General features: G+C 46.4%; 1 protein-coding gene across 1 annotated transcript; it reads left to right on the top strand.

The window, feature by feature from the left end:
• The first annotated feature begins 46589 nt into the window (after nucleotides 1–46589).
• Nucleotides 46590–50406, top strand: LOC147701843 (toll-like receptor 12). Its single transcript, XM_086929374.1, has 2 exons — nucleotides 46590–47159; nucleotides 48229–50406. The coding sequence occupies exons 1-2, from the start codon at nucleotides 46590–46592 to the stop codon at nucleotides 50404–50406; spliced, it is 2748 nt and encodes a 915-aa protein (XP_086785500.1).
• The last annotated feature ends 21683 nt before the right edge of the window (nucleotides 50407–72089 follow it).

The following is a 72089-nucleotide window of genomic DNA, read 5'->3' as shown; positions in this document are numbered from 1 at the left end:
AAAAACCCAAGTGACCCCCCTTGCGTAACCAGGTCATTTTCAGATAGGCAATTTTGATGTTGCCTCAATATATTGTGTGCCCTTGTCTGCTGTGTGTACTTGGGCCTCCCACATGAGTGAGGCATCATATTTATCGGGAGGCCAGAGGAAACGCTGGGTGGTAGGAAATATGTGTCAGCACGGTGATGCCACAACATTCCCACAAAAAAATCTGTGAAAAAAGTGATTTTTTTCAGCTAAATTTGAGGTGTGCAGGGGATTCTGGGCCCGGAAACGTTGGGGGATCCACGCAAACCATACCTCTGTGGAATTCTCCTGGTGTCTAGTTTTCAAAAATGCATAGGTTTGTTAGGTTTCCTTAGGTGTAGGCAGAGCTAGGGTTCAGAAACTACAGCAAGGCACTTTGCCAAAAAAGGGTCATTTTTCACTGTGAAATTGCTGTGTGTCCATGTTGTTTTTTGCGCCATTTTCTGTCGAGGGCACTAGGCCCACCAACGCAAGTGAGGTTCCAATTTTCTCAGAAGACTTTGGGAATTGCGGGTGGGTGGAAATTTCTGGATCTATGCAGATTCCAGAACTTTCCGCCACAGAAATATGAGGAAAATGTGTTTTTCTTGCCTTTTGTTTTAGGTTTCTGGGTAACAGAAACTGGTGGGAGCTAGTCAAGTCACCCCATCCTGGATTTCCCTACGTGTTTAGTTTTCAAAAATGTATAAGTTAGCTAGGTTTCCCTATGTGCCGCCAGAGCTAGGGTTAAAAAACTACATCTAGGTACTTTGCAAAAAAATGCTAATTTTGCACTATAAAAATGTGGAGTGTTAACATTGCGTTTTGAGCAGTTTCCTGTTGTGGGAACTATGTCTACCCACACAATTGAGGTACCATTTTTAGCGGGAGACTTAGGGTAATTCAGATTTGTGAAGCGACTGTTATTACCTATTGACTTTTGATGCATTTCTGCCTTCCAAATGAAAGACAATGTGTAAAAAAGAAGTAATTTTGAAAAAGGATCGATAATTCTCATGCTAGTATGAGTATTTTCAATTTCGGAAATGTGCAAATATCTACTGTTTCTAAACTCTATATTTTGTCCCCTTTTCAGAAAAACATAGGTGATTTTTCCATGTATACATTTTCCCAGAATAATTGCTATATACCCGGTACAAAGCAAAAAACAATTGCAAGTTGCTGCTCAGTTTTTGACTCCGGGTTCGTCGGGTTCTCGGTGAACCTAAAAGTTGTATATATCCCTACAACTAGTAAGGTACAGTGGATGTAACAGTATATTGCTTTTAAAGAGATGTCATATTAGAAGAAGTTACAGGTGAAAACGTTGACACAAAAGTCTGTTTTTTTCAACAAATTTTCAATTGTTCCTAGATTTAACTGTTAGTTTCCATTAAGAAACCTTAATGGATCTACACGAATGACCCCTTGCTGAATTCAGAATGTTGTGTACTTTTTATAAATGTATAGCTTTCCAGGATGCATTATTCTTTTTATACCCATGTCTATCATTAATTGGAAGGAGGTTAAAGGCATACAAAATAGCAAAAATAGGCTATGTCCCAGAAAAATGCCAAACTGTGTAAAAAATGTTGGTTTTCTGACAAAAGTCTGTCATTCCCTAAAATCTGGAAAAATTGTGAATTCATCCTCACAAACACTTCTTTGATACCATTTGTAGGAAAACCCATACGCTTTCATTTACAACACTTTTTTCCAATTTTTCCCCCAAAAAACAAAATGTAGCTGTATTTTGGCTCATTTCTGTGTCCCCTCCAGGGGAATCCACAAACCGTGGGTACCTTCAGAATTCCCAGGATGTTGGAAGAAAAGGACACAAATTTGGCGTGGATACCTTATGTGGTCAAAAAGTTACAGGGGCCTAAGCACGAACTATCCCAAATAGCCAAAAAAAGACGTAGCACAAGAGGGGGAAAGGCCTACCAGCGAAGGGGTTAAAATTCTTTACATTTTTAGGGTATCCTAGCAGTTAATGATAAAGAGTACACAAAATAATAAAGTGGGATATCCTTGAAGGGGGCGCCAGGAGTTCTGCTGTGAAAGTCGATGGCATTTCGGCCTGTAGAGGTATTATACCATCATCAGGACCAGGTTACAGTTATTTCCATTACAGTGCTGGGGATAAAAGGGTAAATACATTTCTATATATATCATCATTCCGTGGTGTACCAAAAAGAACAGATAGGGCAGTGTAGGAACATTGTAAGAGTTACGCCAAGACAGGGAAGTGAAGAGAAAAATTACATAATGGACGCTGCAGACATGATATCTCGTGACTAGGCTCAGAGTGGGGAGTTGTGGAGAGGAGCGCGAGTACAACCGCAAGATGGCCACTTACACGAGGTACCGATTTAATGGTTGGGATGGACCTTGAATTGTTATATACCAATATACCCCACCTAGAGGGCCTAGCAGTAATAAGGGAAATACTTGACGCAAGACCATAGCCCACAAGGATCCCGACTGACTTTGTTATGTCCCTACTGGAAATTGCCTTGGGAAACAACTATTTTTTATATAAGATACTATCTGCAAATCAAAGGGGTATCAATGGGTGCCTGTTTTGCCCCAAACTTCGCCATTCTCTACGTGCACCACCTGGAATAAACCATGATCCTCACCGACTTCAATCCATTCAGGAACAACATTTGTTTCTGGCGTAGTTACAAAGGCTATATTCTACTTATTTGGTCAGGAAACAATGATTGTGGATTGGCTACACACTTGCCGACAACACCTTAGGTTCACCATTGGCGAAAGAAAATCATTTGCCATGTCTCGACCTATCCCTACAAGTAGAAGACAACAAAATCGGAACAACATTATTCAGGAAACCTACTGAGCAAAACACCTTACTGCTCTACTCTCGCTACCATCCACTGGGGCTACAGTATGGCTTACCCTTTGGGCAGTTTTTACGGACCCGTCGCACATGCAAATGGCGGAAGGATTTCTTCAGGGAAGCTGCGGTATTGACTGAGAAGCTCATCTCACGTGGTTATCCAAAGAAACTTGTGTTAAGAGCAAGGAAATGTGCCTAGTACAACTATTGTGACACATTACTCACACCCAAGGAAAAGAGGGTAAACTCTTGCATTCCTTTTGTCTCCACTTTTTCCCTGACCAGCAACAATCTTTCCAAAGTCCTTAAAAGAAACTGTAATACATTGGCCCCTCTAAACATATTCAACAAACCCCCATTGTTTTCATACAGCAGGGGAAGAAACCTTTCGGACCACCTGGTACAAAACATCACATGGCCGCAGACCAGCACCAGAGAAGAAACTGTTAGGGTTCCATGGGGCCTCCCACTTCTACTCGGACACTACAAATGTCAAAGATGCTCGACATGTTCAGCTTCACTTAATACAAAATACTTTGAACACAACGGACAGAAAAATCAACTGAGATCCCTTACCAACTGCAGATCGCAAAATGTCATCTACTCAATACGCTGTCCCTGCAATCTCCTATACATTGACCAGACCACAGAAATGATCAAAGACAGAATCATACAACACCACAGCCCCATAGGGTGCAGTGTGTTGACAGCATCCTTGGTTACACACTTCAAAGAACATGACCACAATGCCACTGACTTTACCTGGATGGTTTTTGAGCAACCGTCCCTACCGATCAGAGGCAGTGACATTCAAAGGCTCCTGAATAGATGCAAATGTCCCTGGATAGCCAGCTGCAATACCATCGAAAATGCCTGAATACTTTGAATGAGTGGAATACCACACTCACATAAGTCATCCACAACCCTTTGGACCTTCCTGATCCTACTCACCATCTAGTTCTCCACTTTCTGTTTTCATAAATCACCTCTTTGTTCTGCACCCTGGTGTTGATTAGCTATGCTTTCTCTACATGCATGCACCTAGTTCAACCATATGATCCATGTCCTATACACTACTTGCATCTTTAATGAACTGTTGCGCTGCATCAGAGGTGAACTGCTCGCAGAGAACACTGACCGAGAACAGTACGTGTTCGGACCCCCATAGGTTGAAAAACTAAAATTCCCATGAGCCCCTGGGAACTTGCCGTACTGGAGAGGCTAAGTCAGCAGAAGCAGGAATCAAAGAGGCTTCCGTGACGGTGAACTGGGCCATTTATTCTGACCCCAGAGCTGCGGTTCGTGGAAGGTAGGTCGGGTAAAGGTGTATCTTGCACCATTATATTTTTCCCTTGTTGGTTACCTCCATGATCGCTGCAGCCTTGCCCCAAGGCAGTTGTTCACGGCGTATTCAGACGCTGTTTTCCCCCCTGTTGGAGGAGTCGGGGCTCCGGCTCTTGCGGGGAGGAAAAGGGCTGTTATGTATTTATCATACTTTCTTCAACTTTCTTCGCCATACTGGCTGTGTGATGCGAAGAGTTCCCGCGTTCTTGTAAACCATTTTTGTTTGGTGGTAACTGTTTGGAATACCTCCTATGCTGATTCAGTTCTTACCTGTTGGCGAGTTATCTTAACTCATGCAGGGTAGAACAAGTAAACGGTTGAACACCGGCCTCATGGAATATAAAGTGTGGTAGTGTTCCATATCCCAAGGAGGTATTGGGGTTCCTGTGGCTACACTCTTTCCAAGGAGTTATTGAGAAGAACTTGACTGTTTAATTTCCTTCACATAAACTTTTGGGCATTATATTCACTGAGCCACTGCCTTTCTTAGTGGCTATAGTACATATTTAGAGTACTGAAAACTACTGTCCATGTAAGCCAATGGGTTATGACTGAGGTTATCTCTGTTTATATGTTTTCTACTACAGGGGTAGTATGAGGATTCCTGGATCGCTAGCTTGCGTCCCTGTCATGCTCTACCTGAATAAATGCTTTGGTATGTGCTTCTTCCACATCAATTCTGCATGAATAACCAGAGATCATTTCTGACAATGTATTGATCTGGTGTTTACCTTTCTTAGATTAAGCAATGGATCCTCACCCATGATATAGCACTGTTCCAGAGCTCAGCTTCTTTTTCTTTACAGATAATTTTGATTCATGTCGCGTTAAGGGGTGGTATTATGGTACGTTTACATGCCTAATGTTCTTAACAATATTCCTTGTTCTGCAGATCTCCTTCCCAGCTATTTCCATCCTTCCTTTCCCCCGCTTGATCACTCCATCAAGTCTGTATATATATAATCAGACCTTGGGGCTATCAGGAGGTGGACCATATATAGCAACATACGATACAGAGGAGTCACAGCCTGACAGAATAAACGGCCCATGAATTAAAATCTTCCCAGTCGTAAGTTGATTATGGCTACCTTAGAAGACGTTATAGCTGCCCCGGCAGTGATGCAAATGGAACTGACGTCCCCAAGAGCAGAAACGGCTCCTCTACAGGTCAAAGTAGAAAGGCTACAAAGAAATCCGTTTGATGAAGGATTAGCTCAGTTACCTCATGCAGCTTCAGTGGTAGTAGAAATCTCCACACCCATTCCATTAGCCACACCTGAGAGGTTCCATGGAGAGAGTAGCAAAGTCCAAGTATTCCTGACAGTCATGTTGCACTTTTCATGTATGGTTAAGGCTTTCAACACAAATCATGCACGTGTAGCCTTTCTGATCTCGTACTTGGCAGAAGACACAGCACAATAGGCAGTAACCTTAGTTAAAAGAGACGACCCTCTGTTATATGACTGGGACTCATTCCTTTAAGAGTTTGAGAAAACATTCAACCGTAGAGCTGCTACACTCTCTGCGGATCAAGAGTTATTGGAACTAAGGCCAGGTAATTGGTACTTGATAACCTACCTAAATGACTTCCGTAGATTTGTTACTGAAATGGAATGGCCTGAAGAAAAACAACTGGCCATTTTCCACCAAGGGATAAAGGAGGAGATGAAAGACGTTTTTGGCTCAAATAGACCCGCAACCCACTTTGTCCTAGGAATTAATAAGCCTTGTACTGAGGTTGGATCATCGCCTCAGCGAACAAAAGGGAGACCGCCAGAAGAAGGAGAGATTCACTGGCAGAACTGATCCTCCTCGGCTTTCTGATAACAGCCCAACCGAAAGACCTGAACCTATGGAGATAGGGACTGTTCGTTCTTCATCAACCTCTGAGGAGAGAGACTATAGAAGAAAGAAAGGTTTGTGCATATACTGTGAGAAGAAAGGACACTTCATCAGGGAATGCACCATATGGTCAAAGAATCCACGAACGGGCTACATAAAAGTATTGACAGTCGCTTCAGAACCATCAACGGGAAATGAGTAAGCTTGAAGAAGGATGAAGGGACCGCTTCAAGCCCTATCTATATCCCTTCACTGGAACGTGACACAACCAGGAACAAGGAGCTTTTTCATCTTGATCTACATCTTCTGCTTCAGGATGAGAGGTGTAAGGGACATTCTCTGGTGTATTCTGGGGCAACAGGATGCTTCATGGATCAAGAACTGGCGCATGCCTTAGGAGTGATGTTGCAAGAAAAAGGCACACCAGAAGTTGTGTTTGCGGTGGGGATGGGAGATGTTTGAATTCAGGGTCCATCTTCTTTACCACTAGCGCCATGGAGGTCATGTGCGAGACAGAACACACAGAAGTCTTGACCTTTGATATAATACAAGCACCACAGTATGGAGTGATCCTAGGCATGCCCTGGTTAAGGTTGCACAATCCTCAAATAGACTGGGTCGAGGAAACGGTTATGTTTGCATCAGAGTATTGCCGAAACCATTGTACCCAATCATGTACCATCCCTACTAAGGCCTTGGCTCTTTGTGACCATACAGCCACCGCTGCTGAAGAAGAGGTGACGTTACCTGAAGAATACATTGAGTATGCATATGTTTTCAATGAAGCGAAAGCTACAGTCCTTCCACCTCATCGCCAATACGACTGCCAGATCAAGCTGGTACCTGGTGCGGTTATCCCCTGTGGAAGAGTTTACGCACTTACAGTGCCTGAAAACAACCATCTATGCACCTACTTGGATAAGTATTTGGCATTGCCGTTCATAAGTGTCTCTAAATCCCCTGCGGTTTCCCCTTTGTTTTTTATACCTAAGGCAAATGGGGACTTGCGTGCTTGCATCGATTATAAATCATTGACTAGTATCACTGTAAAAAACCTCTATCCGCTACCTTTGATTACCGACCTTGTAGAGCCGGTAAAAAAGGCAGTGATCTATACCCGTCTGGATCTAAAGGGGCCATACAACGTGGTCCATATGCGAGAAAGAGAGGAGTGGAAGACAACATTCAAGACTCGCTATGGTTTGTATGAATACCTGGGTGTCTGTTAAATAAATGCCTTTGTTGTGTGTGGTGTGCTGTGTACCTTGCAGACCTTGTTTAGCCCTGTGGCATCCTTTGCCTGGCAATTATAGTCCTTTTGTCAGTACATTGTTTTCCAGGCCTCTTGCTTTTTGCTTGTGATTTGTGAGTGTCCATGTGCTGATAATGGCCATTTCTGGTGGGAGTTACATAAGTGTGCTGTTTTTTCCATATAGGCCTTCATGGTTGTCCTCTTGGCTTATTGCTTCCATCCATTCTCTTTGCTAGCAGCATCTCCCTGAATGATGTGATGGTGCAAATAGTTTAATGCCAAACAGGGTCCATTTCCATTACATTTGTATTTTGTTGTTGTTCTTCTTCTTTCCTATTGTTCCTGAGAATGTACACAGTATACCATGAAAGCCCTTGTTGACAACATGTCACAAATGGCTACACTAATTTATATTTTTATTTGTTTGTTTGTACTAGTAGTAATTGAGCCACAACAAAAAATGCAACATTTCACTGATGTGCTTCTCCTGGCTTCTTTGCTTTTAGGTGCACAAAAAGACAGAGGAGGAGGTATCATCATCACCCGTTGTCGGTGCTTAATTTGTAAAATATGTAGTGCAGGTGCTCAAGACTTTGTCAGAGGCCACACCTACTTTCTCAGGCTCCACCTACTTCGTCAACTGGCTCCACCCACTTCCTCTATTAGCTCCACCCACATCCTCAACTGGCACTGCGAAAAGTCAGATGGATTTCAGCAAGGGACCTCTACTTCCGGGGACTGTCTTTTCATAAAACGGCTGAGTGTGTGTGACAATGCACCAGCCCCAACTCCAGGTCAAGATAAGTTCAAATCCAAGCAATGGTGACTCAGACTTGCAAACTTATTAAATCAATAAAAACGCGCCATTGGGTTGTGCTATACAAACAGCATTTCACCCTTGGGCCTGTTTTCATATATGTCGTCTGTACTGAGAGAGGTGGAGCACAATGTGTTTGTGAATACGTTGTTTAAGGTGACAGAGGTCACATTGTGCTTGTGGCAGCCTATCTCTACATAGATTGGAGGTGACACACAGCTTCTACATGGACACAGTGCAATTTTTCTGGCAGCCTCCTGTGTCACAGCTGCAACAGATACGGTTGCATCTGTACTCTTCAGTACCTTTCATTGTCCCGATGTGCACTGGCCTTTACAAATTTGAAATGCATGTTTATCCGAACCCTTTCCCCTCACACTGAGAGAAGGAAGTGTTGCTTATTATGCAGCTCATGCACCAATAACTTGTCCCCTCGAGAATGATTTACCATAAGAGCCACCAAAACAAGTGTGCTCTGCATGAAAACCACACATGTGCAGTAAGACACTAACTCCGTCTTCGTCTTAATTAGTCAGGGAGCACATGTGAAAGAAACACATTTGGAAAGGAGCTGGGGAAAAACATCAATCAAAGTGAGTGTGGACATCACATGCTTAGGGGCGTAGCTATCATACATAAGCACTGCAGGTGGGGTCACAATGGGGCCCACGGAGTTGACGAAGCACTGAACTTCAGTTATGCCAATTGGTTACTAAAACTGAGGATAGGAGGATAATTTTTCTTCTTGAGTTGTCTACTCCACTGTAACTAAGCATCTTGACCTTGCACCAAAGCATACGTTATGTGTTGCTAACGTGAGGTCTTCTGCACTGCTGCTTCTGGGGTGCACGAACCTGGCAATGCCCGTTTATACAATGCCTGTAAAGTCACCCAGGTATTTAGGCCCACTAGTTCTTCTGATGATCATTCCAGGCAGTGCTGGTGAGGTAAACCTGTGGCATCCTACAGATCATGCTGAGGATGCACACATGTAACCCCACAGAAGTAGCAAAGAGATGCACAACTTAGGGGTGGGCTTTCTTAATGTACATGGAATGACAGCCAGAAGCAGCCATAAAAACCTCGCAGTTGACAACTCGTCCAAGGCAGTATGTTGCCCAAATAAGAAAGGCTTGGAATTCAACATTCATGTGAAAACATTGTCAATTGGAAAAGCAGCGCACAACATTAAACAGAAATTGAGCAGCCTTGCCAATAAACTTCAGATAATGATATGTATTGCCAAGTATAAAGAAACAATGCATTTGCCAGATTTTAAACTTGTAGCCTGCAGATTATGAATAGTGTTTTACAATGAGTGCTGCTATTAAGCTCAGGGGGCGCGCAGACGCGTTATTCATTAGCCCTCCAGCATTCTCCCCCACTCCACAGCCCCTCTCCCCCCACCCTCCCGTCGCGCAATATAACTGGCTTCAAATTAAATTAATGAAGGACATTGCAGGTGGTTGAGGGACCTACTTCTTTTAGTTGTTTTTGCACATCGTCTTCTTAATCTCCATATAAGGCATGATTACAACTTTACATTAAAAGCACAAAAACCATGGCACGCTGGAAGAGCTCCTTTACCACTGTATATTCCTTGGATGGGCTCATTTATTAGGTGTGTGTGGTCTGTTTTGCAATGAATGGAGGATTCTTCAAGGGCATGGGCAGGCTTTTAACTTCTTAACCCCAGCCGCTACTAGGCCAGGGAAGGTACAGTACGTCATCGTGTCCTTTGGAGCTGCCGCCGGAACTAAGGAGGAATAATTTCTATCACTACTAATTTCAAAGGCAGGGGCCGGGCAGGGCCTTAAACTTTGATGCTGGCCAGCCCACCCCTATTGTTATAATAATGTCTGTACAGCGTCGGCGACCGCTACTAGGCCAAGCAGCAGGCCAGGAACAGAGACTGTATCATCAAATGGAACCGGAGCTAACCCAGTGCCCGACACCACCCCACCACTGACTGGGCATGTCGGATGTGGCATGATGTCTGACTAAATGCTACAGTACCTACTGTTTCACTCGTCGTGGTCGGCCGAGTCTGCGGGGCCCTTTATTAACTGATAGGCCACCTGGTGGTGGTGCTGTCTGCCCTCAACGTGGTCGGAGTGGCTCTAAGTCGTGGGTGCAGGTGGGCTGGAGCGTGGCAAGCAGAAAAAAACAGCGCGCAGCACGCACAACCAAAACGGACCCAATGAATGCCTGACTCCCGCCCAGTGCTGCTCTTGAGTCCCGCCCACCACCGGCAACAGTCCTGACCTAAGGGTGGTGCCCGCGCTATGCCGCGCGGCCGTGGCAGCCACGATAACTCCATGAGTAACTGTATGTATCATTATTATGCTTAATGAATGCAGCCAGCAATTGCTTTACTCCGGACCTCCGGCTCACATTCACATGAACTCCTGACTCAACGCAACCACACTGGGAGTCAGGAGACCCAGAGCGCCAACTCTGAGTCACTGAGTCAGTATTGCACCATGTCATCATTTGTGACGACGTGCAGTCGTGCTGATGCATGTAGCCCCGGCCCTGAAAAGAAAGTGCCGGTCCTAAGCACCGGAAAGCACCGGCACAAATTAAGCACTGCCCGTTGTACTACCGGACAGAAGTCCTGCTGCGCACCATGTCACATCCATGTGTGACCACAGACATCTCTGCAACTTGTGCACCAGCGTCCTGCTGACATCTGAAGAAGATGGGCCCAAAGAAAGTGTAAAAGTCCATAAATAAAGATCAAAATCCATTAAGAAGAAGTCCAGTTTATTGTCAGAGAGCACAGTACATCCATTCAGGCTGAAATGCAGGTCAGGATGTCTCAAACACATTCTAAATTATGTCACATAAACAGCAAGGCAAGTGCGACTAATCAAATGAATACCCATTCTAACATTAAAAGGGCAATCCAAATAAAAAGGGAAATACAAAATGTAACTCATTTTCCCCCTTAGAAAATCATGGTAATACATTTCTACATTTGGAAACACGACTAACATTCCAAACATGTCCATCTTGTGTTACAATACTATTGCGATTAACTTTGACAACTCTGACTGGTTTACCAAATTTGTTGTCATCTTTAAGAAGAATTCCAGGTTTTTTAATTCTAACAAACTCACCAACCTTAAATTCAGGAGTCCTGACTTTCATGCGGATATCATATAAATCCTTACCCTTCTGTTGTTTTTTTCCAATATTACCAGCCAACATTTCATTGTCAACAACAGAAGAATGAGACTTCACATTCTTCTTCAACCACCAGGGACACAATTTAGAAATAGGATCTCGCCCCTTGATTAAACGGAAAGGTGAGACATCCGTTGTTGAATGAGGAGTTATGCGGTACATCAACAACCTTTCCCTCAATTTATCCTTCCATCCAGCTCCAAAACTTCGAGCCCACCTTATATCTTGTTTAAGGACCCTGTTAAACCTCTCTACTCGCAGCCGAGCGTTGACGCTGTCGAGGTGGTCCCGGCCAGGATTAGCACGGCAGACATATTGGGTGTGCTGGAGTGCTCGTGACATGCTCTAGTCATGTACTTAAGGGTCCCCCTTGAGGTAAAGCACCTGATTGCTGTCTGTGTGTGGGTGGATCCTCCTGAGGCAGAAGCCGGGAGGTTGTGCATGTTGTCGCCATGATTTTATGTAAAAAACAATCGCATTTTAAAACTATTGCACGAACTTTAAAACCCATTCCTAAGGGCTCAGGCTTGACTGCAAAGCCTTTTTCTCCCCTTACTTTCCTCCCTGCTGACCGGTCCACTCTCAGCCGAGCGTTGACGCTGTCGAGGTGGTCCCGGCCAGGATTAGCACGGCAGACATATTGGGTGCGCTGGAGTGCTTGTGACGCGCTCTAGTCGCATACTTAAGGGTCCCCCTTGAGGTAAAGCACCTGATTGCTGTGTGTGTGTGTGTGGATCCTCCTGAGGCGGAAGCCGGGAGGTTGTGCATGTTGTAGCCATGATTTTATGTAAAAAACGATCGCATTTAAAAACTATTACACAAACTTTAAAACCCATTCCTAAGGGCTCAGGCTTGACTGCAAAGCCTTTTTCTCCCCTTACTTTCCTCCCTGCTCACCGGGCCACTCGCAGCCGAGCGTTGACGCTGTCGAGGTGGTCCCGGCCAGGATTAGCATGGCAGACATATTGGGTGTGCTGGAGTGCTCCTGACGCGCTCTAGTCGCGTACTTAAGGGGGCGGGCATGCCTCCGCGCAGCGGACGCGACGAGTGGACGCACCTGACCTGTGCCGGAGTCGTGCCAGAGTCCTGCCCGTCTGCGCCCGTCAGTGCTGAGGAAACGCCGGAAGCCGGCTACGCTGCCCAGCCTGTTCCCACCTCCCCTGGTAAATGCATCTATCCTCTTCATACCCTGCTCTCTTTCAAACCCTTAGAGATGCCCTGCCATCATTTGGTCCCCCCTGAAGGCTTTGGGGAAGCTTTTTGCTGCTCGTGTGCGAGTAAGGAAATTTTCTACCGCCCACATCTCCCCCGAAATAGACAACACAGACTGGGAAGGCATAAGCCCCCAAGCCCACTAATGAGATAGGGTTCCTTATGAACACCAGATCCCTCATCAAAAATAACCTCGCCTTTAGAGACTTTTCCTCCAATAAAAGACCTCCTTGGGTCTTTATTACGGAGACCTGGGCTGAAGACCATTCTGGACCCGAACTTTTGGATGCTATCCCGGAGGGTTATTCCCTCTACAGAATGGATAGAGTTGGGCGAATTGGTGGAGGACTGGCCATCTTACACAGATCTTCAATAAGATGCATAACCGAGCCCCTTTCCATGCCTTCTGATCCCTTCTAGGCTCTTTATTTTGTACTCCATCCTTCCCCATCAATTTCATTTGCTGGGATTTTGATTTATAGGCCTCCTGGCCCTCGGCCTCCTTTCATTCATAAGCTTCTCAAGCTGCTTGAACCCTACATAGACAGACCTAATTTCACTATTCTTGGTGATTTTAACTTTCACCTTGATATAGAGGACTCTACTGATACTGCCTCCCTGATGGATTCTCTGTCATCCCTCGGTCTTAACCAGATCGTAAAAGGCCCTACACATTCAGCTGGCCACACCTTGGACGGGGTCTTCACCAATGACCCCAGGGATGAGTCCGGGTCTCCCCTTCCTCTGTCCTGGTCAGATCATTTGGCCATTCCCCTGGATTTAAAACATCCCAATCTCCCTTTACCCCTAGCAGGTCAGTGCAAGTGGGAACTCAAAAGAAAAATCAGAGCAATAAATAGTCACCTATTAGCCCCCTTTTTGCCCACCCAACCCCAATTTCTTACAAATGACATTGACTCTGCTGCTTCGGATCTGCACAACGCTATCTCAAAAGTGGTGGATAAACTTGCTCCCATTAAACAGACCTATTCCGATAGGAAACGTCCCTCGGCCCCCTGGTACTCCGATTCTCTCAGATCTCTGAGGCAGGGTTGTAGGAGACAAGAGAGGCTCTGGAGAGACAATCTAGACCCGGATAAAAGGATTAAACACAGACTCCTACTTAAAGACTATAAAAGGGCGGTGCTCGCAGAAAAAAGATTACATTTCTCTAAACTGACTGCTTCCCTCTCCTCCTCCAGGGAACTATTCAAAATTGTTGATTCCTTGTCAGTTCTGCAAGACCCCAATCCAGTAACAGAATCTCAGGAGCTATGTGATCAGATATCAGCCTTCTTTCCCTCTAAGATAGCTGACATTCACTCCAGCTTAGAAGCCTGCAACTTAGCATTAGGATCCTGGGTCTCCCCTCCTTCCTATCCTCCTACCGAAGACCCGACAGAGTCACCACAGGGTAGCTCTCTTATCTTTCCCCCGATTACATTAGAGCAACTCAACGGGTAATTGGATAGGCTTAAATCAGGCTCCCCTCTTGATCCCTGCCCCCTAAAGGTCTTCAAAGAGTGCAGAGATGTTTTACTCCCTGTGTTCCTGGAAGTCACCAACCTAGCCATCCATCAAGGTGTTTTCCCGACCCTCTGGAAAATAGCCATAGTTAAGCCCCTCCTTAAAAAGGCCTCACTTGATCCTAGGATACTAAAAAACTTTCGGCCTATTTCACTTCTTCCAGCACATGCAAAAATGCTAGAGGCCCATTTAAACCACCATCTGAGTGCCTTCCTGGAGTACTCCAGCCTTCTCGATCCCTCTCAGCACGGCTTTCGCAGGTCCCATAGCACCGAGTCGGCCTTGACTGTCGTTTCCAATAACATCCGTGCCAAGGTCGACAGTGGCCAGGCTACACTTCTGGTCCTGCTCGACCTTACTGCCGCTTTTGACACCCTATCTCCCTCCATCTTAGTCGAACGGCTCAAGGAGATAGGAGTGGACGGACCTGCACTCAGTCTCTTAAAATCTTTCCTGGTTGGCCGTGCACAGAGAGTCAAGCTGGGTGACTTCCTTTTCCCAGCCAAGCCTGTGCAGTGCGGGGTGCCTCAGGGTTCGTCCCTGAGCCCCACACTCTTTAACATTTATGTTACACCCCTTGCCAGGCTTGTAAGATCGTTTGGGCTGGAAGTTCTCTCCTATGCTGACGACACTCAGATTATGGTCTCCCTTTCACAAACGGCTGAAACCACATCTTGAAACTTCAGGAATTTCATGGAATCGGTTGCAAACTGGATGGTGAGGAACTCTCTTAAATTGAATGGGGAAAAAACAGGGGTGTTGATTTTCGGAGGTAAGGAGGAGATCTGGTCAATGGATTGGTGGCATTCTTCCTTAGGAACCTGCCTACTGCCCTCCCAATCTGCCCAGAACCTAGGTGTCATTTTTGATTCCAAACTCTCCTTTCAAAAACAAGTCAGTAGAACGACTTCCACCTGCTGTGGTGTTCTTAGAACCTTGAGGAGATTAGTACATTATCTTTCCACTGATGCCCGTAAACTGGTTACAACGGCCCTAATCTCCTCAAGGCTAGACTATTGTAACTCACTGTACCTGGGAATTAATAAATCCCAGATACAGCGTTTGCAAATGGTCCAAAACGCACCAGCCCGTTTTGTCACTGTTGCCCTGAAACTCGCCTCAGCCACTGCTATCAGGAAGGACCTTCACTGGCTTCCTGTTCAGGCCAGAATAGAATTCAAGGTCTTATGTCTCACCCACCGTGCCTTGCACAGGCTTGGCTCTGAAGACATTAAACCCCTGGTAACTCCGTATGTCCCAGGCAGGGCACTTCGGTCAGCCAATAAACATCTTTTGCATGTCCCTAAAACCAGCAAAGCCAGATGGGGCGACAGAGCCTTCAGCTCCTACGCTCCAAAAATTTGGAATGCTCTTCCACCTGAGATCAAGGAAATTACCTCCCACCTCCTCTTCCGAAAGGCTCTGAAGACCTGGCTTTTCAGGCAGGCCTACAACTGATCCTCCTTCTACCACACAGCTCGTTATTCCATCTTTAGCGCCTTGACGCCCTCGGGCACAGTAGCGCTCTATAAATTACCTCTCTCTCTCTCTCTCTCTCTCTCTCTCTCTCTCTCTCTCTCTCTCTCTCTCTCTCTCTACCTGGCCATTTCCCTGGGGTTAATAAAGGGGAGTAGTGACATGACTGATATTATGACATTTTAGAAATTCCTCCATTTCATAAGATTTCAGTTGCACCGCATTATCAGAAATAATAACTTCTGGTGTTCCTTCTCAAGCAAAAACTTCTTTTAAAAATAAAATGACACTATTAGTATCAACACGTGGAACCAACTTCACTTCTGGCCATTTTGAGTGGTAATTCCCCATAACAATGGCAAATCTACAATCTTGTGGCAAAAAGTTGAATGGACCAGCAATGTCCAACCCCACTTTTTGCCAAGGGAAACTAGGCCATTTGACTGGAACAAGAAGAGCAGGAAAACACTTAAGAGATTTTTCACTATTTACACACTCAGTACCTTCTCTCACTATTCTATCCACAAATCTATCCATCCCTGGCCACCAAAAAGTGGATCTGATAAGTCTTTTCATAGATGACATCCCCAAATGTGTCTCATGACTCAGAGACAGGATTGTTTTGTGTAAAGAACTGGGAGGAATACATTTTCCATCCCTATACACTATGTTGCCTTCAACCACAATCTCTCCAGAGATTTTCCAAAATGGATGTAACTCTTCTGAAATGTCATTCTTTTGTGGCCAACCTTCCAATGTAAATTTAATGACTTCTTGTAACAACCCATCATCAATCATTCCTTTAATCCACAACTCCTCAGAAATAGACCCAAACCTCCCAGACAACAATTCTATGATACTGGATATAATCCCTTTAGGACATAGTTCCTCATCAGCTTCGCAAGGTAGTTTTGACAAACAGTCCGCAACAACATTACACTTTCCTGGAACATATTCAATACTAAAGGAGTACTCTTGTAACCTTGACATCAACCTCGCTATCCTAGCTGTGGCATTTAATCCTCCACCTGGCGAAAAAATGCTAATCAAAGGTTTATGATCACTCTTGATCACAAACCACGCACCCCAAATGTAGTTTATGAAATGTTCTACACTCCACACACACGCCAACAACTCCTTTTCAATTACTGCATAACGCCTTTCTGTAGCATTCAAAGTTTGTGATGCAAATGCTACATTCCATGCCTCTTTGCCAGAAACTTGAGACAAAACACAACCTAGTCCATAAAGACTAGCATCAACCGTAAGTACACAAGTTTTACCAATGCAGAATGGTTTGAGAGCTGGAGCAGCAACCATATCTTTTTTAATTTTTTCGAAAGCAACCTGCTGCCTTGTACCCCAAACAAATTTCACATTTTTCCTTGACAATTCTCTCAAGGGTTCCATTTTTTCAGCAAACGTTTTCTTATGAACTTGCTGTAGTATTCACATAACCCTGAGAATGAAAGCAGTTTCTCTTTGGAGTCTGGTGATGGTGCTTTAAGTATGGCATCTACTAACGATGTTTTAGGAACTACACCTTCTTTTGACAATGTGTGCCCCAGATATTCAACTGAATCTTGATATAGTTTACATTTGTTTTTTTTAAAGTCAGACCATGATCTTTCAGAATTTCACATACTTTTTTAAAATGTTCAGAAAGCAACATTTTGTCTGGTGAAAAAATCAATATATCGTCTTGGAAACATTTTACAAAAGATTCTACCCCATCAAATAAATGGTACATAGATCTTTGAAAAACAGAGGCCGCGGATGCCAGACCAAAGGCATTCTCTTAAACTGGAAAATTCCAAAAGGTGTGATAAAGGCCGTCATGTGACGAGATTCCTCAGATAGCTCCACCCGATGATAGGCTGACCTAAGATCTAAAGTGGAGAATATCGTTGCTCCACCTAACATGCTAACTACCTCATTTATGTTGGGTAGGGGATGACAATCTACAAGAATATTAGCATTCAAAGCACGAAGGTCAACACATAGTCTCAAAGAATTATTGGATTTTTGTGCTAAAACAATTGGAGAAACCCACTCCGAAGACTCCACTTTCTCAATCACCCCCTCTTGCAGCATATCTTTTAACAGTTTTCCTAGTTCTTCTCTTACATTTAAAGGAACATTCCTAAGTTTTTTCTTACTGGAACAGCATCTTTTTTAAATTTGATCATATGACGGAAACCCTTGATTCTTCCCAAGGAATCTGAAAACACTTCAGGAAACTTTTTCCCAATATTAACAAAGTCATCTTTCTCAAACTCTTCTCCTTCTACCATCATGACAGGTTCCTTGTTGCGGGGATTAAGCATTATTCCTAATATCCACTGATCACGCCATCCCAGCACATTCACCTCTTCCTTAACAACATATAGTTTAATAAAAGCCTTTCTCCCCCTGAACACATTTGATGAAACGTACCCTATAAAATCTATTGTAGAACCATTAAAGCACCGTGCTAAAATATCAGGAGGATTCAAATCATTCAAGGACATGGCATTACCATACTTTTCATTAAAATACACCTCAGTTATGATGGTCCAGGGAGAGCCCGAATCTGCCATCAGTTCAAGTGTTTCACTGAGGAATGTGACCACACATTTTGGGAATCCAAGATTGTCTTCCACAGCACAAACATCAATGATGGAAACTATCAAACCTTTCTCTTCACAACAATTTTCTCCCAATTCTCTCACACAGGAAACTCCACTCCCCCTACCTGTTAAACTTTTCTGAGAATCAAAACTCTTTTTCCTATCATCTTTGCACGCTTTAGCAAAATGTCCAATACGCCCACACTCGATACATTCCTTTCCTATGGCCGGGTAAAATTTAAAAGACGCTACATGGTTGGTGCTACCGCACCTAAAACAAACAACATTTTTGTTAAATTGATGTGTGGACGTTGGCGGACCGTATTTTTTAACAGCACATACTTCATCTATGCACTTACTACTATCTCCTTTTGAACTCACATCTTCAATAGTCTTTCTCCACTTGTCAGTTTGCTCAAAGGCTTTAGCTGTAGCGATTGTGTCATGCAGGTTAGGATTTCTTAAAATCCATAACTGTTCCTGCGTCTTCTTACTCCTTACATTAACAATAATTTGGTCTCTAATCATTTCATCTGCTAAATTACCAAAATTACAAGAAATTACCAAACTTCTAAGAGCAGTAATAAAATCATCGAAATTTTCTGATTCTCTTTGTGCTCTAGTATAAAATGTATACCTATTAAGCGCTATACTTGTGGTAGGTTTAAAACGAGTCTCCATTCGCATCAAAGCTTCATCAAACGTGCCCAAGTCACCACTGGCAGTAGGTAAAGTTCTAAACATTGCCTGACCTTCATAACCTAAACAGTGCAATAATATGTTCTTTTTCCTTTCATTCCCCATTCTCTCCCGATCTATAGCTTTTAAGTATGTTATAAACTCTTCCTTCCATCTAGACCATGGAATGGGGGGTTCGCCTTTAGATTGCAGGAACTTACTTGGTGGATCAAACTGCATTATCACTATATAATCAATAACTTGAAAGTATAAATAAAACTTAATAATGCACTAATAGTATAAACTTAAATGACTCAGAAAATTGTAGTCAGAGCCGTGCAAATCGGCAAATGATGATGAAGAGCAAATCAGAAACCAAGCAGCTGAAGTCGATGTGTCTCACTGCAGCTGAAGTCGACGTGTCCCACTTCTCCACAGTTGTGTATAGTTGCGATTTGCAATTAAATAAATGTGCAGGTTTTAAGTATGTTGTTTCTCAATTTGCAAGTAATCCGACGTTTCCCAATTCAAAATGGCCACCAACGCCAATTCGTCATCACGCACGTAGCGTCACCGTGATGACATCAATCGTCAGCATCCTTCCAGCACGAACGGTTCCTTGATGGAGAGCCCCGCCGTTCTCTGCTGGATTCCAAAGGTAAGTTCCTTCTCAATGACGCGTAAGTGCTCGAGCAATACAGCGCGTCTTACAAACAGATACTACAGTTGAATCCCAAAGGAGTGTTAAATTGAAAAATTCCCAAATCCTCGGGATTTCCGTGTAGAATTGTACATCCGGGAGTATTTATAAACAAGCGATACTTGCGTGCCGCGATACTTGCGTGCCCCTTCTTTCCTTTCTTAATGCAGTTTTTTTCAGAATTTCGTTTAGAGTGAAGAAATGCTAGGAGCAGCAAAATCAAATCATCCTTCTAGTTACTCCGTTGTTCTGCTTTGAGAATAGTATTAAAACAAAGCAAATCAATATTTCAGAGTATGAAATCACAAAGTCTTTGAAAAACAAAAATATTCCTAATAAAACAAAATGTTGGTACCACTCCTGTGCTCAAATATGTAGTAGGTACCTTGTTCACCTCGTTGCCAATGTAAAAGTTCATAAATAAAGATCAAAATCCATTAAGAATAAATCCAGTTTATTGTCAGAGAGCACAGTACATCCATTCAGGCTGAAATGCAGTTCAGGATGTCTCAAACACATTCTAAATGATGTCACATAAACAGCAAGGCAAGTGCCACTAATCAAATGAATACACATTCTAACATTAAAAGGGCAATCCAAATAAAAAGGGAAATACAAAATGTAACAGAAAGGTAACAGGTCCTACAGTAACAAAGAAGTTGTCAGTGAGAAGAAGGAACAGAAAAAGGAAGTGGAACTTACCAAGACTGTTGTGCCACCCCAGATGTTTTTTTGGAAACAAAAAATTACGCCTGCAGCAGCGTTGTCCGGGGACCAAGCTGGGAGCAGCACTTCCGCATCAGTGGGTCAGCACCACCAACCTAGGCCCAAGCCCATGAGTGTTGCAGAGATAGCGGAGAAGTGTGGCTCACTGGTTAGAGCAGGCAGACCCTGAAGCAGAGGTCAGACCCGGGACCAGGGTTTAATTCCCGACGCGGCAGGGTCTTGAGCTCAAATGTCCATGGACTTGATAATTCTCGCTTCGGTGCCTGCCCTAATCATGGGTTCACACTCTGCAACTCTGGGCATTAAGCTTGCTTAATCTTCACAACGGCCCCCCTGCGGCGGGATGCCTGGCTTTCACCTTGGGGAAGCCCTGTAGGGGCTATCTCACAGGGAAAAGCCAGGACGAGTTCCCAAGGCAAGCGCGGAGATACCCCTTCGGGGTTCGATTCAGGCGCTATATAAGAAACATAATATTAATAATAATAGCCAGTCTACTAACGAGCAGCGATGTTGAAATGTCATTATCGCAAAGTAGTACACAATCAACGAAGGCAGAAACTCAGCAGATAAGTAGGCAGCAGCAGCCGCAAGAACAGCAGCAGCTGCAAGAACAGCAGCAGCCGCAAGAACAGTAGCAGCCGCACGAACAGTAGCAGCCGCAAGAACAGCTGCTGCTGCAAGAACAACAGCAGCCACAGGAACACAATAGTAGTTGTTCCTCCTGAAGTAGGGGCATTTCAGGAAATCAAGCTTCCTGCAGACAAAGAAGAGCAAGCCACTGTTTCAGAAGATCCATTGTCTTCCAGACCCCTAGCAAAGAAAAGGAGGGTTAGTCCATCATTTTCTTCTTTAATCCCTGCTTCTGATGATCGATATGCCACTTGGAAGACACCAGCTCAGTCTGAGAGTGATACATGCTACAAGATAAGGCTAGTAAAAAGGAAGGTTCCAGAAAGCCTTACAGTTATGGAGGTAGAAGTACAAGAGGGGAATGGTGATGATGACGAGCCAGTCATCACGAACATCACTCCCGGCTCCGAGGAGATGAAGACCAACATTATTACCCTATCCAAAACCGCTGTGAGGGATGTAGCATGGATACCTCTAACACAGGTAACAACAACACAACCTCCAGCTTCCATATTTGCATTTGCAAAGGCCCGGCAGGGACCTACATCCAGCTCAATCACCACCTCAGTAGGTAGTGGTAGTGTAACTGCACAGATTCAAATTCCAGGCCCGTCCCCCAGTTCAAGCGGCACATCCAACAGCGCCAGAAAGTTCTCTTCCCAGTTTGGGACTTCTTTTTGGTTAGCAGTAAGGAGGAGAACATTGCTATATGCTCAATTTGTCGACAGGCTGTTAGGCGGGGTAAGCTTGGTACAAACTATGGTACCGGAGGCCAAACAAGTCATCTCAGAATACACCACAGTATCCAGTGGGAGGCTCACCTACTTTCCTTAGAAAAAAGTAAAACTGAACCCATTGCTGTTGTTGGTGATGAAGAATAAGGGTAAGATATCATGGCGGTGGAAGGGGAGCAAGAGGGAGACATTTCTAGCCCTGTCACCAGCAGTGTAGTAGTACCGCCCACATCCTCAGCAACATCTCAGTGGCACCGCAGTGAGATTCATACTCAGAGTCAGCCTGAGACACCAAGGCAACCGAGTACTGCAATGAAAAAAAGTATGTCGTTGAGACTAACTGGGTTCAAGGAAACAGCTGCACCACAAAGGAAAAAAATCGGTATACAACTGTTACCACGGATTTTTTACAACGGATTCCATGACCACGGATTTTTTACAACGCAGGTCATGTTACAACGGATCCTTTTACAACGCTATTCACTACAACGCAGGTACTATTACAACGCATACCATTACATCGTAAGTATAATTATAGGTACGTTTATCTTTTTTTAAAAACATTTATTAGTGGTTTGGGTTTTGAGGTACAGGGGTATTTTTAGGTTTTAGGGCTGGGTTTGGGTTTTGGGGTACAGGGGTATTTTTAGGTTTTAGGGCTGTGTTTGGGTTTTGGGGTACAGGGGTATTTTTAGGTTTTCGGGCTGGGTTTGGGTTTTGGGGTACAGGGGTATTTTTAGGTTTAAGGGCTGGGTTTGGGTTTTGGGGTACAGGGGTATTTTTAGGTTTTAGGGCTGGGTTTGGGTTTTGAGGTACAGGGGTATTTTTAGGTTTTAGGGCTGGGTTTGGGTTTTGAGGTACAGGGGTATTTTTAGGTTTTAGGGCTGGGTTTGGGTTTTGGGGTACAGGGGTATTTTTAGGTTTTAGGGCTGGGTTTGGGTTTTGGGGTACAGGGGTATTTTTAGGTTTTAGGGCTGGGTTTGGGTTTTGGGGTACAGGGTTATTTTTAATATATATTTACAATTAAAAAAATTAAAATTAAATGTATTAATATATGTTTTATTTTTTAATAATAAATAATTAAAATTACTAATACATTAATAATTATTTACATTAAATATTCATTTTATTTACTTACCTGTAATTATACTTACGATGTAATGGTATGCGTTGTAATAGTACCTGCGTTGTAGTGAATAGCGTTGTAAAGGGATCCGTTGTAACATGACCTGCGTTGTAAAGAATCCGTGGTCATGGTATGCGTTGTAAAAGGACGCGTTGTAATGTCATATATCCAAAAAAATCCAGCCTGCCATTCTCAGCATGTTTAGGTCGGAGGGGCAGTACAAACGCAACCCCCCAACAGCACTGTTGTACAATGCAAAGCTGGCTAAAATGTTAGATCTGGACCTTCTCCCCTTTTCATTTGTGGAAGAGGTGGGTTTCCTTGAATTTGTGCCAACCATCTACCCTAAATGGAAGGTTCCCAGCCGGTCCTATTTTGCCAGAGTGTCTGTTCCAGCACTACATCACGATGTGCTGAAATTGGTTGGACAAGATTTGCAGCCGAGTGCTGTTCACAATTAAGCATGGGTGAATTTTGCAAATTTGCGATCCGCAAATTTGCGGATTTGCGAATTCGCGATCCGCAAAATTCGCGAATTTGCGGATTTTTGGTTTTTTGCATGTTCGTGGGGTTTATTGCGTGTTCGCGGGGTTTTTTGCGTGTTCGCGGGGATTTTTGCATCTTCGCGAGCCGCTTGCATAGCGAAGTTACCCATGCAGTCGTTTATGGGAGAGGGAGAGAGAGATAGATAGATAGATAGATAGATAGATAGATAGATAGATAGATAGATAGATAGATAGATAGATAGAAAGAGAGAGAAAGAGAGGGAAAGAGAGAGGGGGAGAGAGAACGAGAGAAAGAAAGAGAGGCCGCATCTCTGAAGGGCCAGATTCCTGAGTTGCCCCTACAGAACATACAGCTTTTTATTTTTAGCAAAATTCATATGAAAATTGTGCTGTAAAGGTCTCTTTTAGTTTAACCCCTCCTGACAACTCAAAATGGGTGTATTTGCCATCCTCTCCCTTCTTCCTGTTTTTTATATCGGTAAGTGCTTCCTGATGAGGTTTAATTCCTTGGACAGGTGCCTCGTTGCCTACTTGTAACTATTCTCTGACCCTGCTTCAAGGGTCAGAGCATGGTCAGAGAATAGTTGCAAGTAGGCAACGAGGCACCAGGAAGCAATTAGCAGCAGGTGTCCAAGTTGAATCTAATTTGTTTGTAACCCTTTTGTAAAAGGTTACAAAGAAATTAGGTTCAACTTTTTCACCTGCTGCTGTAACCCTTGCTTGGTTGAAAATTCGTCCCCGCTGATTCGCGGATTTTACCGCGATTTCGCGAGATTCGCGGATCGCGAAATCGCGGAAAATCCGCAAATTCGCCCGCGAAACGGATTTTACGCCCACCCTTATTCACAATATCCACCTGACAACAAACATGGGGACCAGTTGCTAAGCCACTGATTACATGTGCATCACTGCACACTGGGTCTCTTTTGTGGGTGTTAGAGATAAGCTATCTGAAGGAGGTGCGGTTGACACAGCTGAGATTCTAATGCTAATCAGAAACATGCAACTGTAGCCATGTTCGCCATGGAGAAGTCTCATACCGCTGTAAACATTTTGGAAGAGTTTTACAGCAAGGTCTTTGAATGGCTGCGCCCAAGAGAGCTTAAGATTTGTTTTGTTGCCAACATAATGGCAGTTATGTATTTAAGGCCATGAAGCTTGGTCACTATTTCAGGGTCCCGTGTTTGGCGCACTGCATTGACATTATAGTTCTAGACTTTCTGAGAAAAGAAGCTATAGTCAGCAACTTACTGACCACCTGCCGAAGAATATGCACTCATTTCAGCCATTCTTTTAAGGTTCGGAAGCAGCTGAGGATCATTCAATGTTACTATAGAATGCCAATGAAAGCGCTCATCCAGGAGGTGGCAACAAGTTGGAAATCAACTTATTACATGCTTGACGGTCCGTTTAAGCAGTACAGACCAATTAATGAATATGTCTTGTGAAGAGATGGTGCTACTGTGAAAGGCATGACCCTTCAGATGGACCAATGGGCCTAGCTAAATCGTTACAGAGATGCTTCTTCCTAACTTTATTACTCCTAAACTGAGAAAAATCCTAACTTTAGGACTTTCGGTATTCACATACGTCATTCAGGAGTCCTAAAGTTAGGACTCCTAACTTCTGTGAATAGCGAAATGAGTAAGTGCCTTCTGTGAATACCAAAATGAGTATGTGCCTTCTATGAATACCAAAATGGTAGTAAGTTTAGGATGTTGTCTTAAGTTAGTACTGTGAATCGGGCCCCTAGTCACTGCCCCTTGCAGATACAACCCCTCATCGCTTCCCCTCTTGGCCCAATTAGCACAATTCCTGTTTTGCTGCCTACTCCTCGCACCGATTTCACTCCCCCAACACTCTCGCTCTAGCTCCTCATTCTGGAACACTCACCAGCCCGGCAGCCTCATGATTTCAGCATCATTTTCCACATCCCCTACCCTCCTTCCTTAGCTTCTTATTCCGGCGCACTCATCTGCCCGGCTGACACTATTGCTCAATACCTCCTGTGATTCCTGGTCTTACCATGGACTAGCACCTCCACCTGGCTGTCACACATGCCTTACACAGCTCGCTTATCGTACATGTTGTACTCCACAGGTAATACTACCAGCAGCTTCTTGGTTTTGCGACTGGAGCAATGCCTTGCCTCCCATAACTGGACCCTTATTGACATCCTATACTGTTCATCAGCAAGCCTTTAAATTGGGACTTTGCCACATATCGCTTCTCTGGATCTCGTGTAAGTGGCCATCCTGCAGTTTTACCAGCTCTCCTCTCCACACCTCTCCATTCTGAGCCTAGTTACACAGTATTATGTCTACAGCATCCATTATGTAATTTTTTTCTCCCCTTTCCGGTCTGGGCTCAACTCTCAGTACGTTCTTACACTGCCCTATATGTCCTTCTTGGTCCAACACGGAATGATCATATATATATAAATGTATGAACCCTTTTATCCCCAGCACTGCAATGGAAACAACTGTAACCTGGTCCTGATGACGGCCTAATACCTCCACAGGCCGAAACACCATCAACTTCTACAGCGGAACTCCTGGCGCCCCCTTCATGGATATCCCACTTTATTATTTTGTGAACTTTTATCATTAACTGCTAGAATACCCTAAATAAGTAAAGAATTTTAAACCCCTACTGTTTCTTGTTGCGTTCGTCACTATAGCAGTATATACCACCTCACGTGTCACTTGCGCCGTCAGTAATCATGGGCAAAATTTGGGAATTCGCGTTCCGCGAATTCGTGCGAAAGCCAATTCGCGATTCGTATAATCTGCGAATTCGTGCAAATTTGCTGATTTTTTATTTGCCAGATCGCAAGGGTTTTTGCCAGTTCGTGAGGGTTTTTTACAAGTTCAGGAACGCGGACTTACTTGTGTGGTTGCAGCAGTTGCGACCATGTTGTTTCCACGTGTCCAGCCTGTTTCCGACCCTATGGTTCATCGAGGCCACCCTCCGGTTCATCAGTGCCACCCTCTGGTTCATCACTGCCACCCTCTGGTTCACCACTGCCACCCTCTGGATCATAACTGCCACCCTCTGGTTCACCACTGCCACCCTCTGGTTCACCACTGCCACCCTCTGGTTCATCACTGTCACCCTCTGGTTCACCACTGCCACCCTCTGGTTCACCACTGCCACTCTCTGGTTCATCACTGGCACCCCCTGATTCATCACAGCCACTCTCTGGTTCATCACAGCACCCTCTGGTTCATCACAGCACCCTCTGGTTCACCACTGCCACCCTCTGGTTCATCACTGTCACCCTCTGGTTCATCACTGGCACCCCCTGGTTCATCACTGCCACCCTCTGGTTCATCACAGCACCCTCTGGTTCACCACTGTCACCCCCTGGTTCACCACTGCCACCCTCTGGTTCATCACAGCACCCTCTGGTTCACCACTGCCACCCTCTGGTTCACCCCTGCCACCCTCTGGTTCAGCACTGACACCCTCTGGTTCACCACTGCCACCCTCTGGTTCACCACTGCCACTCTCTGGTTCAGCACTGCCACCCTCTGGTTCACCACTGCCACCCTCTGGTTCACCACTGCCACTCTCTGGTTCAGCACTGCCACCCTCTGGTGCATCACAGCACCCTCTGGTTCACCATTGCCACCCTCTGGTTCACCCCTGCCGCCCTCTGGTTCACCCCTGCCACCCTCTGTTTCATCAATGCAACCCTCTGGTTCAGCGCTGCCATCCTCTTGTTCATCACAGCAACCTCTGGTTCACCACTGTAGATTATGGGGGAAAGCACACCTGCCTAGCCTCAACTGAGATGAATTAATTTGGGGCTGGTTAATGTGTCACTGAATTTGAGCTTCAAGTCTGCCACCTGCTTCCTTAGCTGTAAGTGCTCCCTGTTGCAGTTTAATTTTTTTTACAGGAGCATTGTGCCATACTTGTAACTATTCTCTGACCCTGCTTTGAGGGTCAAAGCAGGGTCAGAGAATAGTTGCAAGTAGGCAACTGAACTCTGGAGGGGCCCCTCAGGAAGCAATACAGGTAATGGCTACAAATTAGCTTGAACTTTTGCACCTGCTAAGTGTTTTCAGTTTTGCAAAATTCGTTCCGCGCGAATTTGCGGAATTTTCTGCAATTTCTCGAGCACCCTCTGGTTCACCACTGTCACCCTCTGGTTCACCACTGCCACCCTCTGGTTCATCACAGCACCCTCTGGTTCACCACTGCCACCCTCTGGTTCACCCCTGCTACCCTCTGGTTCAGCACTGACACCCTCTGGTTCACCACTGCCACCCTCTGGTTCATAACTGCCACCCTCTGGTTCACCACTGCCACCCTCTGGTTCACCACTGCCACCCTCTGGTTCATCACTGTCACCCTCTGGTTCACCACTGCCACCCTCTGGTTCACCACTGCCACTCTCTGGTTCATCACTGGCACCCCCTGATTCATCACAGCCACTCTCTGGTTCATCACAGCACCCTCTGGTTCATCACAGCACCCTCTGGTTCACCACTGCCACCCTCTAGTTCATCACTGTCACCCTCTGGTTCATCACTGGCACCCCCTGGTTCATCACTGCCACCCTCTGGTTCATCACATCACCCTCTGGTTCACCACTGTCACCCTCTGGTTCACCACTGCCACCCTCTGGTTCATCACAGCACCCTCTGGTTCACCACTGCCACCCTCTGGTTCACCCCTGCCACCCTCTGGTTCAGCACTGACACCCTCTGGTTCACCACTGCCACCCTCTGGTTCACCACTGCCACTCTCTGGTTCAGCACTGCCACCCTCTGGTTCATCATAGCACCCTCTGGTTCACCACTGCCACTACCTGCTTGTAGTGGCTTCTTCCATGAGAGGTAACTCTTTTTGATGGATGTAATCGGCCTACCTCGGCCGCGGAAGAAGCCCCGCTGTTAGCACAGCGTTACTCGATGTTCTGTCATTTAGCTGAATATGGTTGGGAGGCAGCCTTTTCTTACGGACACGGATGAGGCAGCTTGGTGAGCTGAGACGGTGCTTCATCCCGCTGGGGAGTTTTATGAACTTTGAATTCACTCGTAACTCAAACCGGACTCACTTGAGTATTAAAAAACCCTAACTACAAAGACCAGAAGGCCATGAAAGAGACCACGCCCACTGGGGCGTTAACTAACAATTAAAGATCAGCATTTTACCGGTATTGAGTTGTGAGTTTCCTTTCGCCATTGAGGAAGAATCACAAGATTTTAAGCGCGTCTGGCTGGCAAGAAAAACTAATCAGAAGACACTCTCAGCCCGCTCTGTGTGCAGTCTGCGAGAAATAACCAAAAAGGATTATTACCTGCTTATAGTGGCTTCTTCCATGAGAGGTAACTCTTTTTTGATGGATGTAAGTGGCCTGCCTGGGCCGCGGAAGAAGTCCCGCTGTTAGCCCACGTTGCCCGATGTTCTGTCATTTGGAGGAATATGGTTGGGATGCTGCCTTTTCTTACGGACGCGAATGAGGCAGCTTGGTGAGCTGAGACGGTACTTCATCCCAAAGGGGAGTTTTATGAACTTTGAATTCACTCGTAACTCAAACCGGACTCACTTGAGTATTAAAAAACCGTAACTACAAAGACCAGAAAGCCATGAAAGAGACCACGCCCACTGGGGCGTTATCTAACTATTAAAGATCAGCATTTTACCGGTATTGAGTTGTGAGTTTCCTTGCGCCATTGAGGAAGAATCACAAGATTTGAAACGTGTCTGGCTGGCAAGAAAAACTAATCAGAAGACACTCTCAGCCCGCTCTGTGTGCAGTCTGCAAGAAATAAACAAAAAGGATTACTACCTGCTTTTAGTGGCTTCTTCCATGAGAGGTAACTCTTTGTTGATGTATGTAATCCACCTGCCTCGGCCGCGGAAGAAGCCCCGCTGTTAGCACAGCGTTACTATATGTTCTGTCATTTCGCGGAATATGTTTGGGAGGCAGCCATTTCTTACGGACACGAATGAGGCAGCTTGGTGAGCTGAAATGGTGCTTCATCCCAAAGGGGAGTTTTATGAACTTTGAATTCAATCATAACTTAAACCGGACTCACTTGAGTATTAAAAAACCCTAACTACAAAGACCAGCAGGCCATGAAAGAGACCATGCCCAATTGGGCGTTAACTAACTATTAAAGATCAGCATTTTACCAGTATTGAGTTGTGAGTTTCCTTGCGCCATTGAGGAAGAATCACAAGATTTGAAACACGTTTGGCTGGCAAGAAAAACTAATCAGAAGACACTCTCAGCCCGCTCTGTGCGCAGTCTGCAAGAAATAAACAAAAAGGATTACTACCTGCTTGTAGTGGCTTCTTCCATGAGAGGGAACTCTTTTTTGATGGATGTAAGAGGCCTGCCTCGGCCGCGGAAGAAGCCCCGCTGTTAGCACAGCGTTTCCCGATGTTCTGTCATTTGGCGGAATATGGTTGGGAGGTAGCCTTTTCTTACGGACATGAATGAGGCAGCTTGGTGAGCTGAGACGGTGCTTCATCCCACTGGGGAGTTTTATGAACTTTGAATTCACTCGTAACTCAAACTGGATTCACTTGAGTATTAAAAAAACGTGACTACAAAGACCAGAAGGCCATGAAAGAGACCACGCCTACTGGGACGTTATCTAACTATTAAAGATCAGCATTTTACCGGTATTGAGTTGTGAGTTCCCTTGCGCCATTGAGGAAGAATTACAAAATTTGAAACACGTCTGGCTGGCAAGAAAAACTAGTCAGAAGACACTCTCAGCCCGCTCTGTATGCAGTCTGCAAAAAATAAACAAAAAGGATTACTACCTGCTTGTAGTGGCTTCTTCCATGAGAGGTAACTCTTTTTTGATGGATGTTATATAATCACCTTGCAATCAGGCGGGTCCCAATGTCAGCGGGGAATGACATTATGTCACAACAGTTCTCCACAGTGCTGATTTTGAACTGTTGTCGAACTTGAATTGCGCCATATCGCACACACTACAAGATGGCGACAGTATTGAGTTGTTAATCTTCTGTTCATTTCATTGATGACATCAAGTCCTATTACAATGTTTATATTCTGTATGTAAGGAGGCTCCATTTGTTTTTACACTTTGTGTAATCAAGGCCGCTTGACAGCCAAAACGTATCATGTTGTGATTTATGAAGTAATAAATCAACAGTTTCTGACATCTCTATGTGGTTTCTGAGAGCGTGCAACATTTATTTTGCTGTGGATTTAATTACCGGTTGCTCCGCCTGTCAACGCACCTCCTCCTCAGGGTCTCCAGTTTCCAGTAGGGGCACTTCAGATTAGGAATATTTACATATATATTACCTACTGGCGGTCGCAAGAAGGTAGTTATAGTTAGGACCTATTATCCATAGGAAAAGCGTTTTTTCTTTTCCCAATAACTTTGGCGCCGGTTACGGAATCTTCGCGAAATTTTCAAAACTAGTGGGGCGCTCCGGTTCTCTCCTATGTTGATGATTTGTTAAGCTGGGGCCGAAAAAAAAGGGGATCCCAAAATGTGTTTTCTCCATGTTAATTTGCATAGGAAACTTTAGACACGGTTACAGCCCGAACTGCTGAACAGAATTTCACCGAATTTGGCAAAAAGGTTGCCCTTGGTTCAGAAAGAGTCCTTTTTGTTAAATGGTGTAAATCCGTTCAGTAGTTCCTGAGAAAATGAAAAAAAAGAGGTCAACAATGCATTTCCCATGGCAAACTTTAGACACGGCTACAGTTTGAACTGCTGAACGGAATTACACCAAATTTGGCATAATGGTACCCCTTGCCTCAGAAAGAACTCTTTTTCTTGAATGGTGTAAATCGTTCAGTAGTTGCTGAGAAAATAAAAAAATAAAAGTTTTCGATATATAGAGGTGCGGTGGATCGGTGCACCCTGCCGATCACTAGCTGCATTCTAATTGGCTGTCAACACTCCAAACCAGGAAGTGTTGGCAGCCATCTTGTACCTGGGTAACCAAGGCACAAGAAAACAGAGAAACAGATGCAAAAATAAAGAAAAGGTGGCAGGGTAGAAACATCCTGACCCCCTAGCCCTGCTCAGGGGGTCCCACAAGGACCCCCAAGGCCCAGAAAAGCATTTTTTAAAGAAGAATCAGCGAGATTCACGCACCCAGCACAAATTTTGACCAACATTTCTTAAAGAACTATTATTTAGCCCTCGGGTGGGCCAGGTCCCGGGGGCAGAGAAAAAAAGTGTAGAGGGGTCCCAATCCCCCCACACTATCCCAGGGACCACCACCTCCCCAGGGGTTGGTTAATGAGTTTTGGGGGGCATGCAGCCCCCCCACATTCCCAGGGACGGCCACCCCCCGGGGCTTCAAGGCCCCCCAAGGCCTGGGGACCACCACCCCTGGGCTTTTTTTGATTATTTTGTGGGGGCCCACTGCCCCCCGCTGCCCCGGAGACCTCCACCCCAGGGATTAAAAAACAGATATATACACCTGTGTGGGAGGGGCTCTAGCCCCCCTCACATGCCCCGGGGACCGCCACCTCCCCGGGCCACTAATATTGAAATGCGAGGATCCGTTACAGACTCCGGAGCCCCAGGACCACCAACTCCCCGGGGCTGTGAAAACATTGGGAGGGGGGCTGCGCGTGCGCGGCCCTTTTCCTGGACCCTGTGATGGCCCTGGAGACCGCCACTCCCCAGGGTGGGCTCCATGCTGTGACCCGGGGTGCCCACCCTGGGACACTAAAGTTTGCTATGACAGGGAGGTAGCCGTGCAGCTCCTGCCCTGTCATAGCAACCTGGTTTCGGTTTTAATAGAGAGTGCAGGAAACCTGCTCTCACTTTCAAAGTGCAAACCATTGCTTTTCCACACGGGAAGCTGCATGTCAGCAGCTCCCCATGTGGAAAAGCAATGCCGGCCTCCGCAGGATGCAGGGAGCTGGCGGGACCGTTGGGGGATTGGGGACCCCTCCACGGTCCCCAACGGAGAGGACCGGTCCTGGGGGATGGGGTCCCTGGGGCTAGAAGTGACCCAGGAGGGGGCCACGAAGCCCCCCTCCTTGGTAAATATAATAAAAATAAAGTCTCCATGCCCTGGAAGATGTGGTTCCCGGGGCCGAAAATGGACGCTGGAGGAGGGCTCAAGCGCCCCCCTTCCCAATTTAAAATAAAAAATAGGGGTCAGGCCCTGTGGGATGGGGTCCCCAGGGCCTAGAAAAAGGAAAGAAAGGAGGGCCACACAGCCGCCGTTCTGAAAAATAAAAATAAAAAAAAGCTGCCATTGCGCTGGAGTCCCCGCCCCCTCCCACAAACACTATGCAACTGCGCCCTGTGGCACGTTTTAAGATTAGGAATGATATCCCTACAATCCCGAGGGTCCCTGGGGGCTAACTAGGCCACCAGATACCTCCAGTTAGCGCCACAGGGCTGCGCTGCAGAGAAATGGTCTGAGGCTACAGCCCTTTTTACACCTCTCTGCAACTCAGCTCTGTGGCACTTACTGGAGGTACCTGGTGGGCTAGTTGGCCCCCAGGGACCCTCATGATTGAAGAGGAATTAATTCCCCAACTTAAAACTAAGCATGGGTGTAAAATCTGTTCCGTTCGCGGAATTTGCGGATCTTCTACAATTTCGCGGTCCGCGAATCTCGCGAAATTGCAGAAAAATCTGCGAAATCGCATTCAGGATGGATTTTCAAAAACTGAAGTACATGAAGCACTTACAGGGTTACAGCAGGTGCCCAAGTTGAAGCTAATTTCTTTGTAACCATTTAGAAAATGGTTACAAAGAAATTAACTTCAACTTGGGCACCTGCTGTAACCCTGTAAGTGCGTCCTGAGCGGCGCCTCCAGAGTTGTTGCCTACTAGCAACTAATCTCTGACCCTGCTCTAACCCTCGAAGCAGGGTCAGAGTATAGTTACAAGTATGACACAATGCTCCAGGCTGTCACAAAAATTAAACCACAACAGGAAGCACTTACCGATAAGGAAGCAGGTGCCGGACTTGAAACTCAAAGTCAGTAACACATTAACCAGCCCACGGTGGAGGCTGGGCAGGTGTGCTTTCTCACCATAATCTACAGTGGTGAACCAGAGGGTGCTGTGATGAACCAGAAGGTTCAGCGGTGAACCAGAGGGTGCTGTGATGAACCAGAGGGTGACAGTGGTGAACCAGAGGGTGGCAGTGGGTAACCAGAGGGTGCTGTGATGAACCAGAGGGTGGCTGTGATGAACCAGAGGGTGACAGTGATGAACCAGAGGGTGGCAGTGGTGATCCAGAGGGTGGCATGATGAACCAGTGGGTGGCAGTGGTGAACCAGAGGGTGTCAGTGGTGAACCAGAGGGTGGCAGTGGTGATCCAGAGGGTGGCATGATGAACCAGTGGGTGGCAGTGGTGAACCAGAGGGTGGCAGTAGTGATCCAGAGGGTGGCATGATGTACCAGTGGGTGGCAGTGATGAACCAGAGGGTGACAATGATGAACCAGAGGGTGGCAGTGGTGATCCAGAGGGTGGCATGATGAACCAGTGGGTGGCAGTGGTGAACCAGAGGGTGTCAGTGGCGAACCAGAGGGTGACAGTGGTGAACCAGAGGGTGCTGTGATGAACCAGAGGGTGGCAGTGATGAACCAGAGAGTGGCAGTGGTGATCCAAAGGGTGGCATGATGAACCAGTGGGTGGCAGTGGTGAACCAGAGGGTGTCAGTGGTGAACCAGAGGATGGCAGTGGTGAACCAGAGGGTGCTGAGATGAACCAGAGGGCGGCAGTGATGAACCAGAGGGTGACAGTGATGAACCAGAGGGTGGAAGTGGTGAGCCAGAGGGTCGCAGTGATGAACCAGAGGGTGGCAGTGGTGAACCAGAGGGTGACAGTGATGAACCAGAGGATGGCAGTGGTGAACCAGAATGTGCTGTGATGAACCAGAGGGTGGCAGTGGTGAACGCAAGGGTACTGTGATGAACCAGAGGGTGGCAGTGGTGAACCAGAGGGTGGCAGTGGTGAACCAGAGGGTGGCTGTGATAAACCAGAGGGTGGCAGTGGTGAACCAGAGGGTGGCAGTGGTGAACCAAAGGGTGTTGTGATGAACCAGAGGGTGGCAGTGATGAACCAGATGGTGGCAGTGGTGAACCAGAGGGTGACAGTGATGAACCAGAGGGGGGCAGTGGTGAACCAGAGGGGGGCAGTGATGAACCACAGGGTGGCAGTGGTGAACCAGAGGGTGGCAGTGATGAACCAGAGGGTGACAGTGAAGAACCAGAGGGTGGCAGTGATGAACCAGAGGGTGGCAGTGGTGAACCAGAGGGTGTTGTGATGAACCAGAGGATGGCAGTGATGAACCAGAGGGTGACAGTGATGAACCAGAGGGTGGCAGTGGTGAACCAGAGGGTGCTGTGATGAACCAGAGGGTGGCAGTGATGAACCAGAGGGTGACAGTGATGAACCAGAGGGTGACAGTGGTGAACCAGAGGGTGGCAGTGATGAACCAGAGGGTGACAGTGATGAACCAGAGGGTTGCAGTGGTAAACCAGAGGGTGCTGTGATGAACCAGAAGGTGGCAGTGATGAACCAGAGGGTGACAGTGATGAACCAGAGGATGGCAGTGATGAACCAGAGGGTGCTGTGATGAACCAGAGGGTGGCAGTGGTGAACCAGAGGGTGGCAATGGTGAACAAGAGGGTTCTGTGATGAATCAGAGGGTGGCAGTGGTGAACCAGAGGGTGGCAGTGGTGAACCAGAGAGTGGCAGTGATGAACCAGCAGGTGGCAGTGATGAACCAGAGGGTGGCAGGGGTGAACCAGATGGTGCTGTGATGAACCAGAGGGTGGCAGTGATGAACCAGAGGGTGGCAGTGGTGAACCAGAGGTTGGCAGTGATGACCCAGAGGGTGAGAGTGATGATCCAGAGGATGGCAGTGGTGAACAAGAGGGTGGCAGTGATGAACTAGAGGGTGGCAGTGATGAACTAGAGGATGGCAGTGGTGCACCAGAACATGCTGTGATGAACCAGAGGGTGGCAGTGATGAACCAGAGGGTGGCAGTGGTGAACCAGAGGGTGCTTTGATGCACCAGAGGGTGGCAGTGATGAACCAGAGGGTGGCAGTGGTGAACCAGAGGGTGCTGTGATGAACCAGAGAATGGCAGTGATGAACCAGAGGGTGGCAGTGATGAACCAGAGGGTGGCAGTGATGATCCAGAGGGTGGCAGTGGCGAACCAGAGGGTGGCAGTAATGAACCAGAGGGTGGTCTTTTAGAATATTGCCATAATTTCATCGCTTGTTTGTCACATATTCTTAACTAGTTCTTTATATTCAAAGTTTAACCAAATATTTACATTTCCAATATTACCCAAATATTTCCTTGTGTCATCATGGAGAAATCTTTTAAAAACAGGTTGTCCTTTAATGGGAGTAAGTTGTAGAATGTCTCCAAATACAATTGAATGTTTTCCTCCAAACAGAACATTGCTATCTATTTTTTAAATCTGTTGCATTCGCAAGTGTAAGCATTAAGTTTGACAATATGCTCACCTCATCAATTATTACAAGTTATAATTTCTTAAGTACTCTTGAGACCTCATAACAAGTTTCTCCTATAGCTTTTGATATTCCAATGTTTTATCATGTTCAACAGGTAGCATAAGTAATCTATGTAAAGTCATACTTTTAATATTGTATACCTCTATTCTAGTTGAAGCTGTTACGACACAAGATAAATGTGATTCTGTAATTTTGTGTAGATAACTGGTCAAAAATGTAATTAAGAAACGTTTTCCTTTTCCAGCTTGATCACTAATGTACAATAGAATGGGTTCAACTGGGGAAAATTGGCATTCATTTTTTTTCATGGAGCAAACCATGTTCTACCTGTTGTTTGACTTGTAGATATATGTTTTGTTCAATATTTAATTGCTCCTCTAACTTTTCAAACTGAATATTATCCTGTTGTGCTTGCTGCATCGCAGTTTCTACCACATTCATTACTATTGCTGCTTAATTTTCAATAGTCGGTTGTCCCATTTGAACCTGGAGTCAGTTGACCAGAACTTTGACTGCTTTGTGAACTTTATCTTGCTATTTCAGCTGCAATTGTGCCTTCTTGTTCGATCTCATCATTTAAAATTTGTAAGTAAGTTGAAAAAATTATACACTGAATGCTGTCTTTAGTTGCATTAAAAGAATCTTCATAGCAGTCAAAATCTCCAAGTAATTCTGTTTCACTATGCCGAGGCTTAAACAGTTGCAGAAGTGCTAAATAGAAAAATTCTCTTATGTGCAGTTTCACAACTCAGGTGCATATTCACAAGGAGCTATCGCCGAATTAACAGCACTTTATTGCAGTCAAAGTCATGATAAATTTACCTCCCCATTCACAAGCTGGTGCTAACAGCCTGCAGCACCAGTTTGTCCGCGATAGCAGCTGCAAAGAACATCACCACAGAGGACCCCCACAACTATCGCTAATTAGATGAAGAGTAGACGTTCCAGTGCCAAAAGCCGCAACAACACCACTCATCAACATTCTCAACGACCAGCCAGAACAGTGATAAGAACACAAAACTGGCGATAAGGCGTTTTAGTAGCAGGAAATCTACACCTGCTCTGACCTGGTGTAAAGTCGGACGGCAGCCAGCACCACAGAAGGGAGCCCAGCCCAGGGCCACATCGGAAGTGCAACAGATGCCATGGAGCCACTCACCATGTGGCCTGGACACCCAAGAGGGCCACAACACCCACTGACACCAACCCCCGGACCACCCCTCCCTGGCACCCCCCCTGAACAAAGACATACCATATCAGCTACACCAAAACATGTACAAAATAATCTGCTTGATGTCGCACAAACACACCAGGTGAAATGCATGTGTCGTCACAGAAATGAGCAGCACGCATTCACTTTTGAATGTCCCCTCCTATCTGTCGGAGCTACTCACCCCCTATGTCCCTACACGCCAGCTAAGATCAGGTGGGGTGGGTTTGGTGTGCGTTCCCGTTATCAAGAGAGCTATGATGGGTGGACGCTCCTTCCGCCTGCTGGCTGCCCAGCACTGGAACAGACTCTCCTTGTATCTCCGGATGGAGACCCGGGAGAGCTTTTTCAGGGAAAATTTGAAAACGTATCTCTGCGCCCGGGATAACTAGTGAGAGAGGTTGCCGGGTGTAGAAATCTGTGCAGTTGCATAGCAGTACAGGGACACACTGGCCGAGTGTAACCATGCGCTTTATAAATGTGCCTATTAATATTATTTCGAATCAACAAATACAATTTTATTAAAATGAACACTGAAAGCAAATGAAGACACATGGCGTCTTTCCATGGGACACTCGATAGGTCACAGCATGCAAGACAAAAACATGATGAGAAGGCTTGTCCTGCGTACATCAAAGGGCAGAGAGAGAGCCAAGGAGAGGGAGAGTGAAAAAGAGAGAAAGAGAGAGAGAGAGAGGGAGAGAGAGAGGGAGATGGAGAGTGAGAGAGAGAGAAGAAGGGAGAAAGAGAGTAGGAGAGAGAGAAGAAAGAGAGAAGAAGGGAAAGAGAAGAAGAGAAGGAGAAAGAGAGAGAGAAAGAAAGAGAGAGAGATAGAGAGAAGAAGAGAGAAAGAAGAAGAGATAGAGAGAGAGAGAAGAGCGAGAGAAGAAGAGAGGGAGAGAGGGAGAGAGAGAGAGAGAGAGTGAGAGAGAGAGAGAGAGAGAGAAGAAGAGAGAGAGAGTGCCCCTGTGCACCCAGGCCACACTGCTCACCTGCTGCCACTGGTGTGTCTCCATCCACGTGCCGGTATGTATAGCAGTACACCAGGTCATACATCGGAGTCAGAGCCGTCATCTGAAACAGAGTCCAGATACATGACTGGCACAGTACACACACTTGCACAAGACAACATGGCATGCCCGCTTATGCAGACCCAGGCAGAGGCACCACAAAGGCTCCCGCCGCCAATCGGAGCATGCCCGCCCATGCACACCCAGGCCTCACTGCTCACCTTCCGCCCCCGGAGTGTAGACAGGATGTCCCACCATGTGCCACTGCTAGCCACAAGCCCAGAGCCCACGGACCTGGCACCCTCCACACCATGCAGGCCACCAGGTCTCACGTTTGGTGCTGGGTCCTGATTACACCATGGCATGGGACATACCGGTGCACCATCGCAGGCTGCACTCCCGCTCAGCCCTATGGATGCCACTAACTCTGTGAAGCCGGAAGTGATGCCATGTGGCAGTAGGCCTGAACTGGCCACTGGATCCGGCCTACACTGCGGTCCAGCAGGGCACACGAAACCTGAGTTGTACGGACCACCAGAATGGGGCATCATCGCAGGCTGCCCACCCACTTAGCAGCTTAAGGTGCCACTGACTCAGTGCACCCAAAGTCACCGTCCCGTGGTGGGGTGCCTGTGCCAGCCGCAATGCGCTGGTTGCGACTAATCCTGTGCAACCCCAGTCAGTGCCACGTGGTGGTCAGGCTATGCCGTAGGCAGGTCTAGGTTGCCACTAACGCTGTGCGCAACAACTCTTGTGCCCTTTATGATTGAGCAGGGGAGTCCGTCAGCCAGTCACCGCCGGCAGAAGGGAATGTGACGTCATTGGACCCTTATGTTGGCGGAGTCACATGGTCTGTGCCGGATGGGTGTGGTGTGCCTGCAAACCTGGCCTCAGGGAGTGGCTGTGACATGCTGACAACTAGACCAGTGACCTGCACACCACCAGCGAGTATGCCTCTGATGGGGAGCAATAGTGGCCCCCTCAGAGCTCACTCGTGGGTTCTGGGCGTGGTTCAGTTCATGTCCGGCCAAGAAAGTGAGTGATGCGTGTGTCACTCAATCAATCAATCAATCAAAGCATTTATATAGCGCACTACTCACCCAGAGGGTCTCAAGGCGCTGGGGGAGGGGGGTCCGCTACTGCTCGAACAGCCAGGTCTTGAGTTGCTTCCTGAAGGCGAGGTGGTCCTGGGTCAGGCGGAGGTGGGTCGGGAGGGAGTTCCCTGTCTTGGCGGCGAGGTAGGAGAAGGACCGTCCGCCTGTGGTGGCTCTTCGGATGCGGGGGACGGCGTCAAGGGCGTGGCCGGTCGATCGAAGCTGGCGTTTGGGAGCGTAGAAGTTGAGGCGGCTGTTGAGGTATCCTGGGCCTTGGTTGTGTAGGGCTTTGTGTGCGTGGGTGAGGAGTCGGAAGCTGATTCTCTTGTTGACCGGGAGCCAGTGCAGGTCTCTCAGGTGTCCGGAGAAGTAGCTGCGACGGGGGATGTCCAGGATGAGTCATGCTGAGGCGTTCTGGATCCGCTGGAGTCTCTTCTGGAGTTTGGCGGTGGTTCCGGTGTAGAGGGAGTTGCCGTAGTCCAGACGGCTGGTGACGAGGGCCTGGGTGACCGTCTTCCTGGTCTCGGTGGGGATCCACCGGAAAATCTTACGTAGCATGCGCAGGATGTTGAAGCATGACGAGGAGACGGCGTTGACTTGTCTGGTCATGGAGAGGGAGGAGTCCAGGATGAAGCCCAGGTTGCGTGCGTGGTCTGTAGGTTTGGGTGCGCTGCCTAGGGCGGGGGGCCACCAGGAGTCGTCCCAGGCGGAGGGTGAGGATCCCAGGATGAGGACTTCCGTCTTGTCCGAGTTCAGTTTCAGGCGGCTGTTCTTCATCCATTCGGCTACCTCTTTCATCCCTTCGTGAAGGTTGGCTCTGGCGGTGGCGGGGTCGTTGGTGAGGGAGATAATCAGCTGGGTGTCGTCGGCGTAGGAGATGATATTGAGGTTGGGCGATGTCTGCGAGGGGGCTCATGTAGATGTTGAAGAGGGTTGGACTGAGCAAGGAGCCTTGAGGAACGCCGCAGATGACTTCGGTGGGTTCAGATCTAAACGGAGGGAGGCGGACTCTCTGTGTCCTTCCGGTGAGGAAGGAGATGATCCACTCCAGTGCCTTCTCCTGGATTCCGACGTTGCTGAGTCGCTGCACTAGTGTACGGTGGCAGACAGTGTCGAAGGCTGCGGAGAGGTCTAGGAGGATGAGGGCTGCTGTTTCTCCGTTGTCAAGCAGTGCTCGGATGTCATCGGTGGCTGCGATCAGGGCGGTCTCGGTGCTGTGGTTGGCCCGGAAGCCGGACTGCGAGAGGTCGAGGGATCCGTTCGTCTCGAGGAAGGTGGCCAGCTGCTTGTTTACGGTCTTCTCGATGACTTTAGCAGGAAACGGGAGCAGCGAGATGGGGCGGTAGTTCTTGAGGTCGGTGGGGTCGGCTGATGGCTTCTTTAGTAGAGCGCTGAGTTCGGCGTGCTTCCAGCTCTCCGGGAAGGTAGCAGTGTCGAAGGAGGTGTTGATGATGTCCCGCAGGTGGAGTGCAATGACAGCGTCGGCCTTGTTGAAGACGTGGTGAGGGCAGGGGTCGGTAGGAGATCCGGAGTGGGTAGGAGATCACTGTTGTAGTGTCCAAGGGACCTGGTACACAAAATGCAATGTAGCACCCTCTGACTGGCAAGCCACAGGATGAACATCATTGATACAAGGGAAACTGTCCATGCATTCATCCACACATGCATATATGACTGATGAAAAACATGACAAAGCAGTGCCTCACTGGATGTTTATTGCACATCCAGTGCAGTCAAGCAGCTGGAGCGGTACAGGGCAATGAGGCCCTCTGTCTATATGCTGCTTAATTAAATGTTTCAAAGTGCCTGCATAGAATTCATTATTAGATGGCAGTACCTTAAGAATTCAGCTTTGCGGTCCAGGTCCTGTCATAGGAGTCAGAGCTCAGTGTGACCTTGAGCTCCGGAAGAGCTCTTCATGAAAATGAAACTTTTTTCCATGTGCATTGCATTTGATCTGATCAAGGATTCTCCCTGGATACCATGGTTGCCTTAAGTCAGGGCTGGGAAAAGTTTGGATCTCTAGGAAAGATAATTATTCACATGAAATATTCACTCATTAGGGTCATTCCTAATCTATTTATGCTCAGGAAGGCATTAAAAACGTGGGAGCTTATTTACAAGCCCCTTGCGCCACTGTGTGTCACTTTTTTCCATTTTGAAAGTGACGCCGTGGAGGCACAAGGGGCTTGTACATAAGCCCCCTGGGTATTTCCTAGCTACAGAATCATGGATTAGGTTTCATGTTTTCTCATTAAGAGCTAGCGCTTTGTTACCTACGGGTAATTGCAGGGCTAGCTTTAGTGCTTGTAGTGCCTAGTGTGATATTTATTTTTGGCGCCCCCGCACACCATGACTGCCTCCTCGGATTCCTTCACTACCACAGGGTAAAAGTGCCTCTCATCTCTTTAATAACAAGTTATTGCTATATTCAGCAACCCCCGTGTTGTCAGTGCCCCCTACACAGCTCAGCGCCCAGTGCAAACGCACCAGTCGCACTGCTCTAAAGCAGACTCTGAGTAATTGTTTGTACTCAAAAAGTCACATACCATATACTTTACTTTACTTTACTTTGTGAATTTATAGAGCGCAATGAATCATCCCCAGGGGGATCTCTCGGCGCTATGGGAGAAGGTAGATTGGTGGAGATGCACATCTAGAATAACCATGTCGTTAGAAGTCTCGTAAAGTTGGTTAACTCACCACAGGCCCTAATGTTCTGTGACAGTTTATTCCAGTGGCTCACAGCCAGATAGGAAAAGGCTCTACCTCCCTTCCGTACCCTCTGTATTTTCTGGGTACACAGAAGGTTGGCATTACTAGATCTCAATTGTCGAGCCGGTTGATACCACCTAAGTTTGTTTCTGAGATAAGCAGGGCCCTTCCCTTGTAGTGATCTAAAGACCACGCAGAGCAACTTAAAGATAGCTCTTTTCCTCACCGGTAGCCAGTGTAACTGGTTCAGCAGAGGGGCCGAAGAGGTCCGTTCCGGCTTGTTGAGGGCAAGGCGGGCTGCTGTGTTCTGCACTACCTGAAGTCATGATAGGGGATCTTCCCTTGCTCCCACCAGCAGCAAGTTGCCATAGTCCAGCCGACTCACCAAGAGTGACTGGACAAGGGTTTTCCTTGCCGACAGGGGGATCCAGTGAAGGATCTTCATAAGCATCCTCATGGTGCCAAAACACACGCCTGATACCGTTTTGACCTGCTCCTCCATGGATAGCTTATCATCTATCTTGATGCCCAGGTTCTTCGCGCAACTTCTAGGTAGAGGGGCTTCACCCAACTCGGTGGGCCACCACTCAGGAGACCAGATTGTTTCAGCCTTCCCAAACAGCAGGATTTCAGTTTTTGAGGAATGAAGCTGTAGAAAGTTCCTCCTCATCCAGATGGCAATGCTAAACATGCAGCTTCTGAATTTCAGTTGAGTTGACATAATGTCCTCCCCAATGGGGGCAATTAGCTGCGTGTTGTCCGCATATGAGATGGTCTGAAAGCCATGGCCCCTGATGATGTCAGCCAATGGAGTCACGTATACATTGAACAGGGTAGGACTCAACACAGATCCCTTCGGCATGCCCCTGACCACCCCTGTGGTCTGTGATACAAATGCATCCAACTGGATGCTTTTGGTATGACCGGAGAGAAAACATTGAATTCACTTAAGAGCCCTACCCTTCACCCCAATCCCCCTCTGTCTCCCTAGCAGCATCCTATGCGAGATGGTGTCAAACGCTGCTGACAGATCAAGGAGGATTAGGATCACTGGGATCTCTCTATCCAGTGTCATCCTTATGGTGTCCGTCACCTCTAACAGTGCAGCCTCCATGCTATGCGATGCCCAGAATCCAGACTGCGAGGAATCCAGAAGGCAGTTTTATTCCAGATAGTTGGATAGCTGTTGGTTCATTAAGGTTTCCAGAAACTTTGAGCACCTTTGGAGAAGCGAGATTGGCCTGTAGTTCTGCAACTCATTCGGGTCCGCTGCCGCCTTCTTTAGGAGTGGCTTTACCCGCGCATTTTTCCACTAATTCGGGAAGATAGCCATCTCAAATGAGATGTTATATATTTTAGCAAGTGCGTCTGCTAGGACTGTACTGAGAATTGCCATGACCGCCGGAGGTGCTGGAACTAATGGCGAGTTTGATTTTACGCAGCTTAGGAGAGAGCTTACTTGCTCTCTCAATACGTTGACACATGACCTTGGAAAACAGAGGAGCTCAGACAACATGGAATCTGTTTGGGAGTTGGGCACTGCAATATGCATTCTCTGCAGTGCCATATGAAAAGCAGTGGAATGGATCACTAGTTTTTGGAAAGGCCACCACATCAACAATCCAAATGAGGGCCACTTGAGAGCTAATATATTGTGCTTAGGAAGTTGCACTGCAATCTTCAGTTAAGCAGCCTACTGCATGCAGAGGCATTACATTGTAATATATTGAGCTGCCTGTTTTCAAATAATTGCTCATTGCAATACCATAGATATATATCATAAATAGGGCTCCAGGTTTTATGATATTTATTTTTTTCAACATTTCCGTTTGTATTTATCTCCTTTATTTTTTGGCCAGCTTATTGGTATTTATCCATATTTATTTTGTGTTTTAAGATTAAATGGAGTGGTAACATGGTGTATTTCCAAATTTATTTAACTGAAAAATATTCACTCATACTTTAATGCCTGTTGATTTGAGCAAATTAAGCAGCATATACACAAGAACACTATATCCGCATGTATATATAAGCAATATATGCAAATATATGTCAACATGTGCCTACATTTAAGGAAATTTTATCCTGGTTTTTATTACCTCATGCTGCCTATGTGCTCAGATGTTGACTCGGAATTCATGAAGGACAGCGTCGAGAATTACTCACAAGAAGCACAATTATTTTATGTCTGTATTTATCTGTGAAAATCAGTAAAAACGGAAAACTGGGAGCATTAATCATAAAGTATGTCACTAACCGTCTTGTGCTTGGACCACCAACAGTTGCCTTTCTTTTAATCTGTGGGATGTATTAAGTAATTGCTTGCTGATTTATGCTTTTTTCTAACAGAGCACTACTCACGGCTCGCTCTGTAATGAGGATCGATCTTGCTTTGAATGGTTGGCTCAATTGAAACTTACTATTGAAAAGCTTTGGCCTGGTGGATAACCATTTGAAGGTCACCACAAAACACACATTATTTTCTAAGTAAAAATTAGGGTAAAGTGTTTGCAGGATGAAGGCCAGAGTGAGTGTGTCTTTCACATACCTTCTTCATAATTTACAATACAGTGCATTAGTCCAGGGACCAGCGAACCACACACCGATAGAAAGGCACTTGTAACCTTAAACTCACTCCAAGTGATGCCACTTCGCAAGATGTCATCCATTGGCCCAAAGGAATGAGATGTTACTTCTACCACCAGTGGCATTTTGCTAAATTCGTGACCATGGGAAAAGACTTGCAGGTGACCAGTGCACACGCACTAAGTATTGTGCATGCACTGCAGCAGAGCCATTATTCTTTGGTGAGATTCGTTTTGGCAGTTTTCCAGTTATGCACAAACAATTTTCCTAGGGGAAATATCGTGGCTTTGGTGAATAAATAATTTATGGAGATCCTCCCCAATACGTTTTTGATTGATTGTTCACGCTGCACCTAGTATGGCACATTCTAAAACATGTTTCTTGGAGCAACTGTAAAAATAAATGGACATTCAGGGCCCGATTCACAGAATGAACTTAAGACTCAATCCTAAACTTACTACTATTTTGGTATTCACAGAATGCACTTACTACATTTGTCATTCACAGAATGAACTTACTACTTTTGGTATTCACAGAAGTTAGGATTTTGTCTTAAGTTTGTCTTAAGACAAACTTAAGACAGACTTAAGACAGACTTAAGATAAAATCCTAACTTCTGTGAATACCAAAATAGTAGTAAGTTTAGTATTGAGTCTTAAGTTCATTCTGTGAATCGGGCCCTGTCACATTGAGTTCCATAGAGCATAGCCCAGAATCCATTGAAATAACACAGTACAGTAAAATTGACTTGAGAAAAAAGAACAGTCTACTGCTCTACAGCACAATCATATACACTCTACACAGGGTGGATGTGATAGCTTCCACGTTTGGATGGATGTCCTTCAGCCACCAAACTCTATGGGGCCTATTCCGATGTCGGTCGAACAGGCATTCGGCGAACTCTATAGCTGGATGGAATCCGCCCGACTTTAAGTCAGCGGTTGTACCTGCTGAATTCAGAAACATCAATTTTTCCATTGCAGCTTGTGCAGCAGCCAGAAATACTACAGCGCATGCTGTAACAGAAAACTGGGGGCCTCATTTATGAGCCCTTGCGTCACTTTTACGCCGCCGGTGCGTCACTTTTTGTGACGCACCAGCGGTGAAAAAAATGCGCCTCGTTGCGCCATATTTAAAAAGTGACGCATCTAGGTAGATGTGTCATTTTTTAAACCCCTGTGCCACATTATACCTGCGTCAGGTATAACGTATGCAGAGGGGGCGTTCACCCGCAAAAAGCCTCGTAATAGTGACGCAGTGAAATCTATGAGATTTCATTGGGTCACTTTTAGGACGCTGTTGCGTCAAAATCTTGCGCCTGCCTCACAGCAGGCGTAAGACTGACGCAAGCCCTTTCACATGGGGCTTTCCCCATGTGAAAGGAGGCATTGCTGGAGTTGCGTCACTTTTGTGACACACTCCAGCAATGCGTCACTTTTGCGCTTACAGATACGTCAGAAATACTGACGTATCTGTAACTCCTTGCGACATGATGCGTCATACATTAAATGTGACGCATCAGGAATGTCGTAAGGAGTGCGCAGTAAAAAGTGACACATCGCTGTTTTCACGCAGCGATGCATCACTTTTCATAAATGAGGCCCTGGGTGTTTTCAAACATGCATACACCTTGTGGGAGGAACCATGTGGTGCCTGCCACACAGTGCATGGATGTTTGGGGGGGGACACAGGCCCCATAGCAAAGGCCCAGAGGGGACGGGGCCATGTAGGGGCCCCCAGAGTACCTTTCAATCTGCTTTTCAATGTCATTGGATCGCCTGTAGACAGACAGAAAGAAAGAGACATCATAATCCCTACGGTGGTGGCTGAACAGGCACTGCCCCTATTTTAGAGATTACGGTCTCAACGCGGCACCGACATACTCTTTGAGCCCATTTGAACAGCAGTGGTCATTCTCTCCCCAGTTCATAATCCAGTGTTCGGATCGCATCGATAGATGTCAGTGGACCCACCACCGAACATCAGAATGAGGGCCTAATTAACATCTTTTGCCTGTTACTGAATCACACTGATTTCTTCTTACGCTTTTTCACAAAAATATCATAAAATTGTATTGAGGGTTTGTGCACATTCCTGTGATTCCGAACCTACAAAATATTACATTTTTAGATTGTTGGTAACAAGCAAAACAATAACTATTAGTAGGCCAAATGTATTTGTTGGCTAACTCTTCATTTTATTTTATTTTTCAGAGAAGAAAAGACCGGCAACCAGGTGACTTCAAACATTAAAAGAATGAAGGAAGTGCTCTTCTTTGCCTGGAGCGGTGTCTTATTTATCCTCTCCACCAGGTCTTACTTCAGCCTTGGGTGGACCACCAGAAAATGTGTGCCCGCTGAGGATGCCACATACCTGGACAGACTGCCAGATTGTTATTCATGGCCTTCATTTCAAAACAAAACCTTATTTGCTATTTGCGGTAATATCGCTGCTTTACCAGAAGATCTATCTGATGTTCCTAGAGATGTCCTGGCTCTGTGTGTTACTGGAAGTGTATCAACCATTCACAGGAATGCACTCTGTAGATTCCAGGCGCTACAGTATTTGTATTTGGAGGTTAAAGTTCAAACTGTGCTCTCAGGAGCGTTCCACGGACTGCCACACCTTCAAAACCTCACCATTGCATATGATCCCTTATCTTTCCAATGCAAAAACATATCATTGCCGCAAGATGCATTTCTTAATTTGGCATCCTTAAAAACTCTAACCTTGAATAACATCTGTATTAATCATATTGGACAGGTGGATCTACCACCTTCTGTTGTACTTCAGGAACTCTCTCTACAGTTTAATAACATTAATCAATCAATCAATCAATCAGTGACACTTATAAAGCGCGCTACATACCCGTAGGGTCTCAAGGCGCTGGGTGGGTGGGGGGGGTGCCGCTACTGCTCGAACAGCCAGGTCTTCAGCTTCTTCCTGAAGGAGAGGTGGTCTTGGGTCAGGCGCAGGTCGGACGGGAGGGAGTTCCAGGTCTTGGCGGCCAGGTAGGAGAAGGACCTTCCTCCTGTAGTCGCTCTTCGGATGCGGGGGACGGCGGCGAGGGCGTGGTTGGCTGATCGGAGGTGGCGTTTGGGAGCGTAGAAGTTGACTCGGCTGTTGAGGTAGCTCGGGCCTTGGTCGTGTAGGGCTTTGTGTGCGTGGGTGAGGAGGCGGAAGGTGATTCTCTTGTTGACGGGGAGCCAGTGAAGGTCTCTCAGATGTCCGGAGATGTGGCTGGATCGTGGGATGTCGAGGATGAGTCTGGCTGAGGCGTTTTGGATCCGCTGGAGTCTCTTCTGGAGCTTGGCGGTGGTCCCGGCGTAGAGGGCGTTGCCGTAGTCCAGTCGGCTGGTGACGAGGGCCTGGGTGACGGTCTTCCTGGTCTCTGTGGGGATCCACCAGAAGATCTTCCGTAGCATGCGTAGGATGTTGAAGCACGCCGAGGAGACGCTGTTGACTTGCCTGGTCATGGAGAGGGAGGAGTCCAGGATGAAGCCCAGGTTTCGTGCATGGTCTGTCGGTTTGGGTGCGGTGCCCAGGGCGGGAGGCCACCAGGAGTCGTCCCAGGCGGAGGGTGAGGAGCCCAGGATGAGGACCTCCGTCTTGTCCGAGTTCAGTTTCAGGCGGCTGGTCGTCATCCACTCGGCTACCTCTTTCATCCCTTCGTGCAGGTTGGCTCTGGCGGCGGCGGGGTCGTTGGTCAGGGAGAGGATCAGCTGGGTGTCGTCGGCGTAGGAGATTATGCTGAGGTGGTGTTTGCGTACGATGGCCGCGAGGGGGCTCATGTAGACGTTGAAGAGGGTGGGGCTCAGGGATGATCCTTGGGGGACGCCGCAGATGACTTCGGAGGCCTCTGACTTGTACGGTGGTAGGCGGACTCTCTGTGTTCTTGTCCATGGTTTTCAGTGTCTTCAGGGGAATGCAATCAGTTCACCGACTAGACCTAAGCAACAACGACATTGAGATCGTACAGATGAAACTTGGTTTCAAGCAATGGAATAACATTCCAGGGATCTTTGAGCTGGATCTATCAGGAAATCCTGTCAGTAAACTTAGCCCGGATGCTTTAAGTAGGATGGGGCTTCGCTCGCTGATTCTTAGCCCTCCGCCCCCGCTGTTAAATGATCTTTTGCATTGTGGAGCTGGCACATTAGACAATTTGTTTCTTAAGTATGTGAACAAAGAAACTCCATCTACCATTAACATATGTTACATTGCTTCAAGATTTAAACTAGTGTCCTTTGCTGTTACCTATAGTGACCTTGAGCAGTTGTCAGGAGAGGGCTTGTCCGAGTGTGGGTCTTTGGAAACCTTGGATCTGAGTCGCAATAATCTTAAATATATTGCAAGCGATGTTTTATACAAGATTCCTCATCTGAGAGTTGTACTTCTCTCTGACAATACTCACCTCAAACTAGACCTGTGTCCTCTTTCATATGAAAAAATGCATTTCAATTCTGGACTACAGGTTCTGGACTTTTCATTCAACAATGTAAGCTTTGTCAAAAACAAACAATTTGCCTGCATGGCTTATTTACTTGTGCTGGATCTCAATTCAAATTGGATCGAAACAATTGAACCTCTGGGATTCTTCGGATTGCTCCACCTAAAGCATCTGGATTTGCATGGCAACAAACTCAAGCTTCTAGATAGTCTCATTTTGCAACATGTGCCCAACTTGCTGACCTTAGACATTAGTCGAAATTCCTTCAAAACATTTGAAGGGGATCAATGGGGACAGCTAAAATCCCTTAAAGAGCTCACATTGAGCATAGACATCATGTATGTTATACCTGAGAATTTCCCTCAATTAACAGTTTTAACATGGACAGAAAGTGATTATATACACATCAAAAGTAAAAGTGACATGTCACTCTCTTCTGTGAAAATAGTGCGTTCGGATGCCCATAATATCAATATTGATACACCCAATGCATTTCTCTTCCACAACACCTCAGAACTTCATCTATTTTTTAACATTGATATCACATCTATGGGAAAACAGATCTCTTTTTACCACATGTGCCCCCTTTTAGAGAAACTGTTTTACAGTCATTTTATTGGTAGAGGATATTACAGTGCATTACATTTCTCTAATTTAATACATTTGAAATATTTAGAAGTATGGAATTTGTATTCAGCTATAGATGACCCCACTTATAAATCAGAATTTTTATTTCAGAATTTATCAAGTTTACAAGTTCTCATTCTGGGGAATTCTGGGCTTAAATACCTAACTTTTGGCATGTTCAAAAGCATGATCTCGCTTCGTGTTTTTGTAACTCGTGATGATGCTTTTGCAACACTGGATAATGGCATTCAGAGATTATTTCCAAAGCTGAAATACTGGTATTTAGAAGATGTAACCTTCCCATGCAATTGCGTCAGCACATGGTTTTACACTTGGGCTGCCAGTACACCACAGACCTTTGTCACAAATTTTAGCAATTTGATCTGCATACAGGAGCGAACAAAGCTTAACTTTTTGTTTTTTTTACATAAAAGCTGTGAGCAAGAAATAGAGTTTATGTTATTCTTTTGGACATTCATATTTCTTCTTTTTTTCATATCTATCACTTTATTATACAAAACATGTAGCTCTCATTTCTTGAGTTTGATGTATATATTCTATGCTTGGCTGAACCGAATAATGGGAAGAAAAGGTAAACCTGTAAAATATGAGTTTGATGCTTTTGTGTCCTACAGCAGCAGTGACCAAGACTGGATTTTGCAGCATCTCATTCCGAACCTGGAGGAGAAAGGGCCACCATTCTTTAAACTGTGCCTACATAACAGGGATTTTAAGGTGGGGAAAGACATTGTGGATAACATAGCAGACAGTATTTACAGGAGCAGGAAGACCATCTGTGTGATCAGCCACAATTATCTGAGGAGTGAATGGTGCTCTCTGGAGATGCGAATGGCGACCTATCGGCTGCTTGCTGAGCAGGAGGATGTCCTCATCTTGGTCTTCTTGGAGCATGTTTCAAAGTACCAGCTGTCTGCCTATCACAGGCTGGCCAAGATGGTGAAGAAAAAGACAGTTGAAGACATAGTGAATTGTTAACAGGTACTGTACACCCTCCCCCAGTGAGTTAGGGGATGTGTACAATAATTGGTTTGACTTTAATCATTCGGAATCCTGGCACTTGATTAGGAACTGTTGAATTGGGCAGACTGCTTACTCTATGATACAGAAGAGACAATACTAACCTTGGCTTAGGGTTAGCAAAGATTAGACAGTAAGAAATACCTGCCTACATTGTGTCCTATGACATTTCTTTCAGCCTTTGAACAATCCGGACTCTACCTCTGTTATGTGCAGAGGCCCTGCTAACCAGGCCTCAGCTGCATTATCCTCTGCTACACTGGGAGGCATCAAATGTTCATACCAGTACTCTAGAATATGTCCCTAACACACAATGCCACCCCTGCCTGCTCCACAGAGTACTATGGTATTTGTGTCTGGAGCAAGGATCATTTTCTCCACTGTCAGAAATATTTCACAGGGTCTTTGTTTGCCCACTCAGTGCTGATAACCTACTGTCTCGGGGCTAGTTTAACAAAGGTAAACTTACTCTTTAGAGTAAGTTTATAATTGTTGCAATTCACAAAGGAATTTAAGGAGTAGTGTCTTATGACTGCCTGTCTTCTTATGTGCGGAGTCTCCACCACGTGGTCAATTTGTGGATTAGGAACCTTGTGCCCTCTCTACGGCTGTATCTGAGTTGGACCCTGTTACCTGCCCTGAGTTTGTGCTACTATAGGTTGCCATATTATTTAAAATCACTGTCCCCAAGGGTTTATTTCACCTCATGCAAAAATTGGGTCAAAACGTCGACATTGATTTTCAAACCTGTATTGAATACAGAGATCCTTCTGAATGGTGTATTAGGATTCAGATACCACTAGTTCTTCACTATGAGCTATTGCCTTTGAGCAGAAGATGGGTCTTCCAAACAGGCATATTACATTAGCTCATTTGAGGTGTTTTAGCCATTGTTGTTAATTGTATAAAAGTATTCTGTGAGAACCATTACTCTTCTTTCCCTTATCAAGTTGCACATGAGTACCTCTATGAACACTTTTCAATGCACGCTGTTATCCAACGGTGATACGAACTTCTTAACATATGTATGCATCGCTAGGAAGTTTCTGAGAAATATAAATTCATTTTTGAAAAACCCATGTGTGATGTTTTTTTCCTCTCTCTCGCCATTATTGCAATACCTGGTTTTATATTGTATGTTTCCATTAAGCAATTACCAGTAGTACCACACTTGCATGTACCATTTCACTGGGCCATCACTCCTAGGCCTGCGGCACAAAGCAGGCTATTTACTCCTTTGTCAATGTAGAAAAGAAATCTGGAAATGCCCAATATTTTTCCCTCCATTGCTTGGGTCCTGTTCCCTGCGCAGCAAAGGTGACCTTTGCCGTTATGTAAGTAAGGAAAATGTACCCCAAACCCCTTTTCCTACTAATACAGACATACTTTGGGTGCAGTGACCATACCTCTGGCCACAGAGATGCTGCACCTGCTGCACTAATTGCAGGGGAAGAGCTTTAAAATAATGAGCCCCCATATCTCCCATCCCTCCTTAGGGCCTCCCTCTGGGAGAGCTGTCCCTGTCCATTTGTAAATGAAAGCACTAGCCACCACATAGTGCCCCCCCCTTCTGAGCCATCGCTTCAGCACTATTCTTAGATATTTCTATTTTCCTCTTTCACCTGGGATATTACTCTGACGTCTCAGGGGCTCACAGTATACGGTTCTGGCTCTGAAAGCTGCCCTGGTGGTCTCCTCCTTGCCATCGCCCCCCTCCACTCATCTGAAAGAACCTCAGGACATAGGTTGAAGTGGAAGGGATCTATCAGGACTGACATGTCCATTCTTTTTACATTTTACAAATACTGTATATTATTCGTTTAAAACAACAGTCCCCTAATGGTTAACGATGACCTTGAAATATCTCTGGGTGAAAATGAAGGCACAGTAGATGAGAGTGTTTGGGGGTCTCGTCAGCTGGATAAACTTTAGGCAGCTTTTTTAGGTCCTGAAGCTGGTCTGACTACAGGGTTTATCAAGGATTTAACCGGAGACAGGGCAGGCATTTAAATACCTATAGGCAGGTTGTATGCATATTCCAGTCTTGATAGGATGATTTCTTGAAATCATCATGTAGAAAAGTCAACTTGTAGAAGCAATGCTTCGAAATGTTTAAGGGGTTTAAGAGTTGACCTAGCAGATTTTATGTGGGCTCAAAGTGAGATCACTTGGACCTGTATGGATCTGACCAGAATACAAGCAATTTGATCCCAGGGCTAACATTTGGGGTAAAGTGTTCATTGTGAAGATGCAATAGTTATGCTTCGTACATTTTGGGGGTTGTGTTAGCAAAGTAATGGAATACATTCTGCTCAGGGTTTAGCCTCAGAAAATTGTTCAACATCTAATTACCTATGGAATTTGTTCATACCCTGTTTAGGAGAGGGTCTTAGTTATAAAAGTGTGAGTCACAAGCAGAACAAGCCTAAAAAGGGATAGAGAGTTTCCATTTTGAATAGCACTACGGACCCTATGACACCTAGCCCATGCCTTCCCTGCCCGGTACAACATTGCAAACTCTGTACCTCAGTACAGTCCGGACACAGCATGCATCGTGCATCTCAATTTACCAGTATACAGGCCATGGAAAGAGCAAAATATACACCCTGTTCTGTGGCAATACATAGGTAGTTGCTTGAAACTTCTCTTGGAAAAAGTCATAAAAGCTCTGGGAACCTGCCCTAGCGCCTTGGTTGTTGAAAGTCACCATCGTTACCACCCCATCCATTTTCCTGTTGCAATCCTTACTGCATGAGTTATTCTCCTGCTCCACAGAAACCAATTACCTAAGTAAGTCAAAAGGTTCCCCAAAGATGGCTCCTGATTACCCATCATGCTTAAAGGGGCAACACGTTATGATCAGATCTGGTTCCTTTTTCTGCGCTGCAGGATAGCTTACCTGGTAAGTCAAATTAAGCGTTTTCTTTTTAAAATATTTTAAATGTTCATTTGTCATATGTTTTTCTTTCCCAAGACTTGCTTCAGCAGTCTCAAGGGGAGTTAGCTATGGTGTAGTAACGTAGGCCCCCTTGCACCATGGTGCAAGGGGGCCTCCTTTGCAAGCAGGCTTGATTTTGTGTGGGAAGGGGAACCTTCCTGCACAAAAACAACCCTAAGAGGCGTTTTGCTCTTTCTTTATGTACTGCAGAATGCAGCCCACCTGAAAAGATGAAACAACAATGAGAAATGAACACATTTCTCCTTGTTAATCCTCACCTGGGGAGGCTTATGGATTTGGTGCTTCCCCAGGTTTACATCACTTTAGAAAATCTGGGGCAGCATCAAATTCCATGAGTGTTGCATGTGAAAACCCACTGCAATGCCCATGGAATGCCTCCTGCGCGCAGAGTAAGACGATGCAGCGATTTGTGCTGCATTGCCTTACTCATGATTTATGGGGTCACTTAAAGTGACTCAGGGTGGCTTTGTGCAGCTTCATTGATCGAAATGATAGCCCAGTACCAAGCATGTACTACTTTACATGGTGCAAAGGTGACGTAGGCTCCCATAAAGAAGCCCCATATTGTGTAAAGATCATTCTACCCTGCACAGCAGGCTTTCATCAGACTCGAGGGATTCAGAGACTCTGAGCATCTTTTTGCTCTAGCAGAGTTCTGCATGGAAGTGCAAATCATATTCCTGTCCCATTATCAGCCAGTGTGTAGGACATTTCCTGCATCCAACGTGTCAGATCCTCCAAGATTTTAGCAGCCACATTATATATTTTCAAAAAAATTTATTTGGAGTCAGGAAGTGCACACTGTTGAATTTTCCATTGTCTATCATTACAGAGATTATTGATACATCCTCAGGTGCAGCAGAGGTCCCGATTCTGTATGAGCTGCACCTCTAGATTAATGAGACAGAGGAAGCTGTATTTAAAGCCCTGCAAGCTCATCTATTTAGGCACTGTGGGCCCGATTCACAGAACTAACTTAAGACAAAATCCCTAACTTACTACCATTTTGGTATTCACAGAAGGCGCTTACTCATTTCGGTAATCACAGAAGTTAGGAGTCCTAACTTTACTACTCCTAAACTGTGAAAAATCCTAACTTTAAGACTTTTGGTATTCACAGAAGGCATTTAGGAGCCCTAAAGTTAGGACTCCTAACTTCTGTGAATACCAAAATGAGTAATTGCCTTCTGTGAATACCAAAATGGTGGTAAATTTAGGACTTTGTCTTAAGTTAGTTCTGTGAATCGGGCCCATCAGAGATAATTCTTTTTTTTTCTTTTCCAATGGAGGATGGGATTTACGTCTTGACCCAGACGTTTTGCCCCTACACTGTGCAGTGCGCAAAGTGCTTTCACATGAGTGTAAAGACATTAAGAAGTCAGCCATTCCTCTTTTTCTCTCTCAACTGTACCCTGTGGTTTCAGAGGAATTTCCCCCTGCCTTTATGGCTGGCATATCTTCACAGGGCATAGTCATCTTTGAAGATGCTCTTCCTTTGGACCGGATAGATAAGAAGGTGGCGGGAGTAATTAAGAGGTCTTATTCTGCTTTAAATCATTTGACAATGGCAGCCACCTACATCACTTACATGGTAGAATCCCTCCTGAAAGAATTTCAGGCCCTGGCCCAACTTATGAGTGAGAGAGCGGAAACTTCATCCCAGTTATCTTTGATGGAACTTCATGCCCACTTTCCCTCTGATCTTTCTGTTGACAACTTGTGTGCAGTCTCAATGGCATCACAGGTATCATTGCCGCCTGACGCCATATTAAGAGGCGCCAGGCGTTTGAAAAGTGAATGCCTCCCAAAAATCTATCCTTAAAAAATTGAGCTCCTAGGGTTCCAAAATCCTTGTTCACCAATTGGAGGACATGGTGAAACATTATATAGAAAAAAGAAAATCTTATCACACCAATTCACCCTCGTTCAAGAGAAAAAATGTATATTGATCTATGAGCTTTTGCTCCTCCCCAATCTAAAGGTAATAGCAGGCCTATTTGAGGCAAGAGCCATTGCTGGGTTACCCTGGAGGAGACAAATTCCTAGTTTCAGCCTACAGTTAACTTAACTCCCGACTCCTCCAACGTAATGACTGCTGTTCTAGCCAGTGGGAAGGTTACTGGTTGATTGGGGTGTGAGCTCTAGTCAAGAAGCTACCACAATCCTAGTAAGTGGTAAGCACAAGCACTCATTAAAGTAACCTGTGCTCAACCTCTGGTATCTTGGAACAGAGCAGTCAGGCTTAACTTTGGAGTCAATGTGTAAAGTATTTGTGTAACACTTCAAACAGAAAAACAGTGAAAAAAACGGACAAAAAGAATCTACAACAGGTTAAAAAATAGAGCTTATTTTTTTTAAATAAAACAAGACCAAAAAAACAAAGATCCAATAAGTAGAACTTACGATATGACTGGTTATAAAATAAGCTGTAAAATAAAGGATAGAGGCAATAAGCACTTCCTTGGATCATCTGGTCGCGCCAGACTGGGATAAAGTCACACTTTCAGCTGGGATATTAATCTGCCGCTTACTCTGGTGGTAGTTTTGGTAGTGAGCCATAAAGGGTGTATACTATGGATTTCGACAAATTGATGGTAAAACAGTTAGTTAGTTAGTGTATATTTGGAGGACTCTGTTGATTGACTTTGATGGCGACGTCAGGTATAGTAAAATATTATCTGCATATAGGGATATTCTATCTTCATGGCCTTCTGCCCATTTTAACCCTCAGATTAGCCGGTCCCCTCTCACCCAGGTTGTGAGGGGTTCCTGTATCAGGGAGAAGATTAACGGAGAGGGCGGGCAGCCTGGCTATGCTCCTCTCCTCAATGGAAACATCCGTGAGGTTCTTCACTATTACTTGTCCCCGAAGGTCTTTGTACAGTAGCTTGCCCCATTTCACGAATTTGGGGCCAAAGTCCATTTGTTCCAGAACGGCGAAGAGATATGGCCACTCTATTGTATCGAATGCCTTCTGCGCGTCTAGGCAGAGTATCACTGCATCTTCTTTCATCATTTCCAAAAGGAAGATGTCAACCAAGAGCTCTCGGGAATAATCGGCTGTGATTTTGTGGCTGGTGTATACAGCCCTTCAAAGTGGTCTGCAAAGGCCTCCGTTATCTCTTGTGGGTCTTTTGTTATTGTGTCTTCGTCTACCTTTAGCAGCGAAACCCAGTGCTGGGCTTGTTCGCATTTTACAAGCCAGGCCATGAGTTTGCCCGCTCTGTCCCCCATTTAAAATATTTGGAATTGCACAGCCTTATGTTTAGCCTTGGCTGCCTACTGCAATAGTGATTTATATTCAAGTCTTTTAATTACTAGGGTGCATCTATTTGACTCATTTGGGGCTCTGAAGCACACCTCCTCCCCCTTTATTATTTCCATTTCTAGATTTTTGATTCTTCCTCTTCGCTCTTTATTGTGCCCACCCCCACCGTGAATGAGAGTGCTTGCCCCTTTATCACTATTTTGAAGGCTTCCCAAAGTGTTTGAGCTAATTCGATTGAGTCCGCATTTTTTTTTAAGTAGTTATCTGTGTGGTGTACTTTATTTTCCTAATGTTTTGGATTTTGAAGAACCATGGGTTTAGAGTTATGTTTGTCCGTCAAAGGTGTAAGTGATCAGTGATTCCTTGCACTAGACATCGGGCTTCTTTGAAGTTAACACCTTTAGTTGGCAGTGTCAGTATATAGTCTATACGAGACAGACTGTCATGGGCCCCAGAGTGGAATGTGTATTATAATGTTTTGGAATTGAGGTGATGTCATATATCCCCCAGGCCCAGTGCGGCGAGAAAGTTAGACAAGAGTGTGTTACCTTGGGTGTGCGCTCGAGACGGCCGCCTATTTATTTGGTCATGCAGAGATCTCCCAGCACTAGGGCACCGAGTGGTAATTCCAAGATGAGCTTACTTAGATCAGTGAGACCTGTTTTGTAGAGTGCCGGGGAGATGTAGGCTGATAGTAGGTTCACAGGTTTTCCTTCCCATGTTGCTTCTTCTTCGGCATGTGTTACCAGTCCATTTACGTTCCATGTGAGAATTCTAAGTGCGTCATCAACCATACTGGTCATTGTGGGTTATATAAGCTTTATCTATGTTCAATCTCCCCCCATTGTGGTCCTATAGAAGCGTTTGTCATGCATCTGTTGCTGTCCTTGGTGGCTTGGTGATGTCCCCATATATAGCCTTCAGTATTAGCCTATGTGTGGTGGGATGCATATGTGTATGTAAGTTCTCCTCTTCCATTGTTGCTGGCCTGTGGAAGGAAACACAACTCAACTTAGAACTTTCCCTTCCCAACCCAAACATATCCCCCCTCCCTGCTTCCCTGCATGGCGGTCTGTGAACTACCCTTCTCCCCAACATTGCAGAGTGCCTGTCGCCCTCCACCCAGAAAATCAAGGGTTTGTGGTCACAACGGTCCCTCTCCCATCCCTTCATGTAGTTAACTAACAGTTTAAGCAACGTTGGCACTAATGGCCTGCTTGGGCCTCCCTCCCACCAATACTGCTTACTCATTTCCCGTTACCTGCCTTGGCATATACTACAGTTCTGGCATGGATTCAATCAATCAATCATTTCATTTGTAACGCGTGCTACATACACGTGAGGGTCTCAAGGCGATGGGGGGAATGGGGGGCTGCTACTGATCAAAAAGCCAGGCCTTGAGAAGTCTTCTGAAGGCTAGCAGGTCCTGGGTCTGTCGTAGGCAGGTAGGGAGAGTGTTCCAGGTCTTGGCGGCGAGGTAGGAGAAGGATCTGCCGCTGGCAATGGTTTTTACGGATGCGTGGAACTGTGGCGAGGGCGAGGTTGGCAGAGCGGAGGCTGCGGGTGGGGGTGTAGAAGCTGAGTCGGTCGTTGAGGTATGCTGGACCGACGTTGTGTAGGACTTTGTGTGCGTGGATGAGGAGTTTGAAGGTGATCCTGTTGTTGACAGGGAGCCAATGTATTTAACAACAAGGGGTGGTGATGGACAGAGTCTTTGAATTAAGCAGAATACTCTCACCCAGTCAAGAGATCAGGGCCAGATCCACCGCCGTTTTTTAGCTCACTGCACCATCCCAGCTCAGAACCTGGCTATATGCAAATTAGTCTGTTCCTGTCTCAGTGCATGATGGGAACAGGGCAAACCAAACTACCAAGCCAATTCTTACACTGGGAAGGAAACAAGCTTCCGGGGACCGGTTTCCGGCAGTTCAGCCGTCGTTGGCCCGGCTTGCTTGAATCCTGATGGTGCAATGAGCAAGGGACTCACATCTGAGTATACCCTTCCACGCTTAGGGTGGACAAAATATTTAACAACAAGGGGTGGTGATGGACAGAGTCTCTGAATTAAGCAGAATACTCTCACCCAGTCAAGAGATCAGGGCCAGATCCACCACCATTTTTTAGTTCACTGCACCATCCCAGCTCAGAACCTGGCTATATGTAAATTAGTCTCTTCCTGTCCCAGTGCATGATGGGAACAGGGCAAACCAAACTACCAAGCCAATTCTTACACTGGGAAGGAAACAAGCTTCCGGGGACCGGTTTCTGGCATTTCAGCCGTCGTCGGCCCGGCTTGCTTGAATCCTGATGGTGCAATGAGCAAGGGACTCACATCTGAGTATACCCTTCCACGCTTAGGGTGGACAAAATATTTAACAACAAGGGGTGTTGATGGACAGAGTCGCTGAATTAAGCAGAATACTCTCACCCAGTCAAGAGATCAGGGCCAGATCCACCACTGTTTTTTAGCTCACTGCACCATCCCAGCTCAGAACCTGGCTATATGCAAATTAGTCTGTTCCTGTCCCAGTGCATGATGGGAACAGGGCAAACCAAACTACCAAGCCAATTCTTACACTGGGGAGCCAATGTAGGCCTCTCAGGTGGGGTGTGATGGGGCTGCATCGGGGGACATCGAGGATCAGTCGTGCAGAGGTGTTCTGGATGCGTTGCAGCCGTCTCAGGAGCTTGGTTGCTGTTCCTTCGTAGAGGGCCTTCCCGTAGTCCAGTCTGCTGGTGATGAGGGCCTGGCTGACGGTTTTTCTCGTGTCGGAGGGGATCCATTTGAAGATCCTGCGGAGCAATTGGAGGGTGTTAAAGCAGGAAGCAGAGACGGCATTGACCTGCTTGGTCATGGAGAGGGCGGAGTCTAGGATGACCCCCCAGGTTGCGTGTTTGGTCAGTGGGTTCTGGGGCTGTTCCTAGTGATGTTGCCCACCAGGAGTCGTCCCAGGCTGAGGGGGTGGGACCGAGGATGAGGAACTCCGTCTTTTCTGAATTCAGCTTCAGCCTTCTGCCCTTCATCCATTCGGCGACGGCCTTCATTCCTCTGTGGAGGTTGGCTTTGGCGGTGTGGGGGTCTTCGGTGAGGGATATGATCAGCTGGGTGTTATTGGCGTAGGAGATGCTGTTGAGGCTATGTTGTCGTGCGATGTGGGCGAGTGGTGCCATGTAGATATTAAACAGCGTCAGGCTGAGAGATGATCCCTGTGGAACGCCGCAGATGATCTCGGTGGTCTTGGAGCCGAAGGGTGGGAGGCGGATGCTCTGGGTTCTGACGGAGAGGAAGGATGTGGTCCAGGGCTTCTCTAGGATTCCGGCGACATGGAGGCGTGCTGTTAGGGTGTGGTGGCAGACCGAGTTGAAGGCTGCTGAAAGGTCCAGAAGGATGAGGGCGGCTGCTTCTCCTTTGTCCATAAGGATCCTGATGTCGTCGGTGGCGGCGATGAGGGCGGTCTTGGTGCTGTGGTTGCTGCGGAAGCCGGACTGGGATGGTCCAAGGATGTTGTTGTCTTCGAGGTAGCGGGTCAGCTGACTGTTGACGATCTTCTCCGTTACTTTCGCCTGGAAAGGGAGCAGGGAGATGGGCCGGAAGATCTTTAGGTCATTGGGGTCCACCTTGGGTTTCTTCAGTAAGGCGTTGATCTCTGTGTGCTTCCAGCTCTCTGGGAAGGTTGCTGTCTCGAAGGAGATGTTGATTGTTTTCCGGAGATGGGGTGCAATGGTGTCTTCGTCGCTGACATTGTACCAGGCGGTCAGGCGACTGGTGCGGAAGGTGGTCGCAGGGGTGGTGGTCTCGGTGGTGGTCTCGGTGGTGGATGTGGCGGTGACGGTGTTGAAGCTATCATGGATGTCGGTGATCTTGCGATGAAAGAAGGTGGCCAGTGAGTTGCACAGGTCTTGTGATGGTGGAATGTCGTTGGTGTGGGAGCTGGGGTTGGAGAGTTCTTTCATGATGTTGAAGAGCTCTTGGCTGTTGTGTGCGTTGCTGTCTAGGTGGTCCTTGAAGGCGGTCCTCTTGGCGGTCCTGATGAGTTGGTGCTGGCTAGATCAAGATCACGCAAGAAATCATTAAACTTCCCTCTATGAACTGCTTTTATATTTCTTTTGCCGCTCGTGAGAGGAGCTACTTTTCAAACCCGTTTCCCGGCGCTACAGGAGTAGCCTGCATCTGCTCAAGGACACTTTGCCTGTGTGAGGCCGCAGAGGAGGTGAGAGGCGCGGCCCCGGGACTGCGAGGAACAGCCTTCAACACCCACAGCTGTGTCCTCTTCCCGGGCGAGCTGCGCCCCCTCCCAGTGCCCGCCCCCATCTGAGTGCTATTTACTCCTCGCGGCCCCCGTTCCGCGGGTGCCGCTCGTGAGAGGAGCTACTTTTCAAACCCGTTTCCCGGCGCTACAGGAGTAGCCTGCATCTGCTCAAGGACACATTGCCTGTGTGAGGCCGCAGAGGAGGTGAGAGGCGCGGCCCCGGGACTGCGAGGAACAGCCTTCAACACCCACAGCTGTGTCCTCTTCCCGGGCGAGCCGCGCCCCCTCCCAGTGCCACGCCCCCTTAAAAGTCCAGACTACATTAGCACGGTTAGTGTCGCGTTCCGCGGGACGCGCGCGGGACGCAGCCCGGGGCTAAGCCCGGGCAAAGGGCGGGCCCGTTTAAGCCCGTTCAAGCCTGGGCAAGTCTGGTCTGGGCCAACCCATTTACATCCCCATTTACACATCGCTATCTATATTGCATTTTGGTCCCGGTTTGATCACAATACTTAAGACTACATCTGTGCTACAGCGCCACTATGACAACCAGGGCAATGAGAAACAAAACGGCACAAGGAGCGGGTCCGATAATTGGGCCGATTGACCAATTTATCAATAAAGCTAACGACGCGATCAATCAGGGGATAGTACTCCTAGAAAGGCGCGTCTCCCAGGACCTCGCAGCAGCACGAAGATCCTCAATGGGCCTTCTCGCCCTAGCCAAAACACCCACACAACAGGAAATAAATGTCCCATTATTGCGCGAAACCATGCTGAACTTCACACAATACCAACAAGTGTTGATCTATCTGTCACCCATTTATCACTTGGAGAAGATACCCTGGACGACCTCGAAAAAACACCCACTTTGGTGATTAGCCCCACTCAAATAACCCAAATTCCCCTGCTAACCCTGACCGGGTCACAATCCTCAACCCAGTCCCCACTTCCAGTAGCAGTTTCTCCAGCAAAAATCGACAAAGAGATAAGGGAGGGTCCTCTTTTCAACCAAGACAGCACAAGACCAGCAGTCAAGAATAAGACCAAGCAAAAAAATCTACCAAGGCGCACAAAGTCCAAAAAGACGCCCTGCAACAACTACCGGAATAACGCAAGCAACTCCTCATCGGTTAACGCGGATGACCCCTCTGTTTCAGCTGCACCGTCTCATGACGTCCACAGGGGTCACGGCGCTGCCAACTCAAACTATCTTGAGCTTAACTCACAAGTACTAGATATAATCAAGGACCTTATAAAAACTCAATTAACACCAATAGAGCGAACCCAAAACAACATCGAAAAACAGATGGCAAGACTAATCAATAATACTAGTCATCTCACACCACCCACTACCACCTTAGCTTCTCTGGCTCCCACGACTGCCACCCATTCTAAGACAGCCACAGTAAAGAAATCCACACCGACGCCAATAACTCTCCCGAAACAAAATCCCCACAGCAATAGCACAACCGTTGCAAACAAACCCTAAACGTCTAACACTACATCACTTACTACTAACGCAAACACCCAATCAGCCAATGCACAACCGGCGAGCATTCAAGTACCATCACAAAAAGGACCACAGAAATCAACACAGAAACCCACACAACTTAATCAGTTTAACGCAAAATCTCAGCAACCAAAGATACCATACGAACAACCATATAAGTCTAGACAGATACCGGCGCGCATTACCCTTCCACCCGAATGCGGAGCCTACGTCATTGTATTGGTAAATGTACCAACACTTAAACAAGAACAGAGTGAAACAACATCATCCCTGAAAAACAAGGTACTCCATTGGTTAAGCCTGAATTGCAACTTCCCAATAGAATGTGCAGGGGAAATTTCCCATACGCAAAGAGTAGGTTGGATAGGCCCCTTGGCAAAAAATTTGAGGGGGATTGTGTCGCTATCACCTTCAGAAACCCCCAGTGGGCCGAAAAGACACTAGCTAAGGCACCACCACCCTCCACATGGGAATTCAATACAACCCTTCTTCCATTGGGCTATTTCTATAGGCATTTATTAAATACAAACAACAATATTCCGCCTGCCTCTATGAATCCTTTCCCAGAAAGGTCGCACCCTTCCACTTTTTACCCTCCCATTACCTACCAGAATTCTAAGTTCCTATACCCAACAGGCTCGGTACAGTGGCATCAGAGCCAAACGCCCATACCGCCACCTACCCATCCATATCTCTCTGAAACCCCCCACCAAGAGACTGGAGATAATCAATGGAGACAAGTAGCCCCCCCACTAGCTACTCCTTTTAATATTCCAACATTCAATAGAATTAATGCTCTCTCTGGCCTAGATTTTAATGATTGACTTCCCAATCTCTATTCCATCAGGGAACCCTCACAATCAGCCAAATCGGACCTAACCCCATCACTTAACTCACGTCCTATCCTTGTAACAACTCCAAAGCACCCGCCTCTAACACTCATTAATCCCAACTGTTCAACAACTAATCACGAAGTTATCCCAACTGCAACACCGGCCCCAACTAACCGGGAAGCCGCTGAACGGTGGGCTAACATAGGTAATTCTGTTGACCCTATCTCAGATACTTTGGAGATCCATTTTACTTTCTGGAACATCGCAGGTCTTTCCGCAAAGAAGACTGTCCCCGATTTCCTGAGCCAGATCAATTTGAGCGGTTGTATCTGCCTTCAGGAGACATGGGCCATAAGGCCAATACACATACTAGGCTTTAAAACTTTCTGGTCACCTGCGACGAAATCAACCTCTGGCAGAAATAGTGGAGGCTTAGCTACCTATATTAAAAATACCCTTCCCGTGGATGAGATAATCCCCTTAAGTTTAGACACAAATTTTCAGATCATAGCGGTAAAGGTCACCAAACAAAGACTATACTTCATTATAAACTTTTACAATAACCTCTCTCACTCCGATATGAGTACGCTACTCCCAGAGATCTCCGCAATACTACAAGAGCAACAAACTAAACACATCAAAAAGACATGCACAATAGTCTGGGGAGGAGATTTTAATCTCCATCTATGTAGTAATAGCGACAACAATAAATGCGGTATTAGTGACGAGGCTGACACAAACCTTACACACTTTACACATTCTAATGTGGGGGAAACAATGAATGAAATCATGGCTGAACTAGAACTAAGTTTCGCTAATGAAATAAAGATTCCACCTGTTCAATTCCAGCCCACATTCAACGGAAGAGGTCTAATAAGCCTAATTGATTTTATACTGATCTCACCACCCATAGGATTCACCATAGAAGACTTCAAGGTCCCTAGCAATCCTCTAAGTGATCATTTTCCCATCACTATGGTTCTTGCTGAAATAATAACGAACAAACCATATGACATCCTGACCGCTCTAAATCAAAGTGATCTAGAACTAGGCTCTCTGAATGGGTTTACATTGAAGTGGGGCAACATTGACAAAGAAGTAACAACAAAAAAAATAGTCACAAATAACCAAACGGATATTATAAACTGCTTGGATCCCACCACACAACCTAGTGAAACCATAGTAAGCTTCTTGTCAATTACAACAAGCATACAAAAAGAACTAACTAAAAAGCACAAACAAAGGCCGCAGCCAAAGAAAGGATGGTTCGATTCAGCATGCACCAAAGCATCTACACGCCTAAAGGAAGCTCTGAATAGTGATCACAGGGACAGAGTCGAAATCATCAGACTCAGAAAGGAGTACACAGCTGCCTTAAACATCAGGAAAAAAGAAGTAAAAGCTGAACTATGGTCAAAATTGATTCAAAGCTCGGAACTAAATAATAGTGCCTTGTTCTGGCAGATAGTTCGTTCCCCATTCTTAACAGAGAAAGCCAACTCTCCATCAATTGATGTAGCCATAAGTCAACACGAATGGGTGAGCCATTTTACTAAAGTCTTTGCGAAAGACTCGACTGAAGACACAGACCAGCTTGAATTTCTGCCACACATTGCCTATCCGTTAAATCTTCACTTTTCCCATGAAGAGGTCCAAAAAGCCCTAAAATCCTCAAAATCAGCTAAAGCACCAGGCCCGGATGGCGTTCCGGTTGACGTTTTAAACACCTCCCAGATCTCTGGACCCCTTTACTAACCAACGTCCTGAATGCCACCATTGAAGTAGGCATTTTGGATTCTTGGAAAACATCAACGTTGGTACCTATTTTCAAGAAAGGAGATCGAAACAGTCCAACATGCTACAGGCCGATCTCCCTCCTGGACTCACTAGGCAAGATGGCAGGACGAATACTCCTCGACTGCCTCCAGGAGTGGGCTACCGACCATAAAATTATCTCAGACCTACAATATGGCTTCCGGGAGGGACTAGGAACAGTTGATCAGGCACTAAACCTGTCCCTACTGGCGGGCAAATATCTGGAAGCTAAAGGGTCTTCTTTCCATATGGCATACGTCGATCTCTCCGCAGCGTTTGATTGCGTGGCACACTCAACGCTGTGGAGTATAATCCTGAAAATGGGAGTTCCTACGCCAATTGTGGATTTTCTTCGTGAATTGTATACAGGTACCACAGGTAGGGTAAGATTCGGGACAAAGGGTGAGCTCACTAACTCCTTTAGGGTGGAAAAGGGGGTCAGGCAGGGGTGCGTACTGGCCCCCTTTCTATTCATCCTTTACACGAATGGCTTGGAGGCTGCCATGCTACAGGGCAGCAAGGACCTCCCGCTAACAGCTCGCCGGCAGATACCAGCACTCCTATATGCCGACGATGCTGTTATTTTAGCAAGAACACCAAATGAGCTACAAAGGGCCTTGAACAGATACTGTGACTTTATGGCAAGCCTAAATCTGAAACTAAACGCAAAAAAAACGTACACAATGCACGCAGGGGAGAAAAGAAATGCAAAATATCGGAAGCTATTGGTACAGGGCGAACATCTGGATAGGACCAAAACCTATCCCTATTTAGGGATCGTCATCGACGAAAAATTCAAATGGACCCCAGCTATCAACGCAAGAAAATTGGCATTCCTCCGAGAGACATCCTCGTTAAAAACCTTCTCGCAGATACTGGGGCAGAGACCAATTAAAGAACTAGTGCAAATCTATAATTCAAAATGTGTAAGCACAGCAACATATGGGGCGGGGATCTGGGGCTTCACAAACGTGGACTCAATACAAAGAATAGAGAACTCTTTCCTCAGATATCTGTTGGCGGTGCCTAAAACCTGTTCCACCTATGCCTGCCACACTGAGCTGGGCATTGATTACATCACAGACATTATAAAACTGCAACCAATAATGCTGTGGCGCAGAATATGGGCTACCGAGCAATGCCATTTGACCAGGACGATTATTCAAGACATTTTAACGTTAGACTATTCTAAGAAGATCAAATGGCTGTCATATGTCAAAGCGTTACTAACAGATCTTGGATACAGGAGGTACTTTGACCATCCATCGCAGATAAAGGAAATCCCAAAAAAGACCTTAAAAAAGGAGTGTCTAATTCATCTACGTCAGCTACGCTTATTATCCGAGGTCCACAAGCCATCAGTCCAACACTCCTTACTAGCCCAGACTGTGTTTACTGCTGAACCCTATTTGAATTTTAAAATAACACAGTTTGAAAGAATGCTGCTTACCCGTTTTAGACTTGACCTGTTCCATTTATTAGTTGCATTTCCTGAGCAAAACGTTAGGACATCCACCCTTCCTATGTGCCCTTGTGATTTGGTGTCCACACAATCAACGATACACACAATGCTATTCTGCAAATTCTTCATTGAGCCCCGGAAGCGTTGGATACTGCCTATTTTGAAGTTCTGGGGTTTTCGTCAATGTCGCCCAGCGTATCTGGCATTACAGTATCTTGAAAATGAAAATTATGCTAAAGCGATTGTACTTTACCTCAAATTTTGTATACGCCATCGCACAAATTTATAAGTACGAACAACATTGTTATTTTGCACTAACGAAGGAACAGAGATAATAGGAAAACTTGCGCAAACGGAATTGAGAAGCACTTGTCACTTTTATGCCTTCTTTTAAACAAAATGTACACTTAACAGCTTTTAACTTTTTCTGATAAACTTGTAACTGTGATTTTTTTTCTCTCTGAACTTTTATGGTGTTTTTATGAAACTACCGAATAAAGTTGATATTGAATTGAATTGAATTGAATTGAATTGAATTTCTTTTTAATCCTGTTTAAAACGTAATACCCTGTCACATGTATTCGATTGAAATTAAATTGTTTAATTGTATTTTACTTGTATATAATTGCTTTTTATGCTCTTTGTATGATTTTTAACTAAATCGAATAAAGATAATTTGACTGACTGACTGAGTTGGTGGTGTCTGCAGGTGGCATTTTTGTGGGCTGTGTAGCTGTCTGGTGTTTGGTTGCGGAGCCAGCTCTTCTCCAGCTTCCGACAGGTGCACTTGGAGGTCCGGAGGTCTTCGGTGTACCATGCTGCATTCTTATTGGAGTGATTGGTGGCGGAGGTCTTGAGTGGGGCGAGGGTGTTTGTGCAGTCGTTGATCCACTGTTTGAGGTTTATGGCGGCGGTGTCTGGGTCGGTGGGGTCGGTGGGGGGTCCCAGGACGAGGGTGGTGGTCCGTTGGTCCTCGGTGACCTTGCCCCAGCAGCGGCGTGGCATCTGTTGGGTGCGGTGGGTTTCCTGAAGGTGAAGTGGATGCATCTGTGGTCTGTCCAGTGGGGTTCGGTGGTGTGGATGAAGGAGACATGGGGACTTGCAGAGAAGATGGGGTCCAGTCTGTGTCCAGCGGCATGGGTGGGTGTTGTCACAAGCTGTTTGAGTCCAAGGTTGGTGAGGTTTTCGATCAGGGAGGTAGAGTTGGCGTAGGTGTTGTTCTCGAGGTGGAAGTTCAGGTCCCTGAGGAGGATGTAGTCCGTGGAGGCATGGGAGTGGGTGCTGATGAGGTCGGCGATGGAGTTGCTGAATTGTGGTCCGGGTGGTCTGTAGACGAGTGTTCCTCTGAGGGTGGTGTTGGGGTCGGTGTGGATCTGGAAGTGCATGTGCTCGGCGGTGGTGAGGATGTCGTTGGTGTTGGTCGAGATTCCGAAGGTGTCCTTGTGGATGATGGTGATTCCCCCTCCCACTCCGTTAGTACAGTCTCTGCGGGAGATCTTGTAGCCTTCTGGGATGGCTATGGCGATGTCTGGTGCCGAGGTTGTGTTCAGCCAGGTCTCCGTCAGGAAGGCGATGTCAGGGATGGTTGAGTCTAGGAGGTCCCTGAGTTCGATGGTGTGCTTGGGAGCGGAGCGGGTGTTGAGGAGGATGCATCGGAGGTGGTTGAGTTCTCTGGTTGATGGTTTGGCGGGCCGGATGCTGGTGAAGCTGCGTGTTCCGGCAGGTGAACTGCCCTTGGGTGCTCTTCGGGTGGCCCGGTAGCAGGAGTGATCTCGTCCGGGGTTGAGTGCGTGGAGGGTGCTGGAGTCGTAGTGCAGTGTGGTGTAGTGGTGGCTTCGGGGTCCAGAAGTTCAGGCGCTGGGCACGGTCCAGGCGCGACGGGTGGAGACGGGCTTGCCTTTGGCGCAGCCCACTGCGGCCGCCAAAATATGGGGACGTGGGAGGAAGGATCAGCTGGGAGGGGGGAGGGAGGCAATGGGGGCGGGGCCACAGGGACGCAGCGGCAGGAATGGGCAGGAAGGAAAAAACAAGCCCAAGGCAAGGCAACAGGGAAACAGCTGAAAACAGAGGCAATACGGTCACAAAAGCAAGCGGTCACAGTACAACTGGGGCACAAGTACAAGCGGTCACAAAAGGATACTGGGGGCACAAAACAAGTGGCAACAACAAACCTAAGGCCCACTGGCCACCAGGGATGAGGCGCAGGTGGTAGCCTGCAGGTGGAGGCGTGCCTCGAACACCCACAGAATGAGTCAGCAGTGGGAGCGGGAGCACAGGATTACAGGTGCAGTCAGTTGGAGCTAGGAGGCATGGGGAGCGACCTGCCTGAAGACAGGGTCAAGGGTTTGAATTTATTCAACCCCTGAATCCTAGTAATTAATTCAGGGTCAGTGTGTGTTATATTACAAGGTTGTCGATATGATGTCAGGTCGGCCATTTACCAGAGCAAAAGTCTCATTGGCCATTTTGTGCCTTTTCTGTTTCATCTTCCACTGGGTCTGAGTTATTTGTAGCTTTGTGAGGTTGTTTTTGACGGCTCCATTTCTGCTTCAAACATCCGTCCTTAGCTCGATTTCCTACTTGACTCCATCCATCCATCCATTCCCATGTCTCTTCAGGTGTTGAGAAAAACTAGGTTTTGCTTTCTGCCTCTGCTCTTAATTTCACTGGGAATAACATGGCATATTTAATGTTTTTTTCTCTGAGTACTTTTTAACTTCCAAGAAGCTTTGTCTTTGCACTCTGATCGTAAAATCAGGGAAGAATGTTATATTTCAGTGTTCATACTTGGTTGGCGGGGGTCTGCGAGCCATTTGTAGGATGACATCTCTGTCATGGAAATTGAAGACTCGTGCAAGTATGGGTCTAGGGCGAGCCTGTGGTTTTGGTTTTCCTCTTGGAACTCTATGGGCTCTTTCTATCAGAAAATAGTGTGAGAGGCCTTTTAGTTGGAGATGTTTTATGATAAATCCTTCGACGAAAATATCTGTCGCTGGTCCTTCTGCACGTTCTAGCACTCCTAAGATATGTACATTGTTGCGATGAGCTCCACCCTGGTAATCATCTAGTTGTGCTTCTATCAGTTTGTTCTTAGTCTGCAGCGCTTGTACTTGTTGCTTTAGTATCAGTGGACATTAAGTTGGTCTTCTCCCCTATTTCCTTTACTCTAGTGTTCATGTTGCACAGGTCGGCCCTGACCGAGGACAGTTCCATATTAACAGAGTCTAGTCTCGACCCCAGTGAGGTGTGCACATTATTTCTTGCTGCCATAATGTACTGGATGGTGAGGTCTGTTTGCTTGGTGGGAGTCTGGGCCTGCCTTTGGGTGACATTAGTTGCATTTTTATGGGCCTTCCTCCTTTTTGCCAAGCATATTTGTCCAGTTTAGCCTGTAATGCCGCCCGTCCACTTATCCCACCCGCCATGGCTCGAAGTGAATGTGGTTTATTTTGGGCTGTTGAGTGTGCTTAGTGGTCTCTGCTGTTTGACCTGTTGGGTTTCCCACACGTGTCTCTGTAGTAACCGCTTAAAGATGACAGACACCACCAGGTTACAGTCGATACACATTTATTAAGTAGAGATCACAGTAGGGATGTGGCGACCTCAGCCACAGCTCCAACCACAGGGTGACGGTCTCTCAAGCCCGCGGCGCTCGCCTTGGAATGTTGGTCGTGGTGACATTCGGAGTGATGTCACCACGAGCAGTTCCATTACACGTGGCGCTAGCGGGGAGGGGGGGAGAAGGAGACGAGTGGGAGATACCACAGTCTCCTTGTCTGTTATGCCACTTTTCACCTTTGGTTTGCTGGTTACCACTGGAAGCCAGTAATTTTGGACTGTTGTGGAAGGCACTGTGCTGGGCTGCGAGATTCCACCCTGCTTCACTTGGCATATCCTACTGAGCATGGTAGCCCACTTACCACCTATCGTATTGTCCGGGGCTCCTCCATACCCGGGCTGACCGTTGAGTGATCTGGTAGCTTTTAGCTCAGGGATGGCATGGCCCTCTCTTAAAATCTCTCACTTCTGTGTCGGGTCTTTAGTTGGTGGAGCACTGGCGGCCGCCCACCTCTTTTCCGTTGCTGTCAGTGATGGGCCTCCTCGCACTTTTTACTGTCTCCCACCAGACTCCTCTGGTGTCCCAAATGGTCCCCATGTCTCCACTGCGATCCTCATTTAATGGCACATTTAGATCGCCTCTCTACTCACGCCATGCCACTGTTGTTTCAGGTTGCACAAGCCTGCGCTTAACCGGGACTAATCAGTGCTCTCTGTCTTTGCTCGCTGGCAGGTGCTCTTGCTCCTGTCGGGCTACTCCTGTACCTCTCTCTTTCAGCAGGGAGTTGGATCTTCGTAGCGAGTACCCACTGCCCGATCTGGACTCCTTACTTTCTGTTTAACCCCGTCGCTCTAACCTTAGTAACGCAGTTGTTCTTGTGGCTTCTGAGCGACCATCAGGGAGCTGCCATTTTCCCTTTTACCGCTGCCAGTTCACCTCGCACCATTCAGTGAATTTCTTCAATGGTCTTGTGCAGCTTAAGGTTTCAGGCTGATGTTTGTGGCGTAATTTGCAAGACATGGTCTTGCCATTGCTTTATTCATAGATATTTGTTTGGATATTGCGGGGTATTGGGTGTGGGGACTCCGGAGACGCGTTAGGCTGCAGCCATTTCCTTCAGCTGCAGGCCAAACCTCTGATGGCCACCTGTGTCGGGTCTTTAGTTGGTGGAGCACTGGCGGCCGCCCACCTCTTTTCCGTTGCTGTCAGTGATGGGCCTCCTCGCACTTTTTACTGTCTCCCACCAGACTCCTCTGGTGTCCCAAATGGTCCCCATGTCTCCACTGCGATCCTCATTTAATGGCACATTTAGATCGCCTCTCTACTCACGCCTTGCCACTGTTGTTTCAGGTTGCACAAGCCTGCGCTTAACCGGGACTAATCAGTGCTCTCTGTCTTTGCTCGCTGGCAGGTGCTCTTGCTCCTGTCGGGCTACTCCTGTGCCTCTCTCTTTCAGCAGGGAGTTGGATCTTCGTAGCGAGTACCCACTGCCCGATCTGGACTACTTACTTTCTGTTTAACCCCGTCGCTCTAACCTTAGTAACGCAGTTGTTCTTGTGGCTTCTGAGCGACCATCAGGGAGCTGCCATTTTCCCTTTTACCGCTGCCAGTTCACCTCGCACCATTCAGTGAATTTCTTCAATGGTCTTGTGCAGCTTAAGGTTTCAGGCTGATGTTTGTGGCGTAATTTGCAAGACATGGTCTTGCCATTGCTTTATTCATAGATATTTGTTTCAAAGTCAAAGTCAAAAAGCTTTATTTCGATAAAAATAATTATCATAAAAGCAGCTCAATAGATCACGAGTTATAGGTAAAAAACAGTAATAGATTAAAAAGATTTTATGTCTGTGTATTTTTACAGATCAAGCAAAAATGGCAGTACATTCAATTAAGAGATTTTGTAAAAGTAGAATTAAACAGTTTGTTTTAGCTTTTTGGCTCGAATAGCCCAAGCCCATGATAGAAATTTGGCTAGGGCACAAGCA

This window comes from Lissotriton vulgaris, chromosome 7 (assembly GCF_964263255.1).
Source record: "Lissotriton vulgaris chromosome 7, aLisVul1.2, whole genome shotgun sequence".
NCBI lineage: Eukaryota > Metazoa > Chordata > Amphibia > Caudata > Salamandridae > Lissotriton > Lissotriton vulgaris.
This window is presented reverse-complemented; position numbering and strand designations above follow the sequence as displayed.

Bases quoted from the DNA above. Each gene is read 5' to 3' on its own strand.
- LOC147701843 (XM_086929374.1), top strand. From the start codon at position 46,590: ATGAAGGAAGTGCTCTTCTTTGCCTGGAGCGGTGTCTTATTTATCCTC. The intron at 47,160-48,228 runs TCAATCAATCAA...CTCTCTGTGTTC, and splicing joins AGTTTAATAACATTAATCAA to TTGTCCATGGTTTTCAGTGT.